The sequence below is a fragment of the Nicotiana tomentosiformis genome, chromosome 4, assembly GCF_000390325.3.
Source record: "Nicotiana tomentosiformis chromosome 4, ASM39032v3, whole genome shotgun sequence".
NCBI lineage: Eukaryota > Viridiplantae > Streptophyta > Magnoliopsida > Solanales > Solanaceae > Nicotiana > Nicotiana tomentosiformis.
The window spans coordinates 89,074,535-89,146,623 of record NC_090815.1 but is presented as its reverse complement, the minus strand read 5'-3'; the positions used below and the strand labels follow the sequence as shown (position 1 = coordinate 89,146,623).

The 72,089-nt window shown below is 39.6% G+C and overlaps 5 protein-coding genes across 6 annotated transcripts in view; all 5 read left to right on the top strand.

Annotated features, from left to right (window-relative positions):
* Window positions 1–1,412, top strand: part of LOC104105342 (protein trichome berefringence-like 7) — a 3,670-nt gene extending 2,258 nt beyond the window's left edge. Inside the window, exons 2-4 of the mRNA XM_009613604.4 lie at window positions 343–501; window positions 695–1,010; window positions 1,146–1,412. Of these exons, the coding sequence (XP_009611899.1) occupies window positions 343–501; window positions 695–992 (457 nt within the window). The 3' untranslated portion in view covers window positions 993–1,010; window positions 1,146–1,412. The remainder of the gene's footprint in view (window positions 1–342; window positions 502–694; window positions 1,011–1,145) is intronic.
* Window positions 1,413–14,762: 13,350 nt separating this feature from the next.
* Window positions 14,763–15,482, top strand: LOC104093281 (protein TRACHEARY ELEMENT DIFFERENTIATION-RELATED 6-like). The gene has a single exon (XM_009599009.3). It carries the CDS (start codon window positions 14,821–14,823, stop codon window positions 15,334–15,336), a length of 516 nt encoding a protein of 171 aa, XP_009597304.1. The 5' UTR covers window positions 14,763–14,820; the 3' UTR covers window positions 15,337–15,482.
* A 1,928-nt stretch (window positions 15,483–17,410) lies between these two features.
* LOC104093280 (maltose excess protein 1-like, chloroplastic) lies at window positions 17,411–28,733 on the top strand. 2 transcript variants are annotated; one of them, XM_009599007.4, is made up of 10 exons: window positions 17,411–17,584; window positions 20,204–20,648; window positions 20,771–20,944; window positions 21,031–21,321; window positions 21,423–21,512; window positions 27,087–27,188; window positions 27,295–27,413; window positions 27,846–27,908; window positions 28,001–28,062; window positions 28,293–28,733. In XM_009599007.4, the coding sequence occupies exons 2-10, from the start codon at window positions 20,406–20,408 to the stop codon at window positions 28,373–28,375; spliced, it is 1,227 nt and encodes a 408-aa protein (XP_009597302.1). In that variant the 5' UTR covers window positions 17,411–17,584; window positions 20,204–20,405; the 3' UTR covers window positions 28,376–28,733. The 2 variants fall into 2 exon arrangements, with proteins under 2 accessions (XP_009597302.1, XP_009597303.1); XM_009599008.4 differs by lacking the exon at window positions 17,411–17,584 and adding an exon at window positions 18,654–18,814.
* A 9,103-nt stretch (window positions 28,734–37,836) lies between these two features.
* LOC138910659 (small ribosomal subunit protein bS1m-like) lies at window positions 37,837–38,626 on the top strand. The gene has a single exon (XM_070201857.1). It carries the CDS (start codon window positions 37,920–37,922, stop codon window positions 38,523–38,525), a length of 606 nt encoding a protein of 201 aa, XP_070057958.1. The 5' UTR covers window positions 37,837–37,919; the 3' UTR covers window positions 38,526–38,626.
* Window positions 38,627–60,561: 21,935 nt separating this feature from the next.
* On the top strand, window positions 60,562–61,644 carry LOC138910103 (uncharacterized). Its single transcript, XM_070201326.1, has 2 exons — window positions 60,562–61,130; window positions 61,218–61,644. The coding sequence occupies exons 1-2, from the start codon at window positions 60,562–60,564 to the stop codon at window positions 61,642–61,644; spliced, it is 996 nt and encodes a 331-aa protein (XP_070057427.1).
* Window positions 61,645–72,089: the final 10,445 nt, after the last annotated feature.

Sequence of the window (72,089 nt, the reverse complement as noted above, 5' to 3'; positions counted from 1 at the left end):
TGTTATGGATAAAAGTAGGCCTTCAGATTTCAAATGCCTAGTAAAGGGATCATACTAGATAGATTTTCACAATTTTGATTTACTCTGCTCACATGCGTGATTGTGTGTGTGTGAGAGAGAGTTTCCATCAGACAGTGTAATTATGCAAGAAATTGAACTACTTCTCCTCTTACTTATCAAGTACTTTAAGATGAATTCTATTACAGTTAAACCCGTGGGGCTTTATGTGTTTTACGTGCTAGTAAATGCTTTCTGAAGATACTCCACTATTCTGCACTTTTTATGGCGAAGTTACTTTACCAATTTGTCCACAGAACTCTTCTGACATGCTTCTTCAGACAGGGGCTGGTACTTCCAGATTGACGGAAAGATGAAACTCGGAATGACAATAAATGGTGCCTTCAATAAAGCCTTAACTACTTGGCAATCTTGGATCGAAAATAAGATCAACTCTGATAGAACACGTGTATTCTTTCGGACTTTCGAAGCTACTCATTGGAGGTATACTCAATTTACTAATATAATGTGTTGGTATCCTTTGTCTTGGCTTTTCTACTTCCTTTAAAATTATTGTCTAGGCTATAGTTAGAGGTCAATTTGTCCGATAGTTGGATATAATTTGAGTAAGAGCTGTTTATTCTCCACTTGTATCTCTTTTCTAAATTTGATGAGAGCCTTCTTATGCTTGAATCAGTGCTGGACCCCGTGAAAAATGCAACGTGACACGACAGCCCTGGTCGGACACCAACGGCAAGGATAAGAGTGCATTTTCGGACATGATAATTGATACTGTGAAAAATGCAGCAATCCCTGTGACACTGCTGCATGTCACTCCGATGGGGGCATACCGAAGCGATGCACATGTTGGTAATTGGAGTGACAATCCATCAGTTCCAGATTGTAGCCATTACTGCTTACCTGGTGTGCCTGATATGTGGAACGAACTTCTTTTTGCCTTTCTATTTTCGGAACAGCAATATCAGATTCATTAACTTCACGATTATATGCAAGTACGTTTCCTGTTCTTTTCTCTTTTCCTACTGATTCAATATTTCTCGGAATATCTGTTAGTTAAGTATTCGGGCTTGAACCCGTTGTCCTCTGTTCGATAGTTTGATTTCAACATTTGTTTACATTTTCTGCAGATTTTATTCAACTTGATTACCTTTACCACACGAAAGTCTTGGTCATTGTGAGCGAAAGAGGGGCCGCCGTGGGGGAGAGATTGAATTTTTTTTAAATTCTTTTTTTTGTGTGTATGGTGGTCTACATAAACAGTGATGATTCCTATAGCCGGTCTCAAAGTAATTGAGATTAAGGCATAGTAGTAGTTGTTGTTTATCGTGTGGTGCTTCGAGAGAGCTTGTACTCAAGCCATTTATTAGGAATACGAAATTTGATTTAGAGGAAAACATGCCAAGGTGCCGTAATGGTCTGTGTGTACAATTCGATCTGTCAAATCGTCTAAAAGCAATTTCTTTAACATTGTTAATGATTTCATAATTTCATTAGGCAAGAGAGAAACAATGGTGATAGCAAAATTTCAATATGAAAGAATGATGATGATTCGAGAAAAAACTTAAATCACTCACCCAAGAAAGGCAAAGATGAGAAAAAAGAATTTCACTCATTGCAATTAGTTAGTCGATAATTTTGTATTAGACTTACATCGTTAAAAGCTGGAACTGAGTTCTCCGTCTTGGGAAATTAGGGATTAACAAAACGAATGTATGTAATCATTTGTTCATACATTAAGGAACAAAATGATATGTATGATGGAAGGGATATTAAAATCCATGCACGCACATAGTTCGGTTAATTTAGTGTGACAAAAAATAGTTTTGTAAAATTTATTAGTATTATATTATTTAGGGGTGTTCAAATAACCAGAAAATCACACACAAACCGATAAGTCAAATTAGGTTTGGTTTGATTTGGTTTGGTATTGAGTAAAAAAATCTGAACCAAACCGACATATGAATATATAATTTTTATATTTATTTTATAACTTTATATAGAATTCTCTTTAAAAAATATTTAGAAATTTGGGATCCTCTCATGGGATGTAATATTTAATAGAACTATGAAGTGCATTCATTTTTATGTACTTTAAATAATGGGTTGTATCATCACTTTCTTATCAAGTATTATTGAAATGCGTCAATTTCTTTGTTCTTTCATATTCATATGCCAAGATTTGTTAATTTCTTATATCTTTTTCGAATTTGAAATGGTATTTATTTTAAAATTAAATAGAACATATCATTATTTAAGATTCATATTGATTGGTGTAATTATTAAATTCGGTTAACCTTGAAAGCGTACGTTAAAGAAAAATTATCGTTAGATGACTAAGAAAATAATTATCGTGTGTTAATATAAGAATTCTCTTACAAGAATATTTGTATGATCATATGTTTATCAGTTTTTAAAAATTTTACTAAACAAATATTTATTAATCAAAATTTTATCTATAACTTTAACAAAGTAAGATTAAATAATATTCATGTAACAAAAAATCTGAAATCCCAAAAAAATCGAACAAATCCAAACCGATATAATTGGTTTGATTCGGTTTGGATAAAAATCAAACCAACCCGTTCCATGTACGCCCCTATTATTACTTAAAAGTTTAATTACTTTGATATGACAAGAAAATATTTTGTAGCTTCACTGTTATAAAGCGGATAAAATTTAATGACCATACATAAATCAAATCCATATTTTATATATCCTATGTAAACAAACTAATGCTGAAACAAATTGATCTACAGTTGAATATCCAACTAGCTATTGCCTATTATATTAGAAAAATTCTTACAAAGTGTATATAATTTGTTTGGCACTTCCATTCTTCAAGAGAAGTTGGAGAAGAAAAGAGCAATTGTTATTGGAAATTTATTTTGCACTAGAGTAGCTGGTAAATTGCTGGCAGAACAGAATAAGGAAGTATGTATTGATGTCTTTCTGTCATTTTTCTACGGGGCTACAAGAATCTGGCACAACTCTACCCTATAGAATAGAATATGTAAAATTGTTTTTCTCTGTATTTTTGCTTTGGGGCTAAAAGAAAATGGTGCAACTCTACCCTATAGAATAGAAGCTCTCTAAACCTTTCTTGTCAATGTCCCCTGTCTTGTGGTGTAGGACACTAGATCACTTAACAGCTAAAGAAAAAGTGTTTTCTACTTCAATCAAAACATATATATTAAGTCTTCCTAAATCTTCACATGAGAGCCAAGTCTCTTCTTACTTGGAAGCATTCCCTAAATTAAAAAGAGAAAAAAAAAGACCAAGAGAGAGACAGATAGAGAAAGAAAAAAGAAAAACTTAAAATTCCATCCTCGTAAATAAGCAGAGTTATAGTACTTCTCTTCATCACCAACATCAAAAGGCTTCATATTAACTTCCCAAGATTATAACTATGGCTAAGAATGTGAAAAATCGGATAACGTTAAATTTAGATATGGTTCTAATGGTATGCGAATCTCTTTGATACAAAATGACAATACAGGTATTTTTGCTATAAAATGGGAATGATGGACGGGAAGACTGAAACGAATTAGAAAAATAAGCACAATGAAATCTTAATGTATCTTGGAGAACTTGCCTCTATTGCAGTCTATCCCCCTTTTTATAGTAGAGGATAGCTGCTTTATCTATAACAACATAATAAAATAATGCATATAGTGGAGGACCCATGATGGTTTGTCTCTTCCTTGATTCTCGGTGCGATTGTAATGGCTCTTGTCTGCGAGCTTGGCACTGGCTCGAGCTCGGTGTTAGGTCGAACTCCCAGTCTTGGTTCGAGCTCGGTTCTGTCTTGGGACATCGATATTCGGGGCCCGTATCGATCGGTGTTGCCCCGTAGTTCGATTCGAACACGGGCTCGATAATGATATCTAGTTTTGCCATTTATAGCGCGAAGCTCGACGTCCCTACTTCGGAATCCGTCCAAGCTTGTCATGTGGATACCCTTCGATTGAAACGTCATTGTCTTGACCGGCCATTATGACTGAGAATCGGTTATGGCCGTACACAGATAGTCCCCTCATTTCTTGGAAAGGATGTGGCAAGGAACGATATGATTTCGCTGCGGCTCGATCAAATTTATGCTGACGTTTCTATCGAACCCGATCTTGACGTATGTGATAGCTGTCCCATCGACTCGGTTTTACCGAAGCATTTAATGTGTGTCAAATGGTGGTCGGCCATCGCTGATACCGAACCGTCATGCCTTAGTCTATAAATAGTCTTTCCATACAACCTTTACCATTTTTGCGCCTTCTCTTCTTCCAAACTTTCTTATCTATCCTCTCTATTTCGCTGCTACGGGGCCGCCCATACCAGAATTTTGGTGCTGTCTATTTCTTGACCTTCCTTTGCACTCTTTCCTTTCATATCAATGGCGAAAACTTCCAAAACCGTACCTCAGAAGGAGAAAGCTTCTTCCTCACGACCGTCTGATGATAAGGCACCGGTGGAACCGTCAGTTCATGACTATGTTCCTGGCCCGTGCACTTTGAAGGCCGATTTTAAGGTGGAGAATCCTTCCTCCGTTCCGGGTCGATGTGAACACGTATTGATGTATACGTGCTCCATAACGGAGGATCACCTCGAGGCCGTCCGAAAAGACTGCAACTGGGGTCCCGAGGTCGTGTTGCAAATTCCATCTTCCGATGAGAGTGTTACCACTTACGTGGAGGGGTTTTTAAGTGTTTATACTTATTCCTTCACACTGGGACCCGTCGACCCGGTGATTATTGATTTCTGCAAAAGGTATCAAGTCACCCTTGGCCAAATTCATCCCTCTCTATGGCGTATAGTGATCTTGTTGCGTTTCTTCTCTATCAAAGCCGGGGGGTTAGATTTTTCCCTGAACCACCTTATACGACTGTATCGGCCTCAGATCTTTCGAGGACTAATCAGACTCCATCGTCGGGCATCGAAGCTTTGATGTCGAGCATCGATGAAGACAAGGATCGGGGTTGGATAGGTCGTTAGGAGTGAGGACCCGTGATCTCATTCTGGAGGAGAAAATGTCGCTCCCTGAAGAATGGAATTTTGACTGTAAGTGATTTTTATTCACTTTTCATGTCCCTTTTCGATTTTTTCTGATGTCCTTCCCTGATGTTCAGCTGCCCCTTGGATGCCACAAGCGGTGCCTGACCTCGAGGACTGGGTTTGGAAGTTAGCCTCGACCTCCTCTTACGCCGAGCGCGCTTGGCGCGATTTGGCAAAAGGCAGATGGGAGGCCAAGAACCATGGTGAGGTTTGCTTTTTGTTTCCTTCGAAGTATTCTTTACGTTATATTCGTTACCGATTTCCTTTTGTGCAGGCGTAACTAGGGATGCCGCTTTGAGGCCTTCGAGCTGTGAAGAAGGAAACAAGTCCCAAGTCCCCAAACAAGGGGAAGATAAGATGCGAAGAGCTTCCTCTCGGTCAGAGGACCCAAGCCCAAAACTCGAAGGGTGAGGAGAAAAGTAATTGCCCTTTCGATTGACTCGGTCCATCGACTGAGAGAAAAAGAAGAAGAAAATAGCTCCTCGGCTTTGGTAGTCTGATCTACGGAGGCCATCGAGGTTGCCAGAGCTCCCGAGCCGATGGCGGTTGTGGCTGCCGGGGTTGTTTCCGAAGACCTGAGTCTCGATCGGAGTACTCCGAGTGATTTGCTCGGGGCTATGACAATGGGTCATTCGCCGTCTCTTCCATCTTTTTCTGAGGAGGCGTTGAAGGAAGCTCGATAGTTGAAGGCTCCTGATATCGGCGAAGGCTCTGGTGCAGGGGATCCTTTTAGGGATTGTTTTATTGGAGTCGACGATGGTTCCGATATTGGTGACGCTTCTATTTTATTAGAGGAGGCTCGGCGTTTCATTATTCGGGTAATGATTCTTCCATACTTGGTTTCTTTGTTCTTTTCCATACTTGACTCGTGTTTCTTACTATGCAGGTCATTAGTAGGTTTTGAGCCGATCTTAGCCAGTGTGAGGCCGAGCTCCGGAAGGTCTCAGGTGAGAGAGATGCCCTGTGGCTTCTTTGCAGCCAAAAGGAAGAGGCTATAAAGGACCTCCAAGCGGATTTGGCTAAGGTCCGTGAAGAAGGGGTCGAGCTCGATAAGCAGGTGAGCCTCGTTCTGTTAAAGTATGGGTCTGACTCAACCGTGGAAGTTAACCCTTCGTTGTCTTAGTTGTAGCAAACGATCGAAAAGATCGGGTTACTTCGAGAAGAAGTCGATCAAATCCGAGTTGAATGCAATCGGTGGAAGGAGACCCTCGACCGCCTGGCAGCGGAAAAAGAAACTATCTTAACAAAGTTATTATCGGCCGACGTTCAACTTCGAAGTGCCAAGAAAAAGGGGTCGGTTCAAGCTAAGAAGATCGAGGAGCTTGAAACACGACTTGCTGAGGCTAAGGCGGAGGTTGAGTCGTCAAAAGTCTTGGCAGATAAGTCCATTGCTGTATATCGGGCTGATGCTGAGGCTGCTCAGATGGAGGCCCGGGAAGCGAAGAAGACCGCCGATACTCGAGCTCATTGGGTTGCCGAACTTGCCAAGTGTAGGTCTCGGAGGGAGACCCTCGAGGAGATACACGCTCGAGGTTTCAACCTTACCGAAGATGTAAAAAAGGCAAAAGAGCTCGAAGCGGAAGCCGAAGCCTTGGCCTCTGATGATGATGATGATGATGGTAGAAAAAGCGAATCTGAGGACGGGGAAGAGCTCGACCAGGAAGCTTAATTTCTAATTCTTCATGTTTGTAATTTAATCACGTAGGCAATTTTTGTATATATATGTATAACGAGGTCGACTTGTTTTTGTTTTGTGAAGACTTTTGATCGAATGTTGACCTTGTAATCTCTCTGATCGATCAGATTTGTAGCCCCTGGGTTTGCTTGTTGAGTCGATGATTCAAACTTTGAAGGAACATAATCTGTAGGTGTAATGTACTGGTTGAGTTAATGTAAACTCAGAGTAAGAGTAGCTTATTAGCCGTTGAGTGAATGTTTTGAACTTGAAATATTGTAGCCCGTAGGCGTAATGGTCGGGTGGGTGCTTGTTCGAACTCGGAATAACAGCAGCCCGTAGGCTTAATAGTCGAGTAAATATTTCGAACTCGAGATAGTGTGGCCCGTAGGCACAATGGTCGAGTGAGTATTTGCTCAAACTCAAAATAAAGATATCCCGTAGGCTTAGTCGAGTGAATGATTCGAACTCGAAGTAATGTGGACCGTAGGCGCAATGGTCGAGTGAGTGTTTGCTCGAACTCAAAATAACAGTAGCCCGTAGGCTTAATAGTCGAGTGAATGATTCGAACTCGAAGTAATATAAGTAGCCCGTAGGCGTAATGGTCGAGTGAATGTTTCGAACTCGAGATAATGTGGCCCGTAGGCGCAATGGTCGAGTGAGTGTTTACTCGAACTCGAAATAAAGATGGCCCGTAGGCTTAGTCGAATGAATGGTTCGAACTCGAAGTAATGTAAGTAGCCCGTAGGCTTAATATTCGAGTGATTATTTCGAACTCGGAATGAAAGTAGCCCGTAGGCTCAATTCTGGTTGCACAATAAATCTCAAGTCATTGCACATGTGTTTATGTTTGGGCCAATCTATATGAGCATAGTTCATCTTGACCATTTGGCTCTTACAATTTTTCCTGTTGGAGCCTTATTGCTGTGAGATGACTTTCTTGCATCAGAACTCGATGTATTTGAGGGCCCTGATGCCCCTCCCCCCCGGTATTCGAGGTCGGTTGGAAAGGGGCCTCGGATATTGTCAAAAGTGCAACACGATCGATGGTTGCCTCATTAAAAACCTTGCCGAAAAACCCATTTGGGAGAAAACCGTTCTAAGAGAAAAAGAGTGCAACGCGTGCTTTTAAGCGAAAGATCTTCTTCAGCTCTTGTTCGGACTTCTGCATGGGTCAGTTAGATGAATATGGAAAGGTCGTACCTTAGCAGTTTTACCGTTTTAGATGTGATACACTCCAACTACTTGATAATTGTTTGCCGTTTATGATGCCGAGCATGTATGATCCTTTTCCCACGCTCTCGACCACCTGGTATGGTCCTTCCCAATTTGGTCCTAATTTTCCTTCGTTTGGATTCCGAGTATTGATGGTGAATTTTCTTAATACTAGGTCCCCGAGCTTGAAATGGCAAAGTTTAGTTCTTCGATTATAATACCTTTCGATTAGTTACTTTTGGGCGGCCAATCGGATGAGGGCAGCTTCTCGTCCTTCTTCCGATAATTTAAGGCTGGTGTTCATAGCCTCGTTATTTAATTCTTCCATCATGAATCAAAATTTGGGACTAGGTTCACCGACTTCGACTGGTATTAATGCTTCGGAACCATATACTAAGGAGAATGGGGTCGCCCACGTACTGGATTTTGACGTTGTTCGGTATGCCCAAAGGACTTCGGGCAGGATTTCTTTCCATTTTCCCTTTGCGTCGTTCAATCTTTTCTTCAGGTTTTGAAGAATAGTCTTGTTCGTTGATTCGGCCTGACCGTTCCCACTGGGGTGGTATGGTGCTGATAATATCCTCCTTATTTTGTGATCTTCGAAGAATTTTGTGATTTTGCTGCCAACGAATTGCTTCCCATTGTCGCACACTATTTCGGCGGGTATCCCGAATCGGCATATGATATGATCCCAAATAAAGTCTATAACTTCTTTCTCTCTTATTTTCTCGAACGCCTGCACTTCAACCCATTTAGAAAAATAGTCAGTCATAAATAAAATAAATTTGGCTTTACCTGGGGTCAATGGCAGAGGGCCGACGATGTCCATTCCCCATTTCATGAATGGCCATGGGGATAGGACCAAGTGAAGTTGCTCTCCGGGTTGATGGATCATTGGCGCAAACCTTTGACATTTGTCACATTTACGAACAAATTCTTTCGCATCCTTGCCCATATCGATCCAATAATACCCCGCTCTGATCACTTTTCGAACTAATGTGTCGGCACCGGAGTGATTGCCACACGTGCCCTCATGTACTTCCCGGAGGATATAATTGGTATCTCCCAGACCCACGCATACCGCCATCGGTCCATCGAATGTTCTTCGATATAGTGTTCCGTCCGCAGCCAACGTGAATCGAGCAGCTTTAGTCTGTAGGGCCCTGGAATCTTTAGGGTCTGAAGGGAGCTTTCCGTTTCTTAAGTATTCAATATACTTGTTTCTCCAATCCCAGGTTAAGCTAGTAGAATTTATTTCGGCGTGCCCATCTTCGATTACCGATCTTGAAAGTTGAACGACAGTCCCCAAGCTCAAATCATCTACCTTGACCGACGATCCCAAATTTGCAAGAGCATCGGCCTCATTATTCCGTTCTCGTGGAACATGCCATAGGGTCCATTGTTTGAAATGATGTAAAGTGATAAGCAGTTTGTCCAAATACCTTTGCATCCTACCTTCTCGGACTTCAAAGGTTTTGTTTACTTGACTCACCACCAGCAAAGAGTCACAACCAGCAAAGAGTCACAATGCGCCTCAATGATTTCTGCTCCCAGGTTTCTAGCTAGTTCGAGACCTGCAATCATGGCTTCATACTCGACCTCGTTGTTAGTTAATCTAATAGTTTTAATAGCTTGCCTAATAATGTTACCCGTGGGGGGTTTCAAAACTATGCCTAACCCGAACTCCTTTATATTCGAAGCACCGTCCATAAAAGGGATCCATACCCCGGACGATATACCCGATTTCAAAAGAAGTTCCTTTTCGACTTCGGGTATGAGGGTTGGCGTGAAGTCGGCCACGAAGTCTGCCAAAATTTGAGACTTGATGGTCGTACGGTGTTGATATTCGATATCGTACCCACTGAGTTCGATGGCCCATTTGGCCAATCGGCCTGATAGTTCGGGCCTATGTAAAATATTACGGAGTGGGCAGGTGGTTAATACACTTATGGGGTGACATTGAAAGCACAGCCTTAATTTTTTAGATGCGCTTACCAGCGCAAGTGCCAATTTTTCTAAGTGCGGATACCTAGTTTCCGCTTCTCCTAAGGTCCGACTTACGTAATAAACGGGAAATTACGTACCTTGATCTTCTCGAACTAGGACACTGCTTACGGTGACTTCCGATACCGCCAAGTACAAGTATAGTTTTTTGTCGGTTTTTGGAGTGTGAAGTAGTGGTGGGCTCGATAGATATCGTTTCAAATCCTGTAACGCTTGTTGGCATTCCGGTGTCCAGGCGAAGTCGTTCTTCTTTTTGAGTAGGGAGAAAAATTTGTGACTTCGATCTGATGATCTTGAAATGAACCGGCCTAAGGCTGCAATTCTTCCCGTTAACCTTTGTACAGCTTTCACGCTGTCCACGATGGTGATGTCTTTGATGGCCTTGATTTTGTCGGGGTTGATCTCAATTCCCCTATTTGACACCATGAAGCCGAGGAACTTGCCCGAACCGACCCCGAAAGCACATTTTTCGGGGTTGAGCTTCATGTTGTATTTTCGTAGAATCTCGAACGTTTCCTGCAAATGGGCCAAATGGTCCTCTGCGCGCAGGGACTTAACTAACATGTCATCAATATAGACTTCCATTGTTTTACCTATTTGTTCTTCGAACATTCTGTTTACTAGGCGTTGATAAGTAGCTCCTGCATTTTTTAGCCCGAAGGGCATTACGTTATAACAATACGTTCCATGTCGGGTCACAAATGAAGTCTTTTCCAGTCGTCCGGGTTCATCTGAATTTGATTATACCCGTAATAGGCGTCGAGAAAGGTGAGGATCTCGTGGCCGGTCGTGTCATCGATCATGCGATCGATGTTGGGCAGTGGAAAGGAATCTTTGGGACATGCATTGTTCAAATTCTTATAGTCCACACACATTTTAAGTTTGTTTCCTTTTTTAGGTACTACAACTACATTGGCTAACCATTCGAGGTATTTTACCTCCCGAATGGACCCTATCTTGAGAAGTTTGGTTACCTCGTCCTTTATGAATGCATGCTTTTCCTCGGACTGGGGCCTTCTTTTTTGCTTCACCGGTCTAAACCTAGGGTTCAAGCTTAGCTGGTGCGCTGTTATGTCCGGCGGGATCCCTGTTATATCTAAATGGGACCAGGCAAAACAGTCGATGTTATTGATAAGAAATTGAATGAGTTTCTTCCTGAATTCGGGGCTCAAACCCGTTCCCAGGTATACCTTTCGTTCGGGCCAGTGTTCGATCAGTATGATTTGCTCCAGTTCCTCAATTGTTGATTTGGTGGCATCGAAATCATCGGGGGTTACGAAGGATCGAGGGATCCATCGGTCGTCATCATCTTCTTCAATTTTCTGCTTACCTGGCTGGGTCGAAGCCGATGTCTGTGATTGCTATTTGGCGCTCTGCTCTCTGATTGTGTCTCCTTCTAAACCTGATCCTTTTATCGGCGAAGACGAGGATATTGATTTTGCTTCTTTGACGGAGAGCATTTCCTTTGCGGCCGGTTGTTCTCCGTACACTATTTTGACACCTCCCGATGTTGGGAATTTGAGGACCTAGTGTAGGGTCGAGGGTACGGCTCTCATGCTCTGGATCCACGGCCTTCCGAAAAGGGAGTTATATCTCATATCACCTTCGATCACGTGAAACTTTGTTTCCTAGATGGTTCCGGCCACGTTTATTGGTAGGGTAATCTCGCCTTTGGTGGTTTCACATGCCATATTGAATCCGTTTAGAACCAGAGTTGCAGGTATGACCTGATCTTGCAGGCCGAGCTGTTCTACGACCCTCGATTTGATGATATTGGCCGAGCTACCTGGATCAATTAACACACGCTTAATCTTAGTTTTATTTATGAGTACGGATATTACCAGTGCATCGTTATGGGGTTGGATGATTCCCTCTGTATCTTCATCACTGAAGGACAAAATCCCTATGGGTGTATAATCTTGAGTTCGAGATCGCTTTTCCCTCACAATCGATGTTTTAGTGCGTTTAAGCATCGGTCCCTGAGGGGCATCGACACCGCCGATGATCATGTGAATGACGTGTTGCGGTTCTTCTGGCTTGTTTTGCTTGCCAAATTCCTTGTTCCTAAAATGGTTCTTCGCCCTATCACTCAGAAATTTCCGAAGGTGTCTTTTGTTAAATAGGCGGGCCACTTCCTCTCTTAGTTGCCTGCAATCTTCCGTTCTGTGGCCATGGGTGCCATGATATTCACATATTTGATTAGGATTCCTTTGGGCAGGATCAATCTGCAGGGGTCGAGGCCATCTGGTGTCTTTGATGCGTCCGATGGCCGATACGATGGCGGATGTACCTATGTTGAAATTATACTCCAATAATCGAGGGACTTCTATAGGATCGGCATATTTATCAAAGCCGCTCTTGCTCATAAGTCCCCGAGAATTTTGTCCCCGATCAGTCCTTCGGTTGTTCCGAACCGCATCACGTGCTGAACCGTTGTTCATCCGATCTGTGCCGTACGGTTGGTATCGGTCTCTGTTCGACCTTTGTTCTCTGTTGATTTCCCTCTGATTTTTAGTGGTTGTGTGGTTCTGACGTACGGGCCCATACGGAGCTCCCAATTGATCATCTTCAACCCTAATTTTTGATTGGTACCGGTTGTGTACATCTGCCCAAGTTATTACTGGGTACTCGATCAAATTTTGTTTCAACTGACGTGATGCTGTCGAACTTAGCTCGTTCAGTCCTTGGGTGAAAGCTTGTACGGCCCAATCGTCTGCGACCGGTGGCAAGTCCATACGTTCCATTTGAAATCGGGATACGAATTCCCTCAGCATTTCGTTACCCCTTTGTTTCACTTTGAAGAGATCTGATTCCCTTGTTGCAACCTTTATGGCACCAGCATGTGCTTTTACGAACGAATCTTCTAACATGGCAAAAGAATCGATGGAATTTGGTGGTAAGTTGTGATACCAGATCATTGCTCCCTTTGCGAGGGTCTCTCCTAACTTTTTCAACAACACGGGTTCGATCTCATCATCCTCTAAATCGTTGCCTTTGATGGCATATGTGTAGGAGGTGACGTGTTCGTTAGGATCGGTCGTACCGTTATATTTGGGAATTTCGGGCATACGAAATTTTTTGGGGATTGGTTTTGGGGCCGCGCTCGAGGGAAAAGGCTTTTGTATGAATTTTTTCGAATCGAGCCCTTTTATCATTGGCGGAGCCCCCGGGATTTGATCGACCCTAGCGTTATACGTTTCCATTTTTTTGTCGTTGGCTTCGACTCGTTTTGTGAGTTCCTCGAGTAATTTAGCAATTTTAGGAGCGGTCCTCGATTCCTGCTCGTTTGATTTCACTACGGCGGGCTCTGTTCTGGGGGTGACTTCTCGAAGAAGCGGATTGGAGTTCGGCCCTCTTTGCATATGAGTTCGGCTCTGCAACTGAGCTATCGCTGTTTGTTGGGCTTGTAACATTTCGAAAATCATACACAAGCTGAACCCGATTTCTCCCGTGTTGTAGGTGTCTCGGGCTATGGGTCGAGCACCGCCCTAAACGCTTCTTTCCGGTTCAGAACGCTGATTCGCTTTTAGAGCTATTTGTGAATTGATATCCAATGGTACTTCGGCTCGAATTTCGGGTTCTTCGATTCGAGCCTCGTTTACCGTCGTCAGGTAGCCTTCCGGCCCCGGGCGCCAAGTTGTTGGTTTCATCTTGAAGGCCGGCTTCGAGGTCGATAGGTAGAGCCATTTTGAAGTTGTAAGCTGGAGTGTATTGTAGATTTATATCAAACAATCACTGTTACCCTTAGCCCCACGGTGGGCGCCAAACTGTTTACCCGAAAAATCGGATAATATTAAATTTAGATGTGGTTCTAAGGGTATGCGAATCCCTTTGATACAAAATGACAATACATGTATTTTTGCTATAAAATGGGAATGATGGACGGGAAGACTGAAATGAATTAGAAAAACAAGCACAATGAAATCTTAATGTATCTTGGAGAACTTGCCTCTATTGCAGTCTATCCCCCTTTTTATAGTAGATGATAACTGCTTTATCTATAACAACATAATAAACTAATACATATAGTAGAGGACCCATGATGGTTTGTCTCTTCCTTGATTCTCGCCAAGATTCTTTCCCTCGGTGCGGTTGTAACGGTTCTTGTCTGCGAGCTTGGCACTGGCTCGAGCTCGGTGTTAGGTCGAACCCCCAGTCTTGGTTCGAGCTCGGTTCTGCCTTGGGGCATCGATATTCGGGGCCCGTATCGATCGGTGTTGCCCCGTAGTTCGATTCGAACACGGGCTCGATAATGATATCGAGTTTTGCCGTTTATAGCGCGAAGCTCGACGTCCCTACTTCGGAATTCGTCCGAGCTTGTCATGTGAATGTTCTTCAATTGAAACGTCATTGTCTCGACCGGCCATTATGATTGAGAATCCGTTTTAACGGTACACTGATGTCTTTCTGTCATTTTTCTACGGGGCTACAAGAATCTGGCACAACTCTACCCTATAGAATAGAATATGTAAAATTGTTTTTCTCTGTATTTTTGCTTTGGGGCTAAAAGAGTATGGTGCAACTCTACCCTATAGAATAGAAGCTCTCTAAACCTTTCTTGTCAATGTCCCCGTCTTGTGGTGTAGGACACTAGATCACTTAACAGCTAAAGAAAAAGTGTTTTCTACTTCAATCAAAACATAAATATTAAGTCTTCATAAATCTTCACATGAGAGCCAAGTCTCTTCTTACTTGGAAGCATTACCTAAATTAAAAAGAGAAAAAAAAAGACCAAGAGAGAGACAGATAGAGAAAGAAAAAAGAAAAACTTAAAATTCCACCCTCATAAATAAGCAGAGTTATAGTACTTCTCTTCATCACAACATCAAAAGGCTTCATATTAACTTCCCAAGATTATAACTATGGCTAACAATGTGAATAACTTCCCATTTTCACATTTCCCTCCTCCTCATCCCATCTCTCCACCACCAAAACCCCACCCTCCTCCTCCTCCTCCGCCTCGTCCTCATCCTCCACCATTTGTTCCACCACCACCATCACCCCCTCACAGTTATATCATAATAATATTTGTTTTCTCGACGTTCGGTTGCATTTTACTTGGCCTAGCAATACTTTCTTTCTGCTGCTACTTGAAGAAAAAGAAGAAGACAACAGTAGTTGAAGAAAAAGAAGTGATGCATATTGATGAGCATTTGAGAATTAAGGAAGCAATTGTTCAAGGCCCTCATGGAAAACCTAAGACTGTGGTACTCTCTGTAGAAGAAGATTTCCATGAAAAAGATGATATTATAAGGACAAAGAAAGAGTTAGAAGAATCACATAAGTTGCATACTAATAAAACTTCGGAAATTACACCTTCTGCTCTTGAAGCTGGACATGTACACTACTCTTCAACTTCTTCTTCTGGTCAAACATGAGCATCAAGTCACGAATTTCATTTTAAAATAAATTGCCTTATCAGAGGGAGGCTAATGGTTGATCATTCTATCACAACTACTCAGTACTGGCAAAACTTAATTTCTTTGTCACGCCAATATAATTATATTGTCTTATTTTCTACTAATTTCTTTGCTACTCGGAACATATTATTACGCTAATTAGATTATATTAGATATTTCAAACTGCTATAACTATTTCGCTTACAAGCACTTGGCTCATAATCAAGTGCGGCCCAACAAGTTTTGTGGCCCAAAGCCAAACTTTACGATGTGTCTTAACTTTTTTTTTAAAGAAAAAAATTATTTATTTATTTGAAGTCTATTTTTCTAGCATTTCTTAGATACAAAGTTATTAATAATTTTCTTATAATCAATAACTCCAAATAAGTCTTTATTCATTGACAATATAACTAATCTATTTAACCTTTCTTGAGAGATTGTTGGTCTTAGGTGAGATTTTATCAATTTAAATTTTGAAAATTTCTTTTCGCTTAAGCGACGGAAACAAGAGTTATTAACATTATTCCATAAGTAATATAGGCATTGGAAAAAGAATCAAATCTGTTTATTTGACTGAGTGTTTTAATTAAATAATTTCGAAAATAAATTTAAACCATTGATTATTATGCTTTAAGGAACATTCAAGATTACGACAATATTTTTTAAATTTTCATCATCCAGTGATCTTAAGTTTTACCGCTAAATAGAAAACCAAAAATATTTTTACATGCTTCAAATTATTCAAATCTATTTTGAAGTAAAAAAAATAGCCTTGTCTACTATATATAAAGTAATCAACTCCAAAGGATTCTTCGAAAGATTTTGATATTTTATTATCAACATTCTTATCAAATTGTTACTTCCTATATATCTTATATTTTTTTATGAAATTCGGGTTCGATATTCATTTCAAGTGCAATTTTCTTGGCAGAAATCAAAGCAATTGCAAATCTTTCTTCTCTATACTTTTTAATTTTAAAGAAAAGATCAATCTTTTTCATTTCACGGAACCTTTTTTTAAACTTATACATAGTATACTAAGTGTAACAAAAAATGGGCCCCACATAAATATGGGGTCTGCTTTATGAAAGGGTCGCCCCCGCTTATAATCACTTTGCGTGTTTACCAAACACATAAATAAACCAAAAAATACTCTTAAGCAGATTTGACCGGCTTAAAGCTTAGTCAAATACCCTCTAAATAAGTTTTATACCCAGTCAATTTAATTGGTTAAATAGGTTTAACTCTATTTTTCAAAGTTATCGTATTATGCCGATATAGGAAATTATCTATTACGTAGATTGATTTTACCTGATGATAGAAAAAATTTATACACTATTAGTGGGCACAACTTAAACTCTAACATGAGAATATTGCCCACGCACATGCAATTAACAAAATATATAATCAGTCTCTAAATTTTAATATAAAAAGAAAATTATTATGAGACGTTTCGAGTGGACAATTCAAGATATAAAACATTCCCAATTATCCGAATATGGTCCCGAAAGTTTTAATTTACTCTCTTTAGATCAACTCAGGGTGTTTAGGCCAACTTGTCTCTTAATTAAGGTTAGCCCCAACTACAGTTTTTAGTAAACATCGCTAACTTTTATCCACACCTATAGCCAGCTCCTAATCTGCCACAAAAAAGTTAGCTAATGGAATAATAACAGTGCCATCTTCTTATTATTATTTGCACGAAGCTGTTAAATTTTAAAGGAAATCGGAGGAAATGAACTCCACTGCTCCCTAAGCCGTGTCTTTTAACATCTTGTTGGGCCAAAAGAAAATCTAAACCAAACTTGCCTCTTTCCTCTTGGCTTAAAGATATATACTTACATAATTCCAGGTTTGTCTATACACATGACATGAAATAAAACCAAGTTTATAAATTGACAACTTTGACCTTAAATATTGGAATAAAGAAAGGAACTAATCAAGAGTATTCTGGGTAATTCGCAACACATTTTGTATGTATGCACTTTAATTTGTCTGGACTTAGAGAGCAATAGCGTCCTCACTTTCCTCAGCATCAAATCTTCCTTTCTTCCAATTGATTACTCATAAATAAGCTTTCTTTGAGTCTCTCTTATAAATATATTTCTCACTACCCAGTTGGTGGTTTCTTCTCTTTTTATTCAGAAACTCCAAATTAATAGCATCCGTGTATTCCTTTCGTACAACAAAATATCAGAATCTTGTACAAGCTTCAGCTTTGTGCCAGGTAATTTTCAAGCAATTCAAATGTCTTAACTATCTCTCTTGATCTTTCAAGTAAAAGAGGCTTAATATATAATGACGAACTCAAAGCATTCTTGTTCTCATCACATATAGATGTAGGCACGCTACCCTTATAGTGTAAAACTATAAATGTAAAATACATTATAAACACACTTGGTTTTACTCTTTTCTTTTGCGTTCCTTGTGATTGCGTTTCAGCAAATACGTACTTGTACGTGAAAATATAATTTAATAGTAAAAATCTATACAATTTAACTTTAATAGTAAAAAATTAGCGTGAAAATATTATTAATCAGAATTAAGCGATATAGTGTAAAATGTAAATATTGTTAGGTAAGTTTTTATGGTGACATTGCACCCAAGAGAAAATGAACACTTTGCTTTTGGTAATTTCACATGTTGATCCACGTCGGTCTTGTCTGGATTCATATTTATTATATACAAGAAAATAGAGAATGCCACTGATTTTAGTACTTAATTTTATACAGTAGTGTATCAATCAGTCAACTACGTTTGCTGCCACTAAAAATTTGTGAATCCCGGTGTATCCATTTAATTCTTTCCTATACACTGTGCTCACCGCCCATCCTTCATATTTTTTGAGATGCCCGTCTATTTTGGATCAAGTTTAGAAATTTGAGCTTTTTTGGCTTCTCTTTTTCTTCATTTATATGAAGTATGAACTAGGAAATCATCTTTAAAACAAAACTGATGAAGTCCCAATTTCTTTTTTTTCATCTTAGAGGCATGTGATTGTATTTCCTTAATTTGTTTTGCTATTCTTGTGAATTTCTATTGAACTTTGAAACTTACATTTCGTTTACAAGTTTGGTGCATAATGGTTTGCTAAGTAGGGATAAGCAAATGACATTGTTGAATAATACACTTATTACCTTGTAGTTTGACGCCTATTAAAAATCTAAATCTGCAAAATATGTTCCTATATTAATATTAATTCTTCACTAACCCTTTAAATTTTTTAACACACGTGACTTTAACCCAAAAAGCTTCACCAAAAATAATATTTTTCTCCCCCCAGACACTACCAGCCTCTATCGTCTTTCATCTTCTCCATCATCTCCCCACATCCCTCTCTCGTCTTTGCCATCAATTACCCAAAATAAAAAAGCGCTCTTTCTCAAATTGTTAAAACCTTGTATACGTGGCTGATGTTAAACTATTAACGGGTATTTTCGAGAAAATTGGCACTCGGGTAAGTATGAAATGATCTTATATTTTCGGTATGCAATGTTAGTTGGTGTGTTGTTTCTATGGTTTTTTTTCTTCCTGCAAATGAATAATAAATAAAGAAATGTGAAGGTTAGCTATACTATGATCCGACATTTTAAAGTACTAAACATAAAGGAGCTTTTGAGTAGAGCTCTGGTAGTTAGAAATTGAGTTCACAGAAACATGCTGCAAATATGCCTAATTAGGCTTCTGGCTTGGATGGGTTGAGACCAAAGTAACATTCAAAGATTTTCATCCTTCAAGAAATTTGCTCTACAGTGTGTTGCAGTAGAATTCTAGAAGATGCCTATTATTAGGGATGGTTTAGGTGTTAAGTTTGGCCCTTGACAATGGAGCTGTGTCACTTATGGTGGATGGTAATTCATAGCTTTGTATTCTTCCGTTTGATGCTTACAACATAAAGATATTTCATTTACTTATTCCGAGCTTAAATGGAGCAACATGATCAATGAAAATTCATATAGCCGATTCCAACTTACTTGAGATTGAGGTGTGATATTGTTGTTGTGATATTTAGGTACTCCCTCTGTTCGAAAAGAATGGAGGGGGTTCAGAGATTGAGGTGTGATATTATTGTTGTGGTATTTAGGTACTCCCTCTGTTCGAAAAGAATGGAGGGGGTTCAAAGAATGAGGGTTAATCCATCTGGTTTTCTGTCTCAATTTGGATGTTAACTTTTTTAATCTTTTAAAATAAAATTTACATAATTAAGATCTAGAAAAAAGTACTATAAGCTACACCTTTTTATAATTAAGAGTATTCGAAAAATATATGAAAATGTTTTTTTTTGAAAAAAGAATTGTTTTATTCCCCATATAGTAACAATGCCATATAAAGTAGAATGGAGGGAGTACTTTCTAGTGCTTGTTCTCAGGTTTGATTTCCATAAGCCTTATTTTCTTATATGTGAGTTGTGTGTGAGGTTATGGAAGATGAGTTTGTCTCCATTATTGAGTTAGAGTTAGCTTTGTCTCCACTATTGTGTTAGAGTTGGCTTATAATGGTTACAATTTTTCTTCCAAGTTCTGAGATGACACCACATCCCTTCCCTTCCCCTTTCCCTTCCCCCAGTCGCATCTCGTTCTTTTTGTGCTACAGACTAGGTATGCTGTGATATACTATAAGGACGTTTAACTTGCTCGAGTCGTCGATTTTTTAAGTCAATTTATAGGCAAGGTTCAGGATATTGATCCAACTCACAGTGAGTTGGATTGATGGAAATAGAAGTTTGTTATGTTGTGGTGCCTCTGATTTCCCTCTTGCTTATCATAGCTGAAAAGATTGAAGTATGTCGTGCTAGTTAGTTTACTGTCTTTTTTCGGGTAATTCATGCATCCTGCTTTTGATGCAGATTTGGTAAAGGCTGGGGTTTGTGCAGGAGCTTACCAGAAATTGTCTTCTCATTTTAATACAGAACCATTAGAAGTTTGATCAGCTGCCTCTTGGGGAGTTACCTTTGTAGCAATTAAGATTGACCATTTTCTGATAAAAATATCTCCACACAACTGGTGATGAGTACAAACATATAGTTGCTTCATTTTTTGATATCTTGAATGGCTGGATCTTTGTTGCCAGTGGGTAAGGCAGTCCTATGTTCCCGCCAACCTTCCAATGGTTATATCTTCAATGTCAATCTCCAGCAGCCGAAATCAATCCCAAATCTCCTTCCATACAAGAAAAGAGCTAAACAGAACAATAATTTGAACAAGTCAGTGCTCTTAAGCCCATTAGTTTGTCAATACCGGTTGAGACCGGTTTCTGCGCTTGACTCAGATGTTCCAAGTCCTATTGATCAGGTTCTTTTCCCCTTTTGTATGCTTCCAATAATGTTTATTGCGATGTGGGATCGTTTTTTAAAGTAAGCTATGGATTCAGTTGGAGGTAATGAAATCTGGCATAACTGAGATTTTATATGTAGAGATCAGAAGATTTGAAGAGCAGCGAGAGCTTTAAGCAGTGGGATTCATTGACTGCAAAATTTGCAGGAGCTGCAAATATTCCATTTCTCATATTACAACTGCCTCAGATAATACTCAATGCTCGTAACCTTCTAGCAGGAAATAATGCTGCATTATTTGCTGTTCCATGGCTGGTATGGCATTCTACTCCTATTATAGCGGCTTATAACTGTGGTCTTATTAATGTTGAGAGATAAATACTGAGCTGAACAAAATACAGGGGATGTTCACTGGATTGCTTGGTAATTTGTCTTTGCTATCATACTTCATAAAGAAGAGGGAGACAGAGGTGGTCGTTGTGCAAACGTTGGGGGTCGTGACCATTTATATTGTGATATCACAACTAGCCATGGCTGGATCTATGCCATTACCTCATTATGCAGTCACTTCTGTTGTTATTGCATGTGGTCTTGTTGTGAACTTCATGAACTACTTCTACTTGCTCAATCCCGTAATCTGGCGTTACTGGGAGGATTTCATTACTGTTGCTGGGCTATCTGCACTTCCCCAAGTAATCACCCTCTCTTTTCTTTCATTTTCTACTCATCAAAATGAAGAATTTGGAGTTTAGATTCTTATATTTGTTCTGGCGTTCTGCACCGTGCATTGTAGGTCATGTGGTCAACTTTCATCCCATATGTTCCAAATACCATCTTGCCTGGTGCTGTAGCTTTTGTTGTGGCTATCCTAGCAGTCATTATGGTAAGCTATGACATTTGCAGCTTGTTCATGTGGTTGCTTTTACGAGGAGAATGTTTTGTGAGAAAGCACGGGAGAAAATATATTATTGATATTAGATAATAAATACAATACAAGAAGTCCCTATTTATAGCTATACACTACAAGGAGATATTACTCCTCATCTAATGTGGGACAAGACTACACTATACATATCTGTAAACTAACACTCCCCCTCAAGCCGGTGCATACACATCATATGTACCGAGCTTGTTACACATGTAGCTAATACGAGAACCAGTAAGAGACTTAGTGAAAATATCTGCTAGTTGATCATTCAACTTTACAAACTTTGTAACAATATCTCCTGAAAGTATTGTTTCTCTGACAAAGTGACAGTCGATCTCAATGTGTTTAGTCCTCTCATGGAATACCGGATTTGACGCAATATGAAAAGCAATTTGGTTATCACACACTAGTTCCATCTTGCTGATTTCTCCGAACTTTAACTCCTTGAGCAACTGCTTGACCCAAACTAACTCACATGTCGCCATAGCCATGGCCCGATATTCGGCTTCGGCGCTAGATTGAGCAACTACATTCTGTTTCTTGCTCTTCCACGAGACCAAGTTACCTCCTACTAGAACACAATATCCAGACGTAGAACGTCTATCAAAAGGTGATCCTTCCCAATCAGCATCTGTGTACCCAACAATCTGCTCGTGGCCTCGATCCTTGAATAGTAATCCTTTGCCTGGAGCTGACTTTATATACCGAAGAATGCGAACAACTGCATCCCAGTGACTATCACACGGAGAATCCATAAACTGACTTACAACACTCACCGGAAAAGAAATGTCATGTCTAGTCACTGTGAGGTAATTCAATTTGCCAACCAACCTCCTATATCTCATAGGGTCTCTAAGAGGCTCCCCCTGTCCAGGCAGAAGCTTAGCATTCAGATCCATAGAAGAGTCAATAGGTCTGCAACCCATCATTCCAGTCTCCTTAAGAATGTCTAAGGCATACTTCTGCTGTGAAATTACAATACCTGAGCTAGACTGAGCGACCTCAATACCTAAAAAATACTTCAATCTGCCCAGATCCTTAGTCTGGAAGTGCTGAAAGAGGTGTTGGTTCAGATTAGTAATACCATCCTGATCATTGCCAGTAATAACAATATCATCAACATAAACCACTAGATAAATACACAGATTATGAGCAGAATGCCGATAAAATACAGAGTGATCAGCCTCACTACGAGTCATGCCGAATTCCTGAATAATTGTGCTGAACTTACCAAATCAAGCTCGAGGGGACTGTTTCAAGCCATATAGTGACCTGCGCAATCTGCACACACAACCATTAAACTCCCCCCGAGCAACAAAACCAGGTGGTTGCTCCATATAAACTTCTTCCTCAAGATCACCGTGGAGAAAAACATTCTTAATGTCTAACTGATAAAGAGGCCAATGACGTACAACAGCCATGGACAAAAAGAGACGAACAAATGCTACTTTAGCCACGGGAGAGAAAGTATCACTATAATCAAGCCCAAAGATGAGCCTTAAGTCGATCAACCTGGCCATCCGGGCTGACTTTGACTGCATAAACCCAACGACAACCAACAGTAGACTTAGGAATAGAAACAGTGGACAAAGAATATATAAAAGCATAATAAGGTGACGACAGGCGATGATAACTTAAACCGACATAGTGGGAATTATGATTAAGTGTGGATCGTACACCTTTACGGAGTGCAATTGGTTGACTAAGAGGAGACAAGTCCGCAGTAGGTGCAGAATCTGATGCGGGGCGTGAATCACCTAGGCCTGATGCTGGATGTGGACGACGATGATAAGTCAAGAGTGGTGGAGCTGTAGAAGGTTGAACTGGAGCTATAGGTGGTGGAGCTACAACTGGAGCTATAGGTGGTGGAACTGGAGCTATAGGCGGTGAAGCTACAACTGGAGCTATAGGTGGTGGAGCTACAACTGGAGCTGTAGGTGGTGGAGCTGGAGTGACTGAATCTCCAAAAGATGAAACTAGTAATACCTCAGAAATATCTAAGTGATGACCTGAACTTGTGAAGTATGATTGAGTTTCAAAGAAGGTAACATCAGCGGACATAAGGTACCGCCGGAGGTCAGGAGAGTAGTATCGATACCCCTTTTGTGTTCTCGAGAAACCCAGAAATACGCACTTAAGAGCACGAGGAGCTAACTTAACTGTTCCTGGAGTAAGGTTATGGACAAAACAAGTGCTTCCAAAGATACGAGGTGGAAGAGAGAACAAAGGTAAGTGGGGAAACATGACAAAGAATGGAACTTGGTTCTGTATAGCTGAAGATGACATACGATTAATAAGATAGCAAGATGCAAGAACTGCATCCCTCCAAAATGCAACGGAGCATGAGATTGTATGAGTAGGGTACGAGTAGTTTCAATAAGATGTCTATTCTTTCTTTCAGCTACCCCATTTTGTTGAGATGTGTACGGACAAGATGTTTGATGAATAATCCCATGAGATTTCATAAACTGCTGAAATGAGGAAGACAAATACTCTCGGGTATTATCACTACGAAATGTGCGAATAGAAACCCCAAATTGATTTTGAATTTCAGCGTGGAAGGTTTGGAAAATAGAAAACAGTTCAGATCGATTTTTTATCAAAAATATCCAAGTGCACCTGGAATAATCATCAATGAAACTGACAAAGTAGCGGAATCCCAAGGTGGAACTGACCCGACTAGGACCCCAAACATCTGAATGGACTAAAGTAAAAGGTGACTCTACTCGATTATCAAGACGCCGGGGGAAATGGGAGCGAGTATGCTTACCGAGCTGACATGACTCACACTTTGGAGCTGACAAGTGAGATAAACCAGATACCATTTTCTGAAGTTTTGACAAACTTGGATGTCCCAACCGTTTATGTAATAAATCTGGTGAATCAGTAACATGACATGTTGTAGAAGGAAGACAAGATGTGAGTCCATGTGATTTAGCAAGGATAAGGTAATAAAGTTCGTTTGATTCACGCCCGGTACCAATGATTCGCCCCGTACTGCGTTCCTGTATAGAAACATGGTCATCAAGAAATAAAACAGCGCATTTAAGTGATTTGGCTAAACGACTAACAACTATGAGATTAAAAGGACTATTGGGAACATAAAGGACTGAATCTAAAGGTAAGGAAGTAAGTGAGCTTGCTTGACCTATTGTAGTTGCCATGGTTTGAGACCCATTGGCCATTGTGACTTTTGGAAGAGATTGAGAATACGAAATAGTAGTGAAAAGAGATTTGTTACTAGAAATATGATCTGATGCACCTTAATCAAAAACCCAAGACAAAGAGGATGAAGATTGGGAGAAACAAGTCACGCTATTACTTGTTTGAACATCAAAAGCTATCTCAGAAGATGTCTGCTTACATGCTTTGTACCGAAGGAACTCAATATAATCTGCTAAAGAAACCATCAGACTATTCAAAGAATCGGTTCCCATGTCGCTACAATTTGTAGTAGTAGGGTTAATTTGAAATAGTGGAAATAAGTAACTCCGGTGAGAAAACTGAAGAAATAGCTTGAAAAACACTGTTTACAGCAGGAAAACAGAACATTGTTCTGCGCCGGAAACACTATTCACGCCGGAATCTACTGTAGCTGACGGAAAAACTCAAAGTGGTCGGAATAAAACAAAACCAGTGAGGGTAGGATCGGAATTACCTGGCGATCCTACTGTTCAACTGGAACTTTTTCACAATCTGGTCGGAACAGTGCTCACGCGCCGGCGCGTAGGTCAGATCTCGCCGGAATTGTTTTTCTTTTCCAGGTGCGTGAGGGCGCGTGGACGTGTGTTTTCCGGTGGGGTTGACTGGGGTTTGGTCGCCGGAGCCTGAGGAGTCTTGTGGTGGTGTTGGTTTTTGCACAGCACCAACAGAAAGTGATTTGCTTAGGGACATCCTTCTAAGTCACCGGAAAATTGCACGGCGAAGAGGTCTTTCTTCCCGGAAATTGCTGGAATGATGCATAGCAACGGGTTTTTCGCTAATGCTCTGATACCATGTGAGAAATCACGGGAGAAAATATATTATTGATATTAGATAATAAATACAATACAAGAGGTCCCTATTTATAGCTATACACTACAAGGAGGTATTACTCCTCATCTAATGTGGGACAAGACTACACTATACATATCTGTAAACTAACACGTTTAAATGTTCATACCTGTTATTCTGCCTTGAAGTGAAGAAGCTGAAAAAAAAATAACCCTAAGCCACAAAAACAAAATATGAATTTTTGCTTGACTTGAATAATAGAAAGGCAATGTTGAAATTCATTCTAACAAGAGGACTGTATTTTCTAGCGAGTGCTAGAAGAACACATTTCAAAATCTTCACTGAGATAATGCTCAGCTGTATGTTCAAAATGGTGTCGTTTCTGAACTACTTCGTCAGAAGCAAAGGAGGGTTTTTGTCTTCAGTCATGATCGAGAGGAGAGAGATGAAAGCTTCTCTAGCATTGGGTGGGCTCACTAGCTATTAGCTTATTAATTCTTTTTTTATTCCTGTTCCTCCTTAACGCTAATGAAAAGTTTCACTTTTCTGATATAAAATGGAATGGGCAAGTCCTAAGTGGCAGCTCTCCAACTAGGCGATTGAGCACTTGTATCCTGGATCTGATGAGAGTGTTTGCATTGTGTCCTTGTCAAACAGGGTATTCTTTTCAAAGGTAAAATAATAGACTAGACGTGAAGCTCGAAATTGTGCAGGGATATTGTCACATCTGACTGATGCGCCAGGAAGCATGAGAAGCTTCTGTCTTACTATGTTTTGTTTTGTTATTTTGCTCTATGGTGACCAACTGACCATGACTGCATAACTGGAACATGATCTGAAAGTGCTCTGCTTCTTTTATTTGCGTATGCTTATTATCAGAGGCGCACTTAAAGCGCGCTTAAGCCCTGAAGCGAGGCTCAAAACATGTTGAGCACTTCGCCTCTCTTAGTGGGCGCTTCAGTGTTGTCATCAAGGATCTAAGACATACTTTTCTTTGCCAATGAGCGTAATCCTGAAGAGGTGACTCTAAACAATTGATATTTCACTTTATTATAAATTTTCTTCAATTTCTTTGTCCATATATTTGGTATTCATACTTATAGATATTAGTCTTGGACTACACATACATATTTATAGTTTTTCTCCATTTTGCGCCTTTCTTCCTTAAAGCCCACGCTTTATTTGCGCTTTGCGCTTAAAACCCCAACAGACCTTAAAGTGTTTTTGTGCTTTTCGCTTTTGATAACACTGCGTATGCATACACGTTTGAGAAAGTTGCTACTTAACTTTGAGATTACCAAATAATATCATAAAAGCATAATTCACATTGAGTCTTCTTGACTTTGATATTGTTAGATTACAGACGCCAAGTCGATTTTGATTAACAATTACTTTATACTCATTTTCCTTGGGCTCTACAGCAAGCTAGAAAGTTTTACATGCACTTTTGTGTGGGAAGAGCTATTATGTTTAACCTGAAAGAATGAGAACATGGATCTAAAACTATTCTGAATTTCAAGCTGCTGTTCTTTACAGTCACGGACTGGGAAACTTCCAGAGAAGGGCATCAAATTTGTAGGATCATTGTCTGGATGGACTGCCACTCTTCTTTTCATGTGGATGCCAGTTTCACAAATGGTAGTTTCTACAACATTTTATATTTTAGGGTAAAATTGTCAAATCGTAGTTTTTCACAAGTTTGAGGTTCCTCATCTTGACTGATACCTTCTGACCTTCTGTCCAGTGGACAAACCTTCTAAATCCAGATAATATCAAAGGTTTATCAGCTCTTTCAATGTTGCTTGCGATGATTGGGAATGGACTCATGATTCCACGAGCACTCTTTACTCGGGATTTGATGTGGTATGGCACCTCATAATGATCTTCCTTTGTATTGCAAATTCCTTTCCTTCTTTAGCTATCAAATTAGATCTAGAATTTCCCGCATCACCTATTTATTTTTGCTAACCCTCTTAAATGCATCAATCTCTGATCTTTCTGAATCTTTTTCTGTATAAGGTTTTCTTCTTTTTCATTTTCTGATTCTTGTGAAGTCTAGTGCATTTTCCCCTTTTCAGTCAAGTGAACAAAGGCAGTGGAAATTTTGTATATCTAAATTCGTTTCTTCTAAATTTTAAAGGACCTGAATTATAACATATCAAAAATATGATTTTCTTGTATATTACAGTACCCACATTTTTAGAAATTTTGTCTCTGCCATATCCATCCCCCGCCCCAAAAACCAAAAAAATAAATAAATTCTGGCAATATATTTCTCTGCTTGGTTAATTACAGGTTCACTGGTTCAACTTGGGCATGTGTTTTTTATGGATGGGGAAACCTTGTCTGCTTATACCTGTAAGTTGCTGCAAAGCTCCTCATAGTTTCCAAATTTTATTAAAGAATCAACCATTGTTCTACTTGCTAAATCCCTTTTGTTCTGCATTCAGCTGCAAAGTTATAAGCAGGGAATTTTTCTTGGCTTCAACGGTTGGCTTTGTAGCATGGCTAGGTAAATCCTCACTCTCATTTGTTTTCTTTTAACTTGAATTTCTGGCTCTCTTAACTTGACGTTTAAATACTGTTTTAGCAACTCCATGCCTTGCTCGTCGACGGCCTGGCCTCAGCCCTCCGGGCCTCATGATGGCTTTTTTCGTTTTCCCCTTCCCTCTCGCGTTAAACTTTTGCATTTGGGCTGATGAGATTTGACTCCTCTTTTTTCTTTTTTTTGGCTGAAAACAGTGTTCAGCTTCTGGAGAGACACACAAGTATATGGTTATAGTTCTCCATTGAAATCATTGAAGGAATTGATTTCTGGTTCATAACTGACATTAAATCATTGAAGGAATTGCTATAAGTTTGACATGGAAAAATGCTCAAGCTTGGCATTTCTGCTAAATCAAGTGGTCATAATTGACAAGAAATCACTCCATGTTAATCCTTTTCTTTAGAAAATTTGGTGAAAGTGCTTCTGGCAAATCTCTTGGGGTATCAGGCAAGGTCTAGTTCTTGTAATGTCAAATTGTTCTGCATATGGTAGTGAGGAAGGTTCTTGTGGTTTTTCACATGTAATGTCAATTAATAATAAAGCTACAAATGCAATGTAGAGCAAGTATATTTGTTGTATTTCATTTTGGGACCATCTTAATGAATTGAAAATTAGCCATGCAATTTTTGAAGAAATTGGACGTTTAAGTCTATCCAATAATTATATGGACATAATCAGATTATATGTTTGTGTACATTGGATTATTAGTTAAAATATGACGTGGGAGAATAAAATGAAGATAGAATTTTGAAAATGTGAATTATACATAATTGTTTCTGTTTTTATAAGGTAGACTTTGATGTTGTATTTGTAATACAAGAATTTCATATTCATGCACTTAGGTAATACTTGGTAATTGTATTAGTGTGATTCGCTCGATGCGAGTAAACGGTATTGAGTGCCGATCATGTTCCTCTAAATTTGGAGCGTGCAAAGATACTTAAATAGTTATCCAAGAAATAAAGAAGCTTATTTGCCTCTTTCTTAAGGATATTTATGGAGAAGAATTAACCTAAATACTGTTAATTTTATTAAAACTCTAAATACTAACTTCATATGAGCTCTTACAAAACCTGAATAAATTGGAAGAATCAATTTACAAAGCCCGCATTATCGATTGGAAGAAAGAAGTTTTTACTCCGAGTACAAATCTCGTAAAAGTCTTAGTTAAGTCCTCAATTAATTATAAATAATCCTTTTATTCCTAGGTACAAATGTCTTTTTAATTAAAAAGTAGTAGTATTCCCCCCTCCCCTCGAGTATATTTCATTAAATTCTTCGGAAAACCCTAATAGTTTTTCCTCATAGTGCAAATCTCATTCAATCATTAGTAACGGCCTCAATAAAATAGAAGTACGTAATACCAATATGTATTTATATGTGTGAATATATGAAAATAAAGTGGTAGCTAATTCGAGTTTCCCGAAGAAGGAGGAGCACTTGGTTACCTTTAGTAGTACGGTGGCTAAGACTCACATGCTCCTTAGGAAAGGAGATACAGATCTATGTGAGGATTGCAAGGGTATGCCGAGTGAGAATCTTACGACACGTCACAAGCTCTTGGTTTATGGATTTAGAGATTAGGAGGAAGAGACATAAGAGAGTTGCGCATGGCCAACCAAGGATCAGATGGGCCGGTCTGAGCACGACCAAAGCTCAGGAAATGGGGGAAAAGTTGATGGCAATCGGGGCTTGGAGTAGTAGTGGGGATGCAAATAATATGTGAGATAGGACATATAATTGCATTAGGGAAGTAGCTAGAGAGGTGTTGGGGTCTCGAGGGGTCACTTTGGTGGGGCCAAGGGGACTGGTGGTGAAATGAAGAGATCCAAGGAAAAGTGGAAGCCAAGAAGGTGGCCTACACAAGCTAGTGGAGAGCAAAGATGAGGAGGAAAGGAGAATGAGTTTGGAGGGGTATAAGACGACAAAAAAGGAAGCTAAGTTAGCAATTTCGGTGATGAAACGGTTGCGTTTGAATGCTTGTATGCATAACTAGGTGATACAGGTGGGGGATAAGAAGCTGCACAGGCTCGTTGAGGCAAGAGAGAGGAGGATCCGAGACCTGAACCAAGTGAAGTGCATCAAAGACGAAGAAGGAAATGTATTGGTGGATGAGGCACTCATTAGACGAAGATGACATGCATATTTTCATAAACTCTTGAATAAAGGGGGAGACCGGAATATTATGCTGGGTGATTTAGAATACTCCGACAGGCATCGAGATTTTGGGTATTGTAGGTGTATAAAATTTGAGGAGGTCACGGGGGTAATTCGTAGGATGAGTAGGGGAAGAACATCCGGGCTAGACAAATACCGGTGGAAATGGAATTTTGGAAAAACGCAGAAAAGGCAAGTGTGGAGTGGATGACTAGGTTATTTAATGTTGTTTTTAGGATGAAAAAGATTCCTGAAGAATGGAGGTGGAGCACGATGATTCCGTTGTACAAGAACAAGGGGGATATTCTGAATTGCAATAACTATAAGATGCTTAGCCACACGATAAAAATTTGGAAAAGGGTGGTAGAAATTAGGGTGAGGAAGGGCTATCTATCTCCGAAAACTAATTCGGATTCATGCAGTGCCGATCTACTACAGAAGCCTTTCATTTTGTTTACCCTATACTGTTCTGTAGCCGAGGAATGAGAAATTAACTTAAGTCTCCTTCATTCGGCTTCACTTTCAACCTTCCCTAAAGCGAATGAAAGAATCTGAGTAAAAGAGCCCCTAGCTGTAGTAGTGAAAGTAGTAGTAGTCAGTCTTTTCTTTTTGCTGTTACAGAAGCAATAGGCTTGGATGGGCGTGATAGCTTGAAGAAGGAGTACCGGGCTCAAGGCCCTTCTTATTTGACTTTGACTCTGCTGGAACTGGCTGGCTTCTATTTTTGATGGCGCTTCTCTATGGAATCTTATTCTTACTGCCTTGCTAAAGAGCTATGCGATGTCACAGATCAAGCTTTCCGAGTTGTTTATTTCCAAAACGAAACACCCTACCTTTTCTTCGACTATGTATCTAGATCTTTATTTAAAGGGTGGTAGCCCTATATCCTTTAGCTTCCACTTTACCATCAGATGCTTTTCTAGCTTCTCGGAAGGGGTCTGAATCATGTTGCTGAAGCTCATAATTCCGCGTTTTGTGTATCAATGCTTCTAGATTAGTGTTAAGGGTGTGATCGAAGATCAGGCTTGACTGACCGGCTTCATTGACGTCACATTTCGTTCTGGGTGGTGTTTGAGTAATTATGAGTGGCCTATAAAGTCTTGGTAGCCTTTAGTCACTTTTGCTTACCTATCTTTTCCCATAGGATTCTAAACCTTCCCCTGATCTACAACTACCTTAGTTTGAACTTTTTTGTAAAAGTTTGTTGGTTTAGCAAATTATTAAGTGGCAGCTCTTTCTACAGATTCGTCTGCTGACGAGGATTTTGGTGTTTCAGATAGAGATAGTTATGCTGATACTGATGCCGAGTCTTATTCCACTACGGATATAAAAAGACAAAAAATTAATTATTCCTCCTTTTTGGGATTTCGAAATTCATTTTCTTCCTTCCCCGAGCCCACCTTTAGCCCTTTCTTCAACTACTTTTGTGGTAGGAACACATTATTCGAGCATGAGAACATTCTGATTTGAAAGAAAGTAAAAACTAGGCTAGTTGCGGTGCCATATTATTCTTCTAGTTTGCCGCGTCCTCTTGCTGCTTCCTGAGGAGATACTGAAGAAGCACGCAATGGAGACGGCGAGAACTTACGATAAGGTGCAACCTTGAAAGGAATAAGGTGGAAGCAGAGTATGAAGAGTTATCACAAAAGAGAAGGAATGGGTGAGGAATTGACATATGTAAATCCTTTATCAAGTAGGAGAGCCATCAAATTTCAGAAGTGGTGATAGCTAATGCTTTGTATTCAGCTTCTGCACTAGCGTGGGAAACTGTTGGTTTCTTTTTAGAGCCCTAAGAATTTATATTGTCACCCAAGTAAATACAGAATCCAGTGGTTGAGCGACGAATTGTTGGACAACCAGCCCCGTATAAGAGTAACAAAAAGAAGTGTTGAGATAGGGCGATTAGGAAATCTAAGACCATAATATAATGGAGAGTGCATTTCAAATACCTTAAAATGCGTTTAAGACAATGATCATGAACAGTGATGGGATTGGCCATAAACTGGCAGGCATGATTAATAGCATAGCGGAGGTATGGTCGAGTGAGAGTGATATATAGGAGAACACCAATAGTACTCCGATAGGCTTGAGGATAAGAGGGAGTTGTACCATCCAAAGCTGAAAGTTTAGAACCGGAAGCAATTTGTGTAGCACAAGGTTTGCAACCAAGCATGTTGGTCCGGCGGAATTAATCTAAAGCATATTTGGTTTGTGACAGAAGAAGGCCAGAGGAGTCATACTGAGCTTCAATGCCAATGAAGTCATTGAGATAAAAGTCCTTTATGGAAAAATATTTACTGAGACAATGAATAAATTGAGTGAGAAGAGATCCATTGTCACCAGTTAAGATGATGTCGTCAACATAAAGCAAAAGGACGATACAACTAGTAGAGGAATGGTGAAGAAAGATAGATGGAGGTATCCGCAACACTCTGATGAAAGCCACTTTGGAGAAGATAGGTACTGAACCATTGAAAGCATGCCAATTGTGCTTGACGAAGACCAACAATGGCCTTATGAAAGCGACAAAGATGAGTAGTCTTAGAAGGATCAACAAATCTAGTAGATTGTTGCATGTATACCTCTTAAAGTCAAAGACCATGGAGGAAGGCATTTTTCACGTCAAGTTGGCGAATGGGCCAATTTTGTGAGATGGAAACTGCTAGAACTGAATTTAGTAGTCTGAAATGGTAAAGAAAACCATAATGGACTAAATTGATGAGAGGCATCCTTTCTTTAAGCGGTCCATATCTTGGCCACCACATCACTTTGAACTATTCAAGGACTGGTCCAATATTGAAGCATGTATCGAATCTGTATGATTGTAGTCTTAATTTGAATACCGCTCTGTGGGGATCTCGAAGAATGCATTTTTGAAGTCCAAGTAAAAGATAGGCATACATCAAGATCAATGGGTTCGTCCACACAAGAAATATGTCCGAGTTCATTTTTGAAAGATGGTTCCCAATCTTTCCATGGTATAGCCATTCTGATAACGAGCATAGTTGACAACAATTATCCCTTCTCGTTTAGGTATTTTTATAAGTGGACCGATCTTCTTCATATAGAATTGTCTCTGCTTGGTCCCATGTAAGTCTAGATCCTTCATTACAGAAGTCATCTTTCCCCTGTATTTCTGAAGGACGAGCATATGAAAGAAAAGCAGGAGCCATAGTGGTACGACATTTCCGGGTTATGTCTGTGATGTGACCTTATGAATTGTGTCAGAATAAGTATCAAATAAACTAAAAGTTATCAGCTTCTTTCTTAAGTGCTTCAGTTCGACGTGATCTATCACACACGCTTTTGAATCAGACTCTTCCCCTACTTTCCACACATCATGAGCAGATTATTTCTCCCTATGAAACTCCAACCAAATTGTTCAGGGATGACGGTAAATCCGTTTGCAAATCACAAAGCAGACAACTCGTCGATCTTCGTCTAACTTCCAAACTACTTACTAATAAAGGGAAAGAATAAAAATGGGTAGAGCAAGATTCTGTACTGACCATCTAGATGTGATAAATCATGATTCCCAATCAATTAGTCATCTAAATATTAGAATGCGCTAATGGTTAGGGGCCCACCCAAGCTTTCTCGATCAATAGAAAAATTGACCATCCCCCTTTTGACTTGAGCATTGAATTGACCTTTTATACTGAAGACGAACTATGAGATGGTTTGAACCGATTCTCAAACCTACCACTATACGAACAGTCTTCTTCGACTAAGGCTGGCAAATCCAACTCTTTTTTGTTAAAAAGAGATCTCGGATCAAGGGCTATCGACCCGACAGTGCTCCGTTGGTCCATTTAGTGGATCCTCCCCCCAAAACAAGATCATATTGAGCAGCAACTTTGAGGAAGATATCATTGGGACGTGCTATTACCTATGTTTGGTGACGGGTTTCATGCCTGAGTCTGTTCGGGTGGGCTCAAGCTAAAGCAGGAGAAGTGAGTTAGCTTTCTGCTAAGTGAACCCGAATAGGAGTAGACGCACACTAAATCAGAGCAAGTTTAGCTGGCCCACTGGCGCAGACACCTACTAGGATGAGGCATTGCAGGAATTGAACCCATATCTCGTTGATCTGCTTCAGCAAACATCTCTTTCGGAAGCTCAATTTGTAGGACCAGGGAGAACACTCGTAGGCATGTAGGCATTTTGAGAGAGCGAAAAACTCTAACTTGAGTAAGTGCCAGCCAGACAAAAGGGTTATTCCGAAGTGGTGGTTTAGCCAAAGGGGGAACGTGCAATAGGTGGATTCAACACGCTCTTAGAATAGCTGTGGAAATCCCAACACCTGTCCTAACACAGAGAGCTTATCCACTACATCTACATAAGGAATAATCTAGTCTAATATTTCTTGTCCTTAAAATATCATATATGCACCGCTACTGATCTTTTCTAAATCCAGTTTCAACCGAGCATACGTCTGCCGCGGGAACAAGAAGAACGAAAATTTACTTTTATGTTGAAGTCTTTCTCGTTGGAAGGCTGGGGGGCGCCTTGCACGTCTTGGAAAAATCATGCTTTGTATCTAAAGTTATTGGACCATGGTCCTCAGTGAGGAAAGGACCTAGAATAGAGAAGAGGGCCGATAGGAAGTTAAAAGAAATTCTTATTTCTTCTTTCTTGAAAACTTGATGTGAGGGGGCCCATTGGTATGTCCATAATTGGAGCTTTTTTCTTCATCGACTGTCAGTTTTTTACTAGGTGGCCGATATCATTGATGCTTTGGTTTTCGCAGGAAAGGGTAAGGGTTCCAAACTTAGCGTGTGAGCTTTGATGAAGACTTGCATCACTATTCGTTTCCTCGTGGCTCGATTGCTCATTTGCTTCTTCCTTTGGGCATGAAGTGTTTGGTGAGGCCTTTCTTCGCCTGTTGAAAAGCTAGCCCTTGCTCAAAGATCCTTTTTATTTAGCACTAGAGGGAGCCCTCCAATCTTGAAAAAATGATGGAATGCGATCTCATAGGCAATTTTCTATGAGGGTTGGACCCCCAGCATCTGTACAAGAAAGGGAAAACTCAATCATGAAACTGAATTTTCAAGCGGAAGGATGACAAAAAAAAGTCCACTATTGCAAAAAATCTTTCCTTCTTTTTTAGTAAGGGTGTCAGGCGCAAGTATGAGAGGACATTCCACATCATAGAAAAAGTAGGACAAGTTGCCTAAAAACTTCAGCTTCTTTCCAAGCTAAAGATCCACCATGTCTTCCATGTGCGGTGTCTAAAGACATACCATCTACACATGGAAGACCCTACAAGAGGCGTTCCCAAGAAGCCACCGGAAGGGATGACGACTTCCTTGTCGAAGGAAGTGGAATATGTGATGGCGGAACATAAATTTAATCGACGTGGTGTCCTAGATTAAACTTTTGACTTGGTAAAGTAGAAGGTTCTACCGAAGCAGGGAAGCTCTAGGGTTTTTCTAACCAGTGTGAATTTGAGTTCTATCTTTCCATAGTTCATGCAAGGCTAACCTTCGGGTTATTGCTTTATGGAAAAACCTCTTACTAGATGGTTGTTGCGAGCTGGAGCTGCCATAGCTTCTGGCTATAGCAATGGGAGGGCCCTACCAGAGAGAAAAGTCAAGATAACAAGCGCTCTGCCCGCCAAGAGGGTGGCAGGAGCAGCGGGCAAGTGCTTGGTAAGCCAACTACCTAGATAACCGGGCGGGGCACTCGAAGAAAAGGGGGCAGACTGATCAAGTACGAATAATCGGTCCCGCTACGCTTTCTTAAAAGCAAGGACCGCTACGGGAGGTCAAACCAAGGATCTATGGAAGTGGGGGCTCATCCCCGGTCAATATTGGATCAAATAATAGGGGCCGTAGCACTGACCTCTTTTTTATTGATTCAATACAATAGGGGAAAAGGTCGTACAGTTCCCTACAGAGACAAACTCTTAACGGATCCTCCGTGCGCTGGGAATACCTCTTCCATGCGTCTTTCTCATGGCGGGAACAGAACAACAGGGAAACATCCGGCCCAGCGTGAGCTTTATTTATTTAAGAGAGAATGAGGAGTGAATCGAATTCCGTTTCCGTTCTTTGGGGGCTTTCGGGTCCCTCTCGATCTTTTTCTACGTTGAGAAGAGGGAATGAGTCTATATCAATGGGCATTAATGAACCATCATTGATGGACGTTGCACATGACACGATCAATTCAACTCAAGGTTCGACGCTAATAGAAGTTGCTTCCTTTCCTAGTAGCGAAGGAAAGGGCATGGCTTTTTCGTAGTAATAGTGGGTGGGTCTCATGAGATCTATGTCGACCGTCGAAATCAAACAAAGGTCGAAGGGACATTTGATTCATTAAGGGGCATAGCGGCTCCCTCGTCCGGCGCTATTCCTGGACCTAGCAGCAGACGGGTGGGCCATGCCTGAATTCAGACCAGACTAGATTCTTCTTTGTTTGAGCTGCTCCTAAGCACGCAAACTGAAGATATCACTTGTCCTGGACAAGTACGTAGAGATCTTCGTGGGACCGTAGAGGGAGTCTCAATCAATCTTTTCTAGGATTCCTTATCACACAACATATGGAGATATTTACATTGATAGATCAGAGGGTCCTCCCTTGAACAAATATTTGAAGGTTAGGTTACTACCTGCTTCTACGGAAGAGGTTTACTTTGTACCTAACGGAGGTAATATAGATTGGAATCCAGAGTGATAAGAATGAAAGGGTTGATATGGCCACGACTACAACTACTAGCGCTTCAAATTACATTCTAAGGGCGCTACTGAAAGCCTTTTTTAGGTCCTGTAATAGGGAGGTCTAAGCCTCGAAAGCCTTTGGTACTTCGGTAGGGTCAGACGACTTTCTTTGCCCCAGCTTGGCGAATCTCATCCCCGAACAATGACATTATTTGTTTGTGCGCCCCTTATCATTCTCGCTCAGTCTTTCAACGGCTAGGAAGGCAGTCATAGAAACGAAGCCTATCGCCACGCCGACCATCAAATACGAGATTGGGCCCCTTGTCAAAGATTTGATGGAATGGCCCACCCCACCCAAGAGCGCTTATGTCATAGGGGAACTTATGGCTGGAAACAATCCTTATGGTTTGTTTTGATATCCGGTAGGAATAATAAAAAAAAGTCCAGGTTGGATGGCGAGCCTAGTGATAGGAGACTTTCTAGCTTGGTTCAGAGAGCACTTGTTGAGTTAAATATTTATGTGTTGTTAAATGTTACGTCCTAAATTCTGAACTATTGGCCCTACTTGTTCGGATGGGTGTTCACCCCAAAGTGTTCTCGGACCGCATGCATACATCCGTAAGTAACTTAGTGCAACATGGAAAATTTCATTGAGAGGAATCAACAAAGAAAAGAAAAACGGGTCAACAACATCAACACGTGTATTTGAGAGACTGTCCTGGAGCTGAGGAGTGTCCACATGAGTTTGTTGTGGTGTTTACACAGGCCTGTGGTGCTCTTTTATATTATGTCAAGAGTTTGGATTGCTACACTTAAGTAGAAAGAAAAGAAGGAATTGGAAAATAAAAAGGGGGTGCTATTCTGAAGACTAGAAAGGCGGAAGCGAAAAATTACTTATACCGAGTTCCCCAACAGCATCTTAGCTTAGTAGCAATACTCTTTCTACTGGCGTGGCACTGCTGGATACTTCTGATCAATAGAACACGAAGAGGAGAAAAAATAAAGCTTATGCTGAGCATCTATTTGAGTCGATCATTTCCAAGATCTAATTCCAGTTTTTTCTTATGTAGTGGAAACGCCTTACAATCTGATGTTTTACGCTTAAGGGAAGAAATGTTCTTGGTGGATGCAGGACATGGGACCCCCAAAATTTGTATGCAAGATGAGCTTACAGGAATGCCAATCAACCGAGCCACCAGGTTTAAGAATAAGGTAGGATTCCTGGATCTAGTGGCTAGTGAATCACTGATCAAAGAGCAGATTTTAGAGAGATTCTTCATCGATCTAGTGGCCGATAAATCATTGATCAAAGAGCGAGAAAACGCCAGGTTTAATGATTTGGTGGGATCTACAAATGTAGTGGCTGGTGAACCGCTTCTTCTCCTTCCACAAAGATTCAGACAAATCCGAGCTTGGATGGAGCTGAACAAGATTTGGCGAACAAATACAAAGGTCAAAGGCTTTATTGTTGAGAAAGTAAAAGGAGGTTATTCAGTAGCCATCGCATGTTTCATTACTTTTCTTCCATTCCGATGCAGAAGGAAAAGGATATCAAATGATCGATTCACCATTGAGAACATTAACCCCAAAAAGATGAATATTATGGTCTTCTAACAACGGCAAATCAAAGAAGAACTTGATGAGCGAAATCCGCTGACAAAAAAAAGAGAGAACTTTTTGAATATCGATGCCTAGTGTCCCCTTATAACCTAGGATTAGTGATGATAGGGCTGATATGGTATCTCTGAAATTGGGATTTAATGGTATATATAAAGAGGATCACATGGGCTTCTCGGGTGGAGGTCGGTTGAAGATGATGTGATGCAAGTGAACCTCTATGAAAAAGCTATCGTAAAGTTTCGTTCTTCGTTCCATCGTCAATCAATTTATCACTCAATCAAAAGCCGCTTTGTCATTGTCTGATTTTTGATTGTATGATCACACTCAAAATTATGTATCTACTTATCATATTTTTACCCCTGATCGGTAGTTTTGTACCAGGTTGTTTCGGACATTTTCTAGGAAAAGAAGGAACCGCTATAATAACCACTACGTGCGTTTCATTCTCTTCGATCTTCTCTTTGATTGCTTTTTATGAAGTCGCACTGGGAGATAGTGCTTTTTTATCTAAGAATTGCTCCATGGATCTCATCGAAAATGTTTAATGCTTCTTGGATCTTCTTTGGCGACCGTAAAGGCACTAGATGAATTGCCGAGTAAATAGATCAGATCCGGACGTGGCTGTTGCTCCACAGAGATACGGAATTGACCCGCTCCTACCCACTCCAGGGTACCATAGCATGTCGGGAATAGAGGGGGACATACTGGTTGGGGGCTGTGCCGCCTTGCCTTTCAATCGATACACAATTGAGGAGGCCAATCTGTCATGCCCAAACCTCTAGAAGCATGACCAACGCTCAACCGAGTGAACCCGACCGAGCAAGCCTGTTAGATACTTTCTACCCAATTCACCCATGATCAAGAAAAGATGTGATTTTATTAATTATACAGTAGGAAGCCCATTGATACAATCCTAAATCATTTCTTTAGTCATTGCGCCTTTAAGTCTCAAAATACACATTTCTTATAGTTTGAATAGAACAAGTGATCAAACACAACATAACTTGTTTAATATTCCCAACACCCATATACAACCCACATAGTATCTACGGAGCCTCTAAAGATACAAAAGAGAGTAAAGATGATGCCGGCAACAAGGCCCCGACTATACCTCAAAAGCGACCACAATATAAACAAAAAGGTACAATACTTGACCCTGGAATGAAATGGGGCTCACCGAGTCCGTTGGGAAGAAGATGCAGCACTATATGTGATTAATACTGTCTGCTATGGAACCACCTGCATCCATTTAAAGAAGCAGCACCTCCGGCAGAAGGGATGTTAGTACCATCGAATAGCACTAGTATGTATATCTAAACACCATATCAATAGAATGAATAATGATACAAGAGAAAGAGTCAAGAATTCAATAAGAGCTTCAAATAATATTAAAACATCAAGTTAAAGATCACATAAGTTTTCAAGTCAATTTCTACGTTATTAGGTTGGGTGATCTTTAGTGCCTATATTTCCACAATTCACAATGCCACCGTATTCTTACACAAAGTCCAATCACGACCCGATCAGCTAGGTCGTCTCGCTTGAGATATCAACCATAACCACAATGTCAATTATCATTTTCAGCACAATCACCACCATGTGTGCGACATGGCATCCGATCACGACCCGATCGGCTAGGTCGTCTCACTTGAGACATCAACCATAACCACAATTTCAATTATCTCACATCGTACTTCTTTCATATCCTTTCGATTCATTGGCATTGGTGATCACGATTACAAAATCATTCTTGGTACTTGGCCGTAATTCGTAGTTCCAGTTCCCTTTTTTCATATTCAACTATCATTATCATTATCAACAACAATAAGACTTCCCATTAAAGACATTAAATTCACATATTAGCACTTTGAGAATCTTAGGCACATAGATGCTTTTCATACAATTTGGCATAACAACCTTTATTTCGATCTTGAGATGAAGTCTTAACATTTCTAACATATGTTCCACATTTTGAACACATCCTCAAATGGCAAGATAACATGATGAAGCATTTAGAATAATTATCGAACATACATCCTTCAACACAAGTACATTAGGAATAGACAATTCTGTAATGATCAATTTGGGTCTTACACCAATTTCATGAACACCGTGGGATTCGATTCTAAGAAGAAGGGGTTTAGCCAACATACCTCAATTGAGCCTCTTAAAACTCTAAGATGTTCCGGAATATTAGCAACTTCAACCTATTTTAGCAATAAAGCAAAATTGAACCCAAAATTAGGAAAACGATCATAATTCTAGCTTCCTTGAGTATTCTATCAAACACGGTGTGTGTATTAAGGTTTCATGGCCCTTTTTATGAAAGACTCCACCAACCCACACCCCATTCTTTTCTATCTTTAATTCACAACCTCCACACATACCTTAGGAACATATGCATGCAAGGTAAGCACTCCCATCCCCATGAATTACCTTAATAATGGCCCATTCTAGTTACATTTTGAAATTAAGAATTTGAGTGATAGAATCTTACCTCTTAGGAAGAAGACCTAGGTGCCTCTCTTGATAATCTTCAAGGTTTTAAGTGAGAATTGAATAGCAATTTGATGAAGATCACTTCCTCCCTATAGGACCCTCTCTCCCACTCTAAAATATCAGAAAATATGATCAAAATGGTCCAAGGCAAGTGTTTTAACGGAATAGGGTCGGGTTTAAAACCCCAAAAATGAAGCTCCGAAACGGGTTCTGCGGTTGCATATACGATCGCATAGTGGTTATGCGGTCCACGAAATGACCGCGAAATCTGGGTGCTAGAACTGAAAAGAAACTGACCTAGTCTGCGGTCACTATGCGGCCCACAGACCTGTTCTGCGGTTGCATAATGCACCGCAGAACGGTTCTGCGGTCGCATAATATAATGTAGAACCTCCCTCCAAAAAATCCCATAGCGGGATATGCGACAAGAGTGCGGCCCGTAAAATGATTATGTGGTCGCATAATGGCCGTGAAATTGACATAAAAAATGCCCCAGAAAACTGCCCCACTCTGTGACCAGTCTGCGGTTCGTAGAGTGGTTCTGAGGCCGCAGAATGGGCCGCTGAAATACCTAATTCTGCACAACATTTTCCTTCAACTCCCCAGCGTACTATTCAATCCATAAAGAGGGCTCTTACTTTGGCATCGAGTAATCTGGATTTTTAGGAAAACTTTTACGGGGCCTTACACAATCACGAATGCTACAGGTGTGAGAGTGATCCTGGTCAGGGAAGGCTAAGATGACGCCTTGCATATGGGTAGTAAGAGGGCGCTTATGCCCCGACGGTGGGGCCATATGGGGAAGGGCCCAACCCAATAGGAACAGTACACCCCCCACTTCAAGCGCACCTATGTATCGACTGAATCACTCTTTTGGTCTATTCGGTGGAATCGGTGAACCACGCGAGCTTATTAGATGCATGGGGCAGAGGGCTCGTAGTATCCCTTGATGGTAGGCTATAATCTTATATTTTAGTCGCTTATTACACTCTAATTCACTGCACTTTACTTGTGTTGAGCTTTAATTGCTAGTATTTTGCACTTATTGCGTATTTTATGCCTTGTAGGAATGATTTCGAGTTATGTAGATGTTGTGGATCTAAATCAAATAATTGGAGTCCAAGGGATTAAGCCGGGATCGTGTTCGGGGGTTGAGGATCACTTCTGGACGCCAAAAATCAAGGAAGAAGCAGCACTTTGAGGAAATGCACTAATGTGACGTACCATGCGTAGCACTGTGCGACGCATCAGTGCAAATGCGCGTCAAAAATTTGAGAAGTTCAGAGGCTTGTAATTTTTGGGTCTGATAGAAAAATATACTAATGCTAGGTATATTGCGTAGCATCAGTACAAAAGTTTTTCAGACAAGCTAAGTTCAGAGAGTTTAAGACCGAAAAAATTGCACTAATACGACGCACTGGGCGTAGCATAGTGCGACGCATGAAAAGCATTAAGTTTTCAAGTTTTCATATTTCAGCTAGGAAATGGTGATTTCGTTTGGGCCCGATCCTACTTGGTATAAGTACATGGAAGAATATTATTTTCTGGACTTTTGACATACTTTAGACCTAAGGAAGTCAAGGAGGAGTTGGACGAGCAAAAGCACAAGGATTTCATCATTCCATCCTCACTCAAGACCCGCGTTTGGATCGAATTTATGATTTTCTATACTTTAATTATATTTGTGATGAATTGCTCCATGTTTATGGAGTAGTTCTCTTTAGGGTTTTATGGATTTGGTGTATTGATGATTGTTTGTGGATTATAACTCTAATTTTATGTATTGAAGCATTTTTGGATGATTTAACTGTTGCATCTATATTCACTTGTTCATGTAATCGAGAGAGGAATAACTTGTGATATCTTTGCATTATATTAGTGGTTGAGTTCATTAATTTTTCTTAGTAATCGAAAGAGACTAGTTGAACCATTGATTAAACCTAGTTAGGAGGATAATCAAGAGAGATTCTCCTAAAGACCAATCCACTACGCATTCTTGCATATCTTCACGTGCTTAAATTGGTTCATCTTGTGAGGTTAAAACTTAATCGAGAGAGGAGTTTTTGCTGAACGTTTGAACTAATAATTGAGTGAATTCGAGAGACTCACTTGAACATTAGAAGTGAATTATCTAGAGTTAGATCCCAAACAATTATCTTTCACCTATCCTATCAACCCTTATTTTCTTCCATTGATAACTTCTTTGCTTGTTCCTTGTTGTGATTGTCATTACTCAGTAGCTTTAGAATCTGAGTTAATTTTAGTTATTAGTCATATAAATCTTAATTGTTGATTCTCCTGGATAGCAACCAAGCTAGAAACTATGAAATACTGTTTAACTCCAATCCCTGTGGATACAATATTATACTATACTATCTTTGACTAGAGAGCATAATTTAAGTGTGTTTTTCGAGCTCGTCACCCCTTTGATTGATCTAGCCATTCCTTCGCTTCGCTAGTGAATCACCTACTAAAGGGGAAGTATAGAATAAAGAATAGAAACTTATATATGGTATTTATTGACCTAGAAAAAGCATACGATAAAGTCCCAAGGGAGGTTCTGTGGAAATGTTTAGAGGCAAGAGGTGTACCTATAACATATATTAGGGCGATTAAGGACATGTACGATGGGGCCAAAACTCGAGTAAGAGTAGTGGGAGGAAACTCAGGGTACTTCCCGGTTGTTATGGGGTTGCACCAAAGATCAACTCTTAGTCCATTTCTTTTTGCCTTGGTGATGGATGTATTGATGCGACATATCCAAGGGGAGGTGTTGTGGTGTATGTTATTTGAAGATGACATAGTATTGATATATGAGACGCACAACGGAGTTAATGTGAGACTGGAGGTATGGAGGGAGATTCTGGAGTCTAAAGGCTTTAGGTTGAGTAAGACTAAGACGGAGTAATTAGAGAGCAAGTTCAGTGATATAATCCATGAGGCAGATGTGGAAGCGAGGATTGATACACATGTCATCCCTAAGAGAGAGAGAGTTTCAAGTATCTTGGGTCAATAATCCAAGGGAGTGGTGAGATTGATGATAATGTCACACATCGTATTGGAGTGGGATAGATGAAATGGAAGCTCACATCCAGTGTCTTGTGTGATAAGAAGGTGCCACCAAGACTTAAAGATAAGTTCTAAAAGTAGTTGTTAGACCAACTATGTTGTATGGGGAGAAATGTTGGCCAGTCAAGAACTCTCATGCTCAGAAGATGAAAGTAGTAGAGATAAGGATACTGAGGTAGATGTGTGGGCATACTAGAAGAGATATGATTAGGAGCGATGTTATTCGGGACACGGTGGGAGTGACATTTGTGATAAAAAAGATGAGGGAAGCGAGGCTGATGTGGGATTATGAAGAGGAGATGCACAGATGCCCCTGTGAGGAGGTGTGAGAGGTTGGCTATTGTGGGTCTGAGAAGAGGTAGAGGTATGCCGAAAAAGTATTGGGGAGAAGTGATTAGACATGAGATGGCATGCCTCCAGCTTTCTGAGGACATGATCCTAAATAAGAAATTATGGAGGTCGAGGATTAGGGTTGAGGGTTAGTAGGCCATCGAGTTCAGGACTCTGCATATGCTATGTTTGTTTTAGTTGTTTGCTTTTTGTTTTACATACCAGCACTAGTATTATCATTTTAGTATTTTCTTATTCGTGGTGTCCAGTAGCATCTGTTGTTCTCCTTGGTAGGTTATGTTAATTCTTTATTTTTTATTGTTAATGTTTTTATCTTTAATATTTCCGACATGACCTTCTTATTACTGCTCTCCTGTTCTTATCTTATTTTCTTGAGCCGGGGGGCTTTTGCAAATAGCCTCTCTATCTTCACAAGATAAGGGTAAGGTCTGCGTATACTTTATCCTCCCCAGACCCCACAATATGGGATTATACTGGGTAGGTTCATGTTGTTGTTGTTGTTGTTGTTTTTGTTATTTTTGTTATTGAATATATAAAAATAAATAAAGAATTTCTAGTCATAAAAACAGAAGGATTGAATTTCAAAGAAATTCATTCTTGATGGTGATGGAGATTAAGGGGGTAGAGGGTTAAAATGACACCTGGCAATTTATGTGTATAATGGTATATACATTTGATTTCTTTTGTCGAGTTAGAAGAGAAAGAGAAATGAATCAATCATTTTTTAACAAGGATGTAATATTTTTATAATCAATAATTTTTTTTGTAAAATTTTACGCCTTTAAATGGCGCCTTCCTTTTATATAATCCTAGCAAAAATAGCACATAACAGAGATGGACATTCCACCTGATCTTTGTTCATTACATCCAAAAGACCATCCTTATAACTGTTAATAGAACAAATACAAAGTAGCTTTCTTACCAATATACAAAAAGCACATATCAAATGTACGTAAGAAATTCTACTTATGTATGAAATGAGCTCTCAAAAAATGCTATACAGAAAATTACATGGATTCAATAACAAATTTCCTTCTTCCCTTGTGTCTAAATGTAGCCATTTGTATCTTATCCATAAGATATGGGCCTGTAGCTTGATTGGGAGGATCCTTCCCATTATAAAAGATAAAATTCCCAGGAATGATGCTCCATTTAGCCAATACAACTGCTACTTGATTAGCTTCACGGTAGCGATATTTGATGGAAAACTCGCAAGATTGTAAGAGTGGTAGAATATCCTTAATTGCGTCCTGCATTTACCAAGATGGATCATACAAGCCTTTCAGCATGTTAACCAAGATCAAAGAGTCACATTCTAAAATTAAAATGCGATATTCCCGGTCGGTGCACCATTTAACTGCAATCAATGCTGCTTTAGCCTAAGCTAAGTTACTACTACCCCTTTCCAGTGGTTGTACAAATTCCATAATCAAAGCACCATTAGAATTTCTAATTATGCCCCCGATCCCATATTCCCTTCTCCATCACTACTACCATCTGTGTTAAGCTTAAACCAATTTATAACTGGTTTAATCTATCTAACAATAATAGTTTCAACAGTAGGAACAAATGCAAAAATTTGTTGGCAAATGACATCCCATTGGTTGCCCCAATCCTTCTTCAGATTCTTTGCAATAGACCATCTAAGGTGTGAGAGTATTTGATGGAGTATTCTGGCCACATAAACACTAAAGGATCCATATCTGACTACACATCGCGCCTTCCATATCTCCCAGCAGATAACTATAGGAGTAATCCTCAGAATCTCCTTATGAATAAAATTCTTGGGCTTCATTGACCACCATCTTAAAATCATTAATTTGATGGGAATATCTTCCAATTTAATTTCCAAGGAATTTCCGAAGGTTTTCCATAGTCTGATTGCTACTTCTCTAGTCATGAATGTGTGATTAATTGTTTTTCCTTTAGGTATCCTGCAGCAAAAACATTTGGAGGCAAATTATTGACCAAACTTGAGAAAAACTTCATCGAACGATAATTTTTCCTTTAAAAGTCTCCACATGAGAAAAGACATTTTGAAAGGCAAATGTTTATGCCAAATATTCTGAAAAAGGGGAATGTGTCCCTAACTTGTCTAGCTTTTCTCTAACCCGATGTTGCAGTAAATTTGCCATTGTAAGTTGGCATCCAAATAGGAGAATCATTCTTCCTGTGATCTCTAATGGTAATGGATAAAATCTGTCCAGTCATGTATTCAGGTAGTTGTAGATAACCAATGCTCCATCTTCCATCTACGATGATATCATTAATAGTTTGTTTAGCCGGTGATTAATTATAATGAATGACCTGAGCAATGGCCTCAAAACCTATCCAATTGTCCCACCACAAGATAGAATTGCCTAAATTTATCTTCCATAACATATTGTCTTCAACTTTATCCTTGACTTGCATGAGCTTTTTCCATCCATGTGACTGCCCTGTCCTCAATTTCCTCTTTGCTGGATGATCAATCGTACAATATTTGTATTGCAGGAAAGTAGACTATAAGGTCTCACATGTCCCAAACCTCCACCATCTTTTCATAGCCAAAGCTTCATTGATATCCATCAAACTCCTAAAACCTACACTCCCTTCTTCCACTGGATACCATAGATTGACCCAAGAACTCCATTGATATCTTTGTTTTCCTTCAGAAGAACCCCAAAAATATTTAGCCATATATCTCTCAATCTGCTTGAAAACAGTGATTGGAGGCTCCATAGCTGCTAGCAGATGAATTTGTTGCGACTGCAGTACATGTTTAATTAAAATAGCTCTGCCTTCTATTGATAGAAATTTTCCTTGCCATGCAGATGTTTCTCTCACAATCTTTGTGATTAAATCATTAAAGAAAGAAATCCTCTTCCTCCCACATACAATGGACACCCCAAGTAAGTTATAGGAAATTCTTTATACTTGTATCCTGTGATATCCTTTATTCTTTGAATGTCTTCACCGGAGATAGTTGAATGCACCATAAAGCAACTTTTATCTATACTAATAAATTGTCCAGAACATATTTCATACTTTTGGAGTTGCTGAATGATCAAATTTAAAGATGAATCATTACCAGCTAAGAAGATAATCACATTATCAACATAATCTAGGTGATTGATTTGTGGTCCTTATCTTGGCACTGAAACCCCCCTAAAATCTTGATAACTGGATAGCTGATTGAGTAGTTTAGACAAGGCCTCTGCCCCAATAATGAACAACACAGGTGATAAAGGATCACCTTGTTTCAAGCCTCTTGTAGAATGAAAAAATCCCTTCCTTGAACCATTTATTAGAATAGAATACCAAACATTTGCAATTGATCTCCATATCAAGTCTACTTACTCTTCTGAAGAACCAAATTTTCTCAGAGTGGCCATGAGGAATTGTCTAATCCATTCTGTCATATGCTTTAACATATCAAGTTTAATGACTGTATTACCCCCTTCCTAATTGTATTTCATCCTATGGATAATTTCCCGAGCAAGAAGCACATTTTCTGTAATTAACCTCCGTGGATAAATCCACTTTGGTTCTCATATTGGGATGAAATGGTGCCAATCTATTGCTAATGATTTTTGACAAGATCTTGTTGGTGAAGTTACTGAGACTAATTGTTCGCAAATATGAAAAAGTTGTTGGATTCTCTACCTTTGGAATTAAGACTAAACGTGCATTAGTGTAGAACTTAGTTAGCGCAGCTCCACTGAAGAATAACTGTGCAACACTGACTAAATTAGATTTGATAATTTCCCAGCAAGTTTGGTAAAAAGAGCCACCATACCCATCAGGCCCAGGTGCGCTGTTTGGGTCCATATCAAAAATAGCCATCCTAATCTCTTCTTCATTTGGAATGACCATTAAAGCTTCATTGTCATCTTGTGTAATCACCTGCTTATACAGTCTAAATGATGTAGATTGGTAACTCCTTCAGATGTAAAAAGGTTTGAAAAATGATTCACGGCTTCTTCTGAAATGAGATTATCCCTAGTAATCCACTCTCCATGTTGGTTCATTATTCTATGCAAAGTTGATCTTCTCCTCCTGTCATTAATAATAGCATGGAAATACTTGCTATTAGTGTCACCCTATTTAAGCCATCTAACATTAGCTTTTTATCTTAATATTGATTCTTCATATTTGATCCATCTAGTATGCTCAGCTTGAGTTATGCATTTCAGCTCTTCCATCTTCAACATCATTATCAATATATTCTTCCTCTAACTATTATATTTTAGATTCCTATTCCTTGACCTTGCTAAAAACATTGCCAATTTCCTCCCTGGACCATACACTGAGAACTTTGCTGAGATTTTTAAGCTTCATCTGGAATCTCCTCATAGTATTGCCTTCTACTTCCAGTTGTCAGGCTGACTGAAAAAATGATATGAAGTTAGGCTGTTCAGTCCAGAACTTCAAAAATTTGAAATACTTGATACCCTCATTTTCAGTTGTGGAACATCTAACTAGCATTGGTGTATGATCTAAACCTGTGCTAGCCATGTGTTTTACATTGAACCTTGAAGTCTTTGATGTCCACTCATGATTCACAAATACTCTATCTAACCTCTTCCATATTCTTTTCCATTTGCCTCTAGCATTACACCATATGAATCTAGGCCCGGTATAACCAATAATTCAAGAATAAATTGAGACTCTTTTCTTTAAAATATTAAGAAAAAGGCCTATATATACTTAGCAAAATCAGCTATCCCTTATTCAAAAGTCTCACATATACCATTATTTTCTAATTCCGCAAATAGACTTCACAGTACCAGCTTTTTCTTGTTGAGATGTGGAGGTCTTGGATGCATTTGACAAACTAATTTGGCACCGATAAGTAATTTTTTGTTTTGTACAGGGAGGAACCTATTTTATGTTATATCAATGGTTGTTAAATATATTTTCATTTGTATATCCTACAATTTTATTGTCTCTTTTATTAGGATTTAATCAATATAATATCGTATTGAGTTTTATACGTTTTAGCCGATCCCTATATTGAGATATATATTGAAAATTATTGAGATAGAAAAATAAATTTGATTGCTGAAAGCACTTATAATGACCAGTGTTCTAAAAGGTATGGACGTAGGCCAGATTTTTTATCTAATATGGAAAAATGCGTAAGCCTAGTAGTGCGAATTTTTAATATTTTATAAATAAATAAAATACATATATAAAAAAAATTACATTAAAATTATATAAATTCAAGAAAATTATAAAATTAGTAGGAAAAATGTTATAAACATGCTAATATGTGCATGAACCTTACAAAAACAATTTACTTAAAAAATTGAAAACGTGATCATTACACTTATAACATGATTATGATGGAACATACTTAAAGTTATAAAATGATATTTTAGTTCCTAATAATTCAAAGAATAAAAATGACAATAATATAAAGTTATTGTTTAAAACCTTAAACTAGATAACTCACAAATACTCATTATAATACAAATAGCCAGAATAGAATCTTCAAAATAATACTAAACTTGAGCGTTATCATAAGAAATTTTCAAACCAAAAACTAACTTGAAAATAATAAATTAAAAAATGCAAAAAACAACAACAAAAGAACTTGAAAAAATTGAAGCATAAAAAAAAATACGAGTGCGGAAGCAGAGTTAAAATTGAAGAGCAAAACTCTTTGCTTTATGATTTGCACTTCACAGACAAAGTTCTAAATTATATTTGTTACTCGCTAAACAACAAAAAGAAAATATTATGCAATTAGGTTAAACAATTAGAAAACAACTTCTGATTTCTGATATTTTACGTTGAGAATTTACTCTAAGTTAACTTTTAGAAATCTATTTTTTTTTTAAAAAAAAAAGACACATTAAGTAATTTTGGCTCAAATTTATAAAAGGTCTTGGGGATTACTCCCCAAATGTAACTCTCAGAATGTTAAGACTTATGCCTCGCGGTACTTAAGCCCCCCTAAGTACGCCTCGATGCATCTATGATACTCCTCTAACCCAGGGCTCGCCCACAAAATACATTTTAAATACTGGTAATAACCAGATCTGTTTTCATCATTAAAGGTTTTTAACAATCGGAATGACAATTAGCAAAGTAAAATGTTGGTTGCTAAATGAAAGTATAATGAACGAATTTCTTGTCGCACTAGAAATGTTTTAATGATCAGATTCAGTGTGGGATAGCTTTGACATAGCTAAAATTGCAAGCGCAGGTTACAAGTTAGAATATGTTGCTCCTAAGAAACAAGGTGAGTCCTCAATTGGAGAAATTGACTTGGATGGCATTAGGGGTGGAATGCTGTAATTTGCTATGTCCTTGGGGAACATCCTCCTTTTGCGGTTATACAAAGATACATTCAGAGTTTATGGGGAAAGTATGGGATAGATAGGATTGCTATGCTAAAGAATGGAGTGATTGTAGTTAGATTTGAAACTGAGATAGGAAAACAGGAGGTGATTCAGGGTGGAATTTTCCATTTTGACAACAAACCTCTCATAGTCAAAGCATGGACGCCAGATTTGGAATTCACTAGAGAGGAGTTGCAGACTGTTCCAATATGGATTAGGTTTCCAGGACTGAATTTCAAGTAATGAAGCCCTAAAGGATTGAGCAAAATAGGTAGTTTGTTTGGTAAACCTCTGATGGTAGATCATAATACAGAAAAGAGGAATGGACTAAACTTTGCACGATTGCTGATTGAAGTAGAAATGGATGCCAAGCTTCCTGATGTGATATTATTTAGGAATGAGAAGGGTAAGCTGGTTGAATAGAAAGTTAGCTATGATTGGAAACCTACTATATGTGGTCATTGCTCAAAGTATGGACATGCAGAGGAGGTATGTAGATTGAAAAAGAAAGCACCAAAAGTTCAGAACCAAAATGAAGAAACTAGAGTAAAGCAGGGGGGTGGGCAAACAGAAGTTAGGAATGAACAACCTCGTGAACAAATTACAAGGAGGAGACAAAGGAAAGCACCATAGTTCACCTACTAAAACTGGTAACTTTCAAGCAACTGGGAAAAATAAGACAGATGAGGGGTCAAGTTGGCAGACTCCACTCAAATATGGCAAGATTATGATCAAGCAGACTACACAGATGGAGAGTTCCAACTCTTTTCAGGTGCTACATAGGAATGATACACATGTTGAGTGTTCAAAAAGAGCAACAATGCCAAATGTGGGAGGATAATCTATTCCTCAATTGGGGAATGGATAATTTACTTAGTTAGAACGTTAGGGGGCTCAATGCCCCTAATAAGCAAAAGGATATTAAGCTTCTTTGCAATGAAGAAAAAGTTGGCTTAATAGGCCTACTTGAAACAAAAATAAAAAAGACAAACTAGATGGTATAGCAAGGAAGTTGTTTGCTGGTTGGGAGTACTTATGCAATCTAGAAACTCATTATAATGGTTGAATTTGGATAACATGGTGACCAGACTACTATGTGATAAAAGTTGTTCATATCTCACCTCAGATTTTGACTTGTGAGGTGTTCTTCATCCCAATGCAGCTGAAGTTTGATATATCCTATGTGTACGCCTTCAACACTAAGGAAGAAAGGAAGGAGTTATGGGAAGAATTAGTGAGGCATATCAGGGGATGCACTAAGCCATGGCTAGTACTGGGGGATTTTAACTCAGTGCTACACTCAACAGATAGAATTGGAGGGAATGCAGTAACTTGGGCAGTGGTGCTTGATTTCCAGCAATGTGTGTAAGAAAGTGGATTGATGGAAATGCCTACTCAAGGGATTATATATACTTGGAATGATAAAAATAACGAGCAGAGGATCTTTTTCAAAATAGATTGGATCTTTATAAATGGTGAATAGCCTGATAAAATGCCAACTTGTAATGCTAGATTCCTTGCTGAGGGAATTAGTGATCACTGCCCGGCTAAGGTATCCTTTACAGAGAGAGGATATGAAAATAGAGGTTCATTTCACTTTAGTAACATTTGGGTACACCATCATCAGTTTAATGCAACAGTCACAGACGCGTGAGACATGAATATTGAAGGATATACAATGTACAGAGTGGTGCAGAAACTAAAGCTATTGAAGAAGAAGTTGAAGAGACTACAATCTCATCTAATTCACAGTATTATGGCAGAAGCAGAAGAGGACAAGAGAACACTTTAAGCAAGTTCAGGAACAATTGCAACAGAGCCCTATGAATGTAGCTCTGCAAAGTAGAGAAACTGAGGTCTATAAATAATTCAGGAGAACTTCCATCTTAACAGAAGTATACATGCAACAAAAGAGTAAAGCCAACTGGATTAGATTAGAAGATAATAAAATCAGTTACTTCTATTCAGTAATAAAACACAGGAAGTTGAAGCAAACTATTACACAACTGAAGGATGGAGATGGCAATTGACAGAAAAACCATGATATAATTGCAACCATGTTTGTAGATTTCTAGGAGGATCTATTGGGGAAATATTCAAGTACAAGAACTAAAGCAGTGGAAGGTATCCTGAAGAACGGTAAAATACTGTCAACAGAACAATAGATGAAACTAATGAAACCTTTTGGGGACAAAGATGTGAAGGAAACAATATTTTACATTGGTAGTAATAAAAGCCTAGGTCTTGATGGTTATGGCAGTGGGTTTTATAAAGCAGCCTGGCAAGTGGTAGGACAGGAAGTAACTGAGGCAGTGCTTAAATTTTTTCAGAATAGGAAGTTACTCAAGTAGATTAATACAACTAGTATTGCTCTTATACCTAAGGTGGATGTGCCAGAAAATGCTAGCCAATTCAGACCAATCTCCTGCTGTAATGTCCTCTATAAATGTATATCTAAACTGATCTGTGATAGGCTGAAAGTTTATGTGAACTACTTGATAGCTGATAACCACTCAGCTTTTGTGTAGGGGAGATCAATGATGCATAATGTGTAGATTTATCATGACCTGTTAAGACACTACAACAGGAGGACAAGTTTTAGATGTTTGATGAAAATTGATTTGAGGAAAGCTTATGATATGGTGAGTTGAGAATTTCTTGAGAAAGATTTAATAGGCTTTGGATTTCCAGACATATTTGTTCAATGGATCATGGTGTGTGTTTCAACAACTAGATTCTCTATTAAGGTGAATGGTGTGGGACATGGTTTCTTTGCAGGAAAAAGGGGCCTGAGGCAAGGTGATACTATGTCACCTTTACTATATGTTATAGTCATGGAATACTTATCTAGAGCATTGAAGACAATTAGCATGCTCCCTGACTTCAGATTCCACCCAATGTGCAAAGGCTTGAGGCTTACTCACCTTATATTTGCTGATGATCTCATGATATTCTGCAAGGGTAATGTAAGTTCAGTTAAGAGAGTTATTAAAGCTCTGAACCACTTTGGTATGGTCTCAGGTTTGACTACTAATCTGGACAAATCCAGTATTTTTATAGCTGGGGTGGAGGAGAGCATAAAAGAAGAATTTTTAGCCATTACAGGTTTTTCATTGGGGACATTTACTATCAGATATCTAGGGCTGCCAATATCCCCTAAGAAATGGAGTAAAATAGACTGCCAAATGTTAGCTGGCAAGATTACTTAAAGGATCACTGTTACATATGGTAAGCATCTCTCTTATGCTAGCAGGCTGTAGATTGTTAATGCAGTATTGTTCTCTATACACAGTTTTTGTGGGTCTGTTTTTATTTTGCCTCAAAGTGTCTTAAAAAAGATAGACAAATTGTGTAGAGAATATCTGTGAGGAAAGAGTGAAGATAAAAAGAAAGTGGCACTAATTGCTTGGGAATAAATGTGCTGCCCAAAGAAACTAGGAGGCCTAAATATTAAAGGAAGCAGGATTGGAACATAGCTTCAGTGGGGAAGTTGATGTGGCAACTGTTAATGTGCAAGGAGTCTCTATGGGTTCATGGGGTATATATGAAGTCTGAACCAAATATATGGAGTCAAAAACCTCCCCTAGACTGTAGTTGGTACTGGAAGAAACTGAATTCTCTTAAGGAGGTAATGCAGGATTGGTATATTCAAGGTAGGTATAAGCTCACAAGCAAAGGAGAGTACTCAATCGCTCACAGTTACCTTGCCCTCATTGGCCAATACAACAAGTTTGATGTAGCTACACTAGTATGGACAGCCTTGGCCCAGCCAAAGCATCGATTCATTATGTGGCTAGCAGTCCAAGGAAGATTACTTACCAAAGAAAGGATGCTTAAACTCCACATTCAGGTGGTGGATTCCAGTTGTTGTTTATGCAATGCTCAGGTGTTGGAAACCAATGCACAACTATTCAAGGAGTGTGATTGGAGTAAGTCAGTATGACAGGCTGTGCTGCAATGGATAGGGATAATTGTACAAGTTACTGATGCAAAGATCATGCTGGAATCTATAAAAAAGAAACACTAGAAGGTGTTTAAGAAGGAACTAGTAGCAGCCATATGTGCAACAATGATATATCATACTTGGAGAGCAAGAAATTGGAAGTTATTTCATGAAGTAAATGTACATAGTAGTGAGCTGATAAGACTAATAAAAAGGGGGATTAAGGAAAGAGTAGAGATGCTAAGTGCATCAAAGAAAGCACAGAAATATAGCAGGTTCAGGATATACGGTGTAATTAGAGGATTACTATATTTTGTTGAGGCCTAAAGTCTGCATTCAGAACTTAGGTGCTCTTTATTTTGTACTGGTTTTGGAGGTCAATGGTAATATTTATATTTGCTATAAAAAATCATGCATTAGTTTCCTACCTCCAAAATTCCAATCGATTGAAGAGGAAGGTGAATTCGAGGTTGAATTTGAAGATACAAAATGGAGCTCCCTCGTGCGAGGAGGAAACACTGAGAAAGTGAAGAAGGAAATTCATGCACCTCGCAGACTCCAGTTCTCAGAAATAAGAACATTTGCACCTCCGACTCTAGTTGGTGAGAGGAATGAAAATTTGGAGATCCTTGAAGTGAAGAACAATCGCAGCTCGCATATGGGTAACCCTTGTCTTATGTGCCTCCTTTTATGTGGGATGGTAAGCTTACGGTGAAAATTATCGAGGAAGATATGAAGTCGCAGGGGGAATATTGGATTTCTGTACTGATTGGATGCGTCCTTGGTTATCCATATGAACGATCGATGGTCAATTATACTACATCTGTGTGAAACTTTATAAAAAAACCTAAGATCCTTTATTATGATGAAATTACTATATATTCAGATTCCACACAGTAGAGGATAAAGATATGGTGATGCAAGCTGCCCCCTATACTATCCACAAGAAATTATTTATATTGAAGCAATGGAAAATTGACTTCTATTTTGATCCTGAATACTTGAGCACTATTTCTTTATGGACTAAGTTTTGGGGACTTCCAGTAGGGGTATTAGTCAAGTGAATCTTTAAGCAAACTAGCTAGTGGGGTGGAGAAACTATTGTAGGCTGATAAGTTCACTATAGATTTGGAAAAGATCTCTTATGCAAGAGTGCCGGTGGAGGCGGATGTATCTCACCCACTGCTGATTTGTATTGAAATTGTTACTCCTTTTGGGGTATTTTAACAGTAGGTCTCTTATGATTGGAAGCCCAAGTTTTGTATTGATTGCATCAAATTTGGGCATGAGTCCGCTAACTATTGGAAAAATGCACCAAAGCAGGAGGATAATGAGTTCAAAGAGGCTCCCAAGAAAAAGAGACGAAGAAACAGAAAGAAAACAAAGATCAGTGATCCAGTATGGCAAGTTAAAGGACAAATTTGAATAGAAAATGAAGGATAGAATAATACAATACTGCAGCTTTGGTACCAGATCAGAATGGAAAAATAAAGCAGATCGCAGTGGCTTTTGAGGCAGTACTTGATGGGCAACTTGATCTAGCAGTCCAGTGCAGTGTAAGCGCCAAAAGTAAAGAGCTTAATAGAGATACTATACATAAAGGAGAGCAAGGGAGAAGATTATACAGACCCAGTAAGCTGTGCTACAAATATACAAGTTTCAAACAGGGTTGAAGCATTAAGATAAGAAGTGTCAAGCACTACAGGGGTAGGAAATGTATGTGATATGGAGAAATTAAATCCACATTATCATTACTACTTGAAACATTAGAGGGTTGAGTCTCTCAAAATAGAAAAAGTTGAAGCTCTTTATGGAAAAAAATAAAATTGACCTTATCTGGTGTGTTGAAACTAGAATCAAAGAAATAAAAGCAGAGAAGATCATGCAAAAGGTAGCTAAGAATTGAAGATACTATTATAATTACCCTGCAACAGTAAATGGTAAAATTTGGCTCTTTTGGAAAAGTCATAACTTTGTAAAAAATAATAGAAGTAAAAGAACAGTTTATTAATTTACAAACTGCCAGTTTACTATTTTGCTCTCAGTAGTTTATGCTAGAAATGATGTAGAGACTGATTTCTTGAATCAAAGGGTATCTGATCATTCTCCTATTCTCATGAAATGCTGAAAATAGAAAGGTATTCACCCAAAACCTTTTAAGCTGTTTGTTAGTGTGATGGAGCATCCTGAGTTCAATGAAGTATCACAAGGAGAATGGCAACAAAATTCAAGTGGGGAAGCTATGGTTAGCATATAGAAGATATTGAAGCTACTGAAATACGAACTGAAAGAGTTGAATACTTACATGACATACTATGATAAGAGATTAAATCAAGCTAGACAAGTCTTGGAAGTAGTTCAGGTCTCTATCCTTGCACAACTTTTCTGTCAAAGTTTATTTGGTCAAGAGAAACGTTTGTTGGCTGAGATAGATAAATGGAGCATCATTGAGGAGCAAGTTAGGAAACAGAAATCCAGGACCTACTGGATATCATGTGGAGATACAAACTCAAAGTACTTCCGTGCACAGTGGAAGATCAGAATAAGTAAAAAAACCATCTCTTATGTATACACTGACACTCAAATTAAATTAACAGATCCAATACAGATGGAAGCCACGGGTGAATGCATTCTGGTGATGCCATGTCCAAACTCTGAGTTAACAAAAAAAGAGCCTTGTGTGAGTCTAGAACATAAATTTTCTATGATACAGGAAGTAACTAAAGAAGAGATAGATGCAACAATACAAGATATGCCTGAAACAAATCTCCAGGAATTGATGGCTATCCAGTAGAGTTTTTTTTACTAAAACTTGGGTTGTGGTCAAATAAAAGGTTTATGCTTATGTATTGAGTTTTTTAGAAACTAGGAAGCTACTGAAATAAATGAACAGCACTGCCATCACCTTGGTACCTAAATTTTCCTCTCCTTCTGTGATGACCCGATAGGGCATTTATAGTTTTACCCTTTATTTTATATTTCAAGACCTCGAATAGCTCCAATTATCCTTTCTCGATTTGAGTGCATAGTCCGTGTCCTTTTTCTGGAAGGGTTTTATGAGAAAATTGATGAAAATGCGAAATCGTGCATTAAAACTCAATTGAGTTGACTACGATCAACGTTTTATAAAAGCTGACCCAGATCAGTATTTTGACGGTCCCGGTGGGTCCGTATCATAATTTGGGATTTGAACATATACCCGAGTCGAATTCGGAAGTCCCTAACTTGATTTATCGTAATATGTTGAAAACTAGCAATTTAAAGGTTTTAAGAATTCCTAAGTAGGACCATAGGTTGACTTTATTACTACCGGATTTGGATTACGGTTCCAGAATTTGGTATAGGTTCGTTTCAGTATTTGTGACTTGTCTGCAAAATTTGGTGCAAGACGGAGTTGATTTGACGTGATTTGGACGTCCGGTTGAAAAATTAAATGTTCTTACGTTTCATTGAAAATTTCATTCGTTTTGGTGTCTGATTTGTAGTTTTTGGAGTTATTTTGGTGTTTTGATCACGCGAGCGAGTTTGTATGATATTTTTGGACTTGTGTGCATGTTTGGTTTGGAGCCCCAATGGCTCGGGTGAGTTTCAGTTAAGTTACAGATGATTTTGAACTTAGGAAAATGCGGGTTTTAGTTTCTGCTGGTTTCTGGTGAATGCTTCTTCGCGATCGCGAAGAAACTCTGGCGATCGTGAAGAGTAGTTTGGGACTCGGGTGGATTTACTCATCACGAACGCATAGCAGTGGGGAGTCTGCCCTTCGTGAATACGGCCATTCCATCGCGAACGCGTAGTGTTAGGAGGCGGGGGCTGGGAGAGGAACTTACTATATGTGAACACGAGCCCAGGCTCGCGAACGCGAAGGTGAGGTGGGCTAAGCCTACGCGAACACGTAGAGTGTTTCATGATCGCGTAAGCAAACTGGGCAGTGCCCTTCGCGAACGCGTCAGGTGTCTCGTGAACGTGATGAACACCTGGCGCCCAGTCATTTAAACTTCCAAAAATTAGGATTTCACCCATTGTTTCACCATCTTCTCATCAGACCTCGGCCTTGAGGCAATTTGGGAGAGAAATTTCATCACCCTTTCATAAGTTAGTGTACTTTAACTTGTTTCCTTCTATTTCGATTAACACCCATTAATTTCTAACCTTAATCTATGTTCTTTCATGATAGAAAATTAGGGATTTGGGAAGAATTGAAGATTTTTGTAAAATTAAGATGTAGATCTCAAATTGAGGTTAGATTTTGAAACTAATTATATAATCGGGCTCGAAGGTGAATCGGTAATTGGGTTGTGGTCTGAATCTCGGATTTTGACCAAGTGGGCTCGAGGTTGACTTTTGTTGACTTTTTGGGTAAAATGTGAAGATCTTAACTTTATGTCTTGTAATTGATTTCCCTAGCATTATTTGATGTTATTGAGTCAATTTTGGTTATATTTGATTGGTTTGGAGGCGGAGTTTAGAGGAAAGACCCCGGTAGAGCTTTGATTTGCTTGCGCAGCGAGGTAAGTGTTGGGTCTAACCTTAATTTGAGGGAATAGGAACCCTTGAGCTATGTGCTATGTGAATTTTATGTGTAGCAGTGTATATGCGAGGTGACAAATGTATATACGCCATCAATTACTTGTTTCCATGCTTACCCGTATTTCACTAATTATTTTATTCCATGTCTTAATTGTTACATACTTTAATTGCTTCCTATGACTTAACTTGCTACTTTTCATTTATTATTCTCGTATTAAAAATGGTAATTTCGTTCATTCTTTCCCGATAAATTGCTACTTGCCTTAATTATCTTACTTGTACACTTTAACTGTCATATATTTGGCTTGTCTTGTTGCTCAGTACTAATTGTAGCATTTCTTATTTTGGTGGGAGATTCTTTTTTGGTTTTGCTTTGATATTCGTCAATCATAAAGATTCTTGTGATTCAAGTTGTTAAATTAATTGCACTTATTGATTTTATTCATGGATCGGGTTGCACACCGTAATAGGTGAAATAAGGGAGGATTGTTATTGATATGTCGGAATCAGGTTGCACGCCCCAACAAATAGAATAAGGGAGGATTGATATGGTAAAATAAATGAGGATTATGATATTGATTCTGACTATATGGTGGAATCGGGTTGCGCGCCGCAACAGATTTTACTTGTTATTATTTATATTAATATGGTAAATTAAGAGAGGATCATGTTTGTACGGTGGGATCGGGTTGCGCGTCGCAACGGATTGTGTGTTTTGTATTCCTTATTATATTGTGTTGGCTTCAGTGCTTTCGTACGAGATTTTGAGAATTGGTATTTCTGGTGTACTGATTTCGAGGATTGAGTTGCTTTTCATATGTTATCTGCCTTATTCTATCATTGATGATTGAACCCTTCTATTCTTGTTCTCTCGTAGATAGCGAGAACACACACTGCATCTACAGCTGAACTGGAGCCGGAGCCCCCTATGGCATCTACGACAAGGGGCAGAGGTCGAGGTCGAGGTCGCAACAGAGGCAGAGGTAGAGGAAGAGGTAGAGGTAGAGCTCAGCCCAGAGCTCGAGTAGTAGCACCCACAGTGAAGCCTCAGGTAGATTTTTAGGAGGAGGTTCCAGCTCAGACTGTACCTGTCGGACCACCTCAAATTCTGGAGGGGTTCATAGCCACCCCATTGCTTTAAGACGCTCTAGTCCGTTTGGTGGGCCTTATGGAGAGTGTGGCCCAGACTGGTACATTCCTGGTTGCACTAGCCATCTCTCGGGATGGGGGAGGAGCATAGACTTCGGCTACTCACACCTCGGAGCAGGTGGCTCCCCAGTATTAGACTCCAGCAACCCCGCCAGTTGGGGTAATGCACCCGGTTGTTGCGGCACAGGCCGGTGATAGGACCACTTTGTTTTCTGAGGCTATGTTGAGGTTGGATAAGTTTACCAAGCTCTTTCCTCTTCATTTCAGTGGTACATCTTCTGAGGACCCACGGGATTTTCTGGACCATTGCCACGAGGTGTTGCATAACATGTGTATAGTTGAGACCAATAGGGTCGATTTTGCAGCATTTCAGATAATTGGTTCTTCCCGAAGATGGTGGAGAGATTATATGTTGACTAGACCACCTGGGTCACCTACACTTACATGGGATCAATTCTCACAGCTATTTTTAGGGAAGTTCATTACTGTCACCTTGAGAGAGGAGTACTGCAGGCAGTTTGAGCGTCTCCAGCAGGGTAGTATGACTATCACACAGTATGATACTCGATTTGTGGACCTAGCTCGCCATGCCACTATATTTCTTCCTACTGAGAGGGAGAGAATGATGAGATTTATTGATGGGCTCACTTTCACTATCAGGCTACAAATGGACAAGGAGACCGGGAGTGATATTTCTTTCCAGATGTTCGTAGATATTGCTAGACGGATCGAGTTAGTTCGTGCTTAGGAGAGGGGGTCGGTGTCAGATAAGAGGCCTCGTCATTCCGGTAGTTTTAGTGGTGCCTCATCTGGAGGCAGGGGTACCTTTGGTAGATGCCATCCTCCCATTCCATTTCATTCAGTGCTTGAGGCATCTCACAGTACTTCAGGGAGACGTGATCCTTATGTGCTTCATTCTAGACAGCCAGACTATAGTACACCATCAGCTCATATCAGTGCACCTCCAATTCAGAGCTATCACCGTGGTTATTCGGCCCGTTTCGGTCAACTTCAGCTTCAACAGCCACAACAACAGGATATGTGTTTTGAGTGTGGTAGTATTGGTCATATCAGAAGGTTCTGTCCGAGATTATTGGGCGGTATGACACAACATAGTACTCGTGCCATGGTTCTAGCACCAGTTGCTCTACCGTCCGCTCAGCCAGCTAGAGGCAGTGGTCAGGCAGCCAGAGATGGAGGTCAGGCCATTAGAGAAGGAGGTCCTTCCATTATAGGTGGGGGATAGCTAGCTAGAGGCCGTCCCAGAGACGTAGTTAAGACTTGTGGGCCCCAACCCTGATGTTATTCTTTCCCAGCTAGGCCTGAGGCCGAGTCATCTAACGTCATTATCAAAGGTATAGTTCCAGTTTTCCATACATATTCTTCAGTTCTATTTGATCCAGGATCTACTTACTCCTACGTGTCATCCTATTTTGATTCATATCTGGTTGTGCCTACTATCGGCAGTTGAACAAGGTCACTATCAAGAACAAGTATCCGTTGTCGAGGATTGATGACTTATTTGATCAGCTTCAGGGTGCCAAGGTGTTTTAAAAGATTGATTTGAGGTATGGCTACCATAAGTTGAAGATTAGGGCATCTGATATCCCTAAGACGACTTTTCGGATGTGAGTTCCTAGTGATGTCATCCCCAGCAGCATTCATGGATTTGATGAACCGAGTATTCAAGCCTTACTTGGATTCTTTTGTGATTGTATTCATTGATGATATCCTGATCTACGCCCGCAGTCGCGAGGAGTATGAACAGCATCTTCGAATTGTTCTTCAGACTCTGAGAGATAGCCAGTTATATGCCAAGTTTTCAAAGTGTGAGTTTTGGTTAGACTCAGTCACATTTTTGGGGTATGTTGTACCGGCAGAGGGCATAAAGGTGGATCATAAGAAGATTGAGACAGTTCAAAACTGGCCTAGACCTACTTTAGCTATAGAGATTCGGAGTTTCTTGGGTTTGGCCGGTTATTATCGCCTGTTCGTGGAGGGGTTTTATCCATAACAACCCCATTGACTAGATTGACCCAGAAAGGTGCCCCGTTCAGATGGTCGGATGAGTGTGAGTTTCCCGTAGGTTGAGGATCCTACACGGTGTATTGGGATGCATCTCGCATCAGGCTCAGTGTAGTATTGATGCAGGATGGCAGGGTGATTATATATGCATCGCGATGGTTGAAGGTTCATGAGAAGAATTACCGTGTTCATGACTTAGCGTTGGCATCCATTGTTCATGCGCTGAAGATTTGGAGGCACTATATTTACGACGTGTCATGCGAGATATTCATGGATCATCGGAGTCTACAGTATTTGTTCAAGCAAAAAGATCTCAACTTGAGGCAGAGGAGGTGGTTGGAGCTGTTGAAAGTCTATGATATCATTATTTTATATCATCCCCAGAAGGCCAATATGGTGGCCGATACCTTGAGTAGAAAGGCAGTGAGTATGGATAGCCTTGCGTATATCCTAGTTAGTGAGAGACCGCTTGGAGCAGATGTTCAGGCTTTGGCCAATAAGTTCATGAGGTTAGATGTTTTAGAGCCCAGTAGTGTTCTAGCATGCACATTCGCTCGGTCTTCTTTGTATGAGCACATCAGAGAGCGTCAGTATGATGATCCCTATTTTCTTGTCCTTAAGGACACGGTGCAGCACGGTGGTGCCATGTAGGTTACTATTGGAGATGATGGGGTTTTGAGGATGCAAGGTCATATTTGTGTGCCCAATGTGGATGGGCTTCGTGAGTTGATTCTTGAGGAGGCCGACAATTCCCGGTATTCTATTCATCCGGGTACTGCCAAGATGTATCATAACTTGCGGCAAAATTATTGGTGGAGGAGGATGAAGAAGGATATAGTTGCATATATAGCTCGATGTCTAAATTGTCAGCAAGTAAACCACGAGCATCAGAGTCCTGGTGGTTTGCTTCAGAGGTTAGAGATTCCGAGTAGAAATGGGAACGTATCACTATGGATTTTATTGTTGGACTCCCACGGAATTAGAAAAAGTTTGACACGATATGGGTCATTGTGGACTAGTTGACCAACTCGACACATTTTATTCCAATGGTAGTTACCTATTCTTCAGAGCGGTTAACTGAGATTTACATCCACGAGATCGTCCGTCTTCATATTGTGCCCGTGTCTATCATTTCTGATCGAGGTACACAGTTCACCCCGCACTTCTGGAGGGCGGTACAACATGAGTTGGGCACACGAGTTGAGTTGAGTATAGCGTTTCACCCCCAGACGGACAGACAGTCTGAGCGCACTATTCAGGTATTGGAGGATATTGTTTACGCTTGCGTTATAGATTTCAGGGGTTCTTGGGATCAGTTCTTTCTACTTGCGGAGTTTGCCTACAATAACATCTCCCTGTCGGGCATTCAAACTGCTCCCTATGAGGCATTATATGGGAGGCAGTGTCGTTTGTCGGTTGGATAGTTCGAGCCCGGATAGGCTTGATTGTTGGGTACATATTTGGTTCAGGATGCCTTGGATAAGGTCAAGATTATTCAGGATCGACTTCTCACCACTCAGTCTAGGCAGAAGAGTTATGCCAACCGTAGAGTTCGTGATATTGCATTCATGGTTGGAGAGAGGGTATTGCTCTGGATTTCTCCAATGAAGGGTGTGATGTGGTTCGAAAAGAAGGGCAAGTTGAGCCCTAGGTATATCGTTCTTTTTGAGATTCTTGAGAGAGTGGGAGAGGTGGCATACAAACTCGCATTGCCACCTAGTTTGTCAGCAGTCCATCCGGTGTTCCATGTGTCCATGCTTCGAAAGTATCATGGTGATCTGTCCCATGTGTTAGATTTCAGCTCAGTCCAATTGGACAAGGATTTGACTTATGAGGAGGAGACGGTGGCTATTCTAAGCCAGCAGGTTCGGCAGTTGCGGTCTAAGAATTATCCTTCAGTTCGAGTGCAGTGGAGAGGTTAGACGATCGAGGAAGCCGCGTGGGAGTCCGAGTCGAACATGCGGAGTACATATCCACACTTTTTTACCAGTCCAGGTACCTTTCTATGTCCGTTCGAGGATGGACGTTTGTTTTAGAGGTGAAGAATGTGATGACCCGATAGGTCATTTATCGTCTTACCCTTCATTTTTATGTTCCTAGACCTCGAATAGTTCTGTTTAGCCTTCCTCAATTTGCATGATAAATCCGTGTCCTTTTTCTGGAAGGTTTTTATGAGAAAATTGATGAAAATGCGAAATCGTGCCTTAAAACTCAATTGAGTTGACTACTGTCAACATTTTGTGTAAACAAACCCAGATTAGTGTTTTGAAGGTCCCGTTGGGCCCGTATCGTAATTTGGGGCTTGGGCGTATGCCCGGAATCAAATTTAGAAGTCCCTAGCTTGATTTAACGTAATTTGTTGAAAACTAGCAATTTAAAAGTTTTAAGAATTCCTAAGTTTGACCGTAGGTTGTCTTTGTTGCTACCGGGTTTGGATTACGGTTCCTGAACTTGGTATAGGTTCCTTTCAGTATTTGTGACTTGTCTACTAAATTTGGTGCAAAACGGAGTTGATTTGACGTGATTCGGACGTCCGGTTGAAAAATTGTATGTCCTTAAGTTTCATTGAAAATTTCATTTGTTTGGGTATCCGATTCGTAGTTCTATGTGTTGTTTTTTGTGTTTTGATAGCGCGAACGAGTTCATATGATATTTTTGGACTTGTGTGCATGTTTGATTTGGAGCCCCGATGGCTCGAGTGAGTTTCAGATAGGCTACAGATGATTTATTAACATAGGAAAATGCTAGTTTTAATTTCTGCTCGTTTCTGGTGAATGCTTCTTCGCGATCGCGAAGAGTAGTTTGGGACTGGGGTGGATTTACTCATCGAAAACCGAGGATTTGGACGTGAACACAGAGCAGTGGGGGTTTGCCCTTCCCGAAGCGGCCACTCCATTGCGAACACGTAGTGTTAGGAGGCGGGGGCTAGGAATGGAACTTACTCTATGCGAACATGAGCCCAGGCTCATGAAGTCGAAGGCGAGATGGGCTAAGCCTACGCGAATGTGTAGAGTGTTTCGCGACTGCGTAAGCCAACTGAGAAGTGCCATTCGCGAACGCGTCAGGTGTCTCGCGAACGCAATGAACACCTGACACCCAGCCATTTAAACTTCCAAAAATCAGGATTTCACCCATTGTTTCACCATCTTCTCATTAGAGCTCGACCTAGAGGCGATTTGGGAGAGAAAGTTCATCACCCTTACATAGGTTAGTGTACTTTTACTTGTTTTCTTCCATTTCCATCAACACCCATTAATTTCTAACCTTAATCTATGTTCTTTCATGGTAGAAAATTAGGGATTTGGAAAGAATTAGGGGTTTTTGTAAAATCAAGATTTAGACCTCAAATTGAGGTCAGATTTCGAAACTAATTACATAATCAGGCTTGGGGTGAATGGGTAATTGAGTTTTGGTACGAATCTCATATTTTGACCAAGTGGGGCTAGGATGACTTTTGTTGACGTTTTGGGAAAAGTGTAAAGATCTTAACTTTATGTATTGTAATTGATTTCCCAAGCATTATTTTTTGTTATTGAGTCGATTTTGGTAAGATTTGATTGGTTTGGAGGCGGATTTTAGAGGAAAGGCCCCAGTAGAGCTTTGATTTACTTGCGGAGCGAGGTAAGTATTGGGTCTAACCTTGATTTGAGGGAATAAGAACCCTTGAGCAATGTGCTATGTGAATTTCATGTGTAGCGGCGTATATGCGAGGTGACGAGTGTATATACGCCGTCAATTACTTGTTTCTATGCCTACCTGTATTTCATTAATTATTTTATTCCTTGTCTTATTTGTTACATGCTTTAATAACTTCTTATGCCTTAACTTGCTATTTGTTATTTAGTATTCTCGCATTAAAAATATTAATTTCTTCCACACTTTCATGATTAATTTCTACTTGCCTTAATTGTCTTACTTGTACATGTTAACAATCATATATTTGGCTTGTCTTGTTGCTCAGTACTAATTGTAGCATTTCTTGTTTTGGTACGAGATTCTTTTACGGTTTTGCTTTCATATTCGTTAATCATAGATATTCTTGTGATTTGTGTTGTTAAATTGATTGCACTTCTTGATTTTATTTATGGATCGGGTTGCACGCCACAACAGGTGAAATAAGGGGTGATTGTTATTGATATGGTGGGATGGGGTTGCACGCCGCAACAAGATGAATGAGGGAGGATTGATATGGTGAAATAAAGGAGGATTATGATATTGATTCTGACTATATGGTGGGATCGGGTTGCGCACCGCACTGGAGTTTACTTGCTATTATTGATTTTGATATGGTGAAATAATGGAGGATCATGTTTGTACGGTCGGATCGGGTTGCGCGTCGCAACGGATTGTGTGTTTTATATTCCTTGTTGTATTGTATTGGCTTTGGTGCTTTCGTACGAGATTTTGAGGATTGAGTTGATTATCATAAGTTAACTGCCTTATTTTCCGTATTCCTTTCCTGTTATTATTACTATAATGTGTACAGGTTATTGTAAGTGACCCTCCTTAGCCTCGTCACTACTTCATCGAGGTTAGGATCAACACTTACAGAGTACATGGGGTCGGTTGTTCTCATACTACACTCTACATGTAATGACCCGACCGGTTGTTTTGAGCTTTAGCGCATCGTTCATCGGGTTGAGGCCTTGAATAGCTTCACTTTAGGTATTATGACTTGTACGCATGGTCAGAATTTAATTTCGGGAAGTTTGGAGTTGATTTGGAAAGAAAATTCTAATTTCGAAAGCCTTAAGTTGGAGGAATTGACTAAAGTGTGATTTTTTAGTAAACGACCTCGGAATCAGGATTTGAAGGTTCCAACAGATTCATATGATGATTTTGGATTTGGGCGTATGTCCGGATCGGGTTTTGGATGACCCGGGAGCATTTTGGCGCATATTGTGGAAGTTGGCATTTTGGAAGAATTTCATAAACATTGGGTTGAGGAGTATTTAAATGTTATCAATGCCCGTTTGGGATTCCGAGTTTGGGAGTAGCTCAGTATGGTGATTCTGGTATCGAGAGCGCGTACGGAAGTGGATTTGGAGGTCCGTAGGTCATTTCGGGGTCTTTTGGCGAAAGTTAGAAATTTGAAGGTTTTTGGAAAGTTTGACCGGGAGTGGACCTTTTGATATCGGAGTCAGATTCCGATTCTGGAAGTTAGAGTAGGTCCGTAATGTCGAATGTGACTTATGTGCAAAATTTGAGGTCAAACGGACTTGATTTGAAAGGTTTTGGCACAGAATGTAGAAGTTTGAAGTTCTAAAGTTCATCAAGCTTGAACTGGGGTGCGATTCATGATTTTGATGTTGTTTGGCGTGATTTGAAGGCTCGAATAAGTCCGTATTGTATTTTAGGACTTGTTGGTATAATTTGTTGGGGTCCCGAGGGACTCGGGTGGATTCTGGAAGGTTAACAGATTGATTTTTAGACTTAAGAATTTCTTAAGCTTAATGCTTCTGGTGTAATCACACCTGTGTAACTTTGGCCGCATGTGCGAGATCGCGGGTGCGGCGAATTGCTCGTAGAAATGAGAATGGACTAGAGCTGGGGAAGCTGCATAAGCGGACTGGAGCAGCGCACCTGCAGGTGCACAGGAGCGAGGCAGCTGCTGCTTGTGCGTAAACATGCGCAGATGCGCGAGAGCAGGTCACACCTGCGATGCCCGCAGAAGCGAAAAGACTTCCACAGGTGTGAGTTCTTGGCTGGGCAGTGAGGACCGCAGGTGCGATGAACGTTGGGCAGTGTGTTCTCTTTAAATCAGGGGTTTTACTCATTTTCACTTCATTTCGTCCATGGGAGCCGATTTTGGAGCACATTTGGAGTTCCATCTTCATCAACTCTAATGTGGTAAGTGATTTCTTCACATTGTGAGTTAAATACATGGTTATTACATGGATTCAAGCATGAAAATTGTTAGAAATTGTGGGATTTTGAAAGAAACCTAGAAATTTATATTTTTGGATTTTGACCACGAATTAGGGCATGGAATTGAGAACAAATCATATATTTAAGTTCATGATGTTATGGTAGTGGTTATCTTCGAAAATTTCCGGAATCTGGGCACGTGGGCCCGGGGGTGAATTTTAGGAATTGTTCAATTTGGGTTGGAAATCACTTTAATAGCTAAGGTGTGAACTCTTGAGCATGTATTGACTAAATAATATAACATTTGACTAGCGTCGATCATTTGGCGCCGAGTTGTGGATTTAAAGCACAATTTTGGACCGGAGAGTAAGCTTTGAGACGAGGTAAGTCTCCTATCTAACTCTGTGAGGGGGAAAATATCCCTAGGTGTTGTATGTTGATGTGTGCTACTTATTGTGGGGGATACGTACGCGCGAGGTGACGAGAGCCCGTACGTAGCTAAATTCATATTATTGTCCGGGTAGGCTTAGGTTCACATCATGATGTAGCTGCACTATTTGAGCATTTTCTCGCCTATTAAATTCCTCTGTTTTACATTTCTACTTGTGATTAGACTTGCTAGTGTAGAGACTTCACGCGTTCACGATTAGTCACCGAATAACTTTACTCCTCTTACGACATGTTTTCGTGATATATATACTTCATTGAAATGTTTTCGTTAAAGAAATTACAACTCACACGTTTATTCGTGAGTGGGGTCAAGACCCATCAAAGCTTCTTATTCTAATAGGATCGGACCGTTCACCTCACTCTTATGGGATCGGGCCGTTCACCTCGGAAGGATTATGTATTTCACTCTTATGGGATCGGGCCATTCGCCTCGGCAGGATTATGTATTTCACTCTTATGGGATTGGGCCATTTGCCTCCGCAGGATTATGTATTTCACTCTTATGGGATCGGGCTAATTGCCTTGGTAGGATTTATGTACCACACTCTCATGGAAGCGGGCCGTTTGCCTCGGCAGTTTCATAGATACATCTATGGTTTGTGCCGTTCGACCCTCGGAAGTGCACAGTTTAAATATTTATATTGGATCGGGTCGTACGCCTCGGCATTTCCTATATCATATCCTCATGGAATTGTGCGTAATATTTGGCAAGAAGCCAGTGTATCTGTGAGTTTTCTGGATTTGTGTTATGACAATATATCTGATGAGATCCACTATATCTATATATATGCTCCGGTTAAGGAGGGAATTTCTAATGGAGAGCTTGAGTTCCTCGTAAAGAGGGAGATTTGTACCACATGATTTATACTTGTTTATCTCATTTATTTACTCTACCTCATATTTACTTACCTCTTTACTGTACCTGATGTTATTGGACCACTAGTGAGTATCGATGTCGACCCCTCGTCACTACTCTTCCGAGGTTAGGTTAGATACTTACTGGGTACACGTTGATTACGTACTCATACTACACTTGCTGCACATTTTTGTGCAGGTACATATTTCACTAGTGGCCCTGTGAGAGCAGAGGCGTGTATGCATGCGGGGACTTACGTGAGATGCATTCCATATTACGACCCGCAGTCGGCAGAGTCTTCTTCAGAGTATTTATATTTCTCCTGTCCAAATTTGTATTCCGGACAGATGCTGCATTTTATTTTACATTCCTAGTTGATGTTCATGCACTTGTGATACCGTGTTTTGGGGTGATTATGGGTTGTTCTGTATTGAAATTGTTAAGAATATTATTATTTACACTGTGAATTTCATCTTTTACTATTTAATTGAAGGAAAATATGACTTCAAAAAATATTAAAATGAGAACCAAATTAAGTATTTATTTTTGGCTTTCCTGACAGCGGTGTCCAACGCCATCACGACCTTTAATGGATTTTGGGTCGTGACACTACACTTCTTGTGAATATTTTGCAGTCGGCCCCAACGACGGTCAGTAGATTGCTCGGATTGTCCATCGGACGGAGACTTGAGGTACAACTGCTCGGCGTTTGCATCCCTGAAGTCCCCTTCTACCTTATCCTATCTGTTTATTTCTTTTCAGACAATTTTACTTTCATTCAGATCATTATCTATATTATTCTAGTCGCTCGTGCACTTGTGACACCAGATCCGGGGTTGTATTTAGACATTGCGGTTGTTATGACTTGTCACACTTTATTAAGTTATTTCAGTTTAATTGGTATCAGTTAATTTTTTTTGTTAAAAATGGCTAAAAACTATGCCTAGCAAGTGAAATGTTAGGCGCCATCACGGTCCCGAGGGTGGAGATACCTGGTCGTGACTGTTGATACCCAATGTTTCCCTTATATTTTAAATATATATATATATATATATATATATATATATATATATATATATATATATATATATATACTTTTAAAATAGTGCATATGAATCATCATTTGATTTATAAGCATACACAAGTATTTTTATAATTTTCCATGATTTTAAACACTTTAAACCAATTTATTTATGCATTTTTATTGTATAAATATCCACTAATTATCCTCCAAATTATTTTATGATGATTTAATTATCTAAACTTATCATTTATACTAGCATGAGGTTTTAAATATTTTTCAGTGCATTTTTTATAATTACATTTGCATTTTAGGGCTAATTGCATATTTTTGCAATAATAGCCCATTTTTATGTATAATTATATTATTTATGCAAATAATAACTTTTTATATTTTATAATGTTAAGTTATTATTTTTAATCATTTTAGTACACAAATAATATTTTTGTTATTCATTAATTACTTTTATAAAAACTAGCCCCACTTTTAACCTATTTTCGGACCAAATAATTGCCAAAAACACCTAATACACTAGCCCAAATAACCCCAGCCCAAACCAATGACCCACTAATCCTAACCCGATCGGTACACATTTCACACGACCCGCCCCACTTACTTTTTAATCCTGGCCGTTGATCTCTCAAGATCAACGACCCTTATTATTTTCCTCCTTTTAATTACCCCTTACACCCCCTAACCCTAATCACTCCTCTTTGCCTGCTGCCCTAATATTCTCTCATCTCCCTTCTCCGCCCTAAATTTTAAACCAGCCGCCCTAAATCTTCTCCTAATCCCACCTAATATGGGATTTCATGGCTATTACTTTCCATACTCGGACTCCTTCTGGTACCGGCGACTCACCTATAGTGCTTGCTTAATATGGCAAGCAGATCTCATCAAAATTGAAACAAAATTGGTTCAAATCCCTGATTTTTGAATGTTATTCCATCCATGTTCATCCTATGCCGTGTGAGTCCGATTTTATTTATATTATGTTGACTCTTACTTACCATAAAACTAGGGTTTATAGAATCGAACCAAAATTGGTTCAAATCTATGATTTTAAGTGATGTTTCCGTCTATATTCATCTTATTCTGTGCAACGTTTGATTTTTTATTTTTAGATTCTGCCGATTTTTTGTACTTCCCCTAAAATTAGGGTTTTGAAATTTCTCTCTTTTCCTTATTGATTTCGATTGCATTTGGTGTTCTTTTCTTTCTAGTGTTTGATTGATGGTTTTCCATGTTTATATGTTCGCTTTCTACAATATATAAACCCCTCCCCTTCCACCTTTGAAACAGACTTCAATCACCATTTTCCCACTAAAACAAGTGAGGTTTCTACTATGTATTTGCATATTACTCTGTTTTGTTTGGCTCTTGGCCGGCTGAAAGCCAAGGCCACCAGATATCTTTTCTTCCCGACCTCTCATGGGTGTGAGCACTGCCCTGGGTTCTCGAAATCCTTGGA

Coding starts and splice junctions, on each gene's coding strand:
- LOC104093281 (XM_009599009.3), top strand. CDS start 14,821: ATGGCTAACAATGTGAATAACTTCCCATTTTCACATTTCCCTCCTCCT.
- LOC104093280 (XM_009599007.4), top strand. CDS start 20,406: ATGGCTGGATCTTTGTTGCCAGTGGGTAAGGCAGTCCTATGTTCCCGC. Junction 27,189..27,294: donor GGATGCCAGTTTCACAAATG/GTAGTTTCTACA, acceptor CCTTCTGTCCAG/TGGACAAACCTTCTAAATCC. Junction 27,909..28,000: donor AACCTTGTCTGCTTATACCT/GTAAGTTGCTGC, acceptor TTCTGCATTCAG/CTGCAAAGTTATAAGCAGGG.
- LOC138910659 (XM_070201857.1), top strand. CDS start 37,920: ATGCTGAGCATCTATTTGAGTCGATCATTTCCAAGATCTAATTCCAGT.
- LOC138910103 (XM_070201326.1), top strand. CDS start 60,562: ATGCACCCGGTTGTTGCGGCACAGGCCGGTGATAGGACCACTTTGTTT. Junction 61,131..61,217: donor GATATTGCTAGACGGATCGA/GTTAGTTCGTGC, acceptor ATCTGGAGGCAG/GGGTACCTTTGGTAGATGCC.